Source organism: Arachis ipaensis, chromosome B1 (assembly GCF_059453495.1).
Source record: "Arachis ipaensis isolate K30076 ecotype BB chromosome B1, ASM5945349v1, whole genome shotgun sequence".
In the NCBI taxonomy this organism is placed as follows: Eukaryota; Viridiplantae; Streptophyta; class Magnoliopsida; order Fabales; family Fabaceae; genus Arachis; species Arachis ipaensis.
The window spans coordinates 122,801,238-122,873,326 of NC_142436.1; the positions used below are offsets into that span (position 1 = coordinate 122,801,238).

The 72,089-nt window shown below is 35.5% G+C and overlaps 2 protein-coding genes and 2 pseudogenes across 2 annotated transcripts; all 4 read left to right on the forward strand.

Annotated features, from left to right (window-relative positions):
• The first annotated feature begins 6,440 nt into the window (after nt 1-6,440).
• LOC148578207 (uncharacterized) lies at nt 6,441-42,123 on the forward strand (annotated as a pseudogene).
• A 9,665-nt stretch (nt 42,124-51,788) lies between these two features.
• LOC148578208 (uncharacterized) lies at nt 51,789-53,039 on the forward strand (annotated as a pseudogene).
• A 5,315-nt stretch (nt 53,040-58,354) lies between these two features.
• LOC107627422 (uncharacterized) lies at nt 58,355-58,941 on the forward strand. Its single transcript, XM_088501157.1, has 3 exons — nt 58,355-58,587; nt 58,669-58,789; nt 58,894-58,941. Exons 1-3 carry the CDS (start codon nt 58,355-58,357, stop codon nt 58,939-58,941), a joined length of 402 nt encoding a protein of 133 aa, XP_088357283.1.
• A 6,037-nt stretch (nt 58,942-64,978) lies between these two features.
• Nucleotides 64,979-65,565, forward strand: LOC110271847 (uncharacterized). The gene is made up of 3 exons (XM_088501160.1): nt 64,979-65,211; nt 65,293-65,413; nt 65,518-65,565. Exons 1-3 carry the CDS (start codon nt 64,979-64,981, stop codon nt 65,563-65,565), a joined length of 402 nt encoding a protein of 133 aa, XP_088357286.1.
• The last annotated feature ends 6,524 nt before the right edge of the window (nt 65,566-72,089 follow it).

A 72,089-nucleotide genomic window follows, 5' to 3' on the forward strand; every position in this document is an offset into this window, starting at 1 on the left:
CTGTAAACCCTAGTGACTAGTTTATTATAAATAGAACTTTTTATCATTGTATTCACAGTCTTGGTTACTCCGGTTCCCCTCTGGGGCCGAGACCAATGAACTCCATTATCACTTATGTATTTTCAATGGTAGAGTTTCTGCACTCCATAGATTAAGGTGTGGAGCTCTGCTGTTCCTCAAGGATTAATGCAAAGTACTACTGTTTTCTATTCAATTCAACTTATTCAGTTTCTAAGATATTCATTCGCACTTCAACCTGAATGTGATGAACGTGACAATCATCATCATTCCCTATGAACGCGTGCCTGACAACCACTTCCGTTCTACATTAGATTGAATGAGTATCTCTTAGATCTCTTAATCAGAATCTTCGTGGTATAAGCTAGATTGATGGCGGCATTCATGAGAGTCTGGAAAGTCTAAACCTTGTCCGTGGTATTCCAAGTAGGACTCTGGGATTGAATGACTGTGACGAACTCCAAACTCGCGAGTGCTGGGCGTAGTGACAGATGCAAAAGGATAGTAAATTCTATTCCAGTATGATCGAGAACCTCTAAGATGCTTAGCCATGCAGTGACAGCGCATCGGACCATTTTCACAGAGAGGAATAGGATGCAACCAACGACAAAGGTGATGCCTCCAGACGATTAGCCGTGCTGTGACTGAGCATTTGGACCATTTTTCTGAGAGGATTGAAAGTAGCCGTTGGCACCGGTGACATCCTTACACAAAGCCAGCCATAGAAAGGAGTAAGACTGATTGGATGAAGACAGTAGGAAAGCAGAGGTTCAGAGGAATGAATGCATCTCCATACGCTTATCTGAAATTCTCACCAATGATTTACATAAGTATTTCTATCCTTATTTTAGTATTAATTTCGAAAACTCCATAACTATTTTATATCCGCCTGACTGAGATTTACAAGGTGACCATAGCTTGCTTCATACCAACAATCTCCGTGGGATCGACCCTTACTCACGTAAGGTTTATTACTTGGACGACCCAGTGCACTTGCTGGTTAGTTATGCGAAGTTGTGAAGATATGTTTAGACCATGGTTCTGTGCATCCGTTTTAGGTGCCATCGCCAGGGAATCAATTTCGAACAATAATTCACAACCTGAATAACAATTTCGCATACCAGGCTTCAATCAAAGGCCAGGCATAGACTTCAAGGAGACCTTTAGCCCTTTTGTCAAGCCAGCCACTATTCGGGTCTCACTCTAGCATTACAAAATCACTGGCCCCTAACTCAACTTGATGTGAATAATGCATTCTTGAATGGGAGCCTGCAAGAAGAAGTATATATGAGATAGCCACAAGGCTTTGAAATTGGTGGCTCGGAGGTTGTGTGCAAACTAACTAGGTCACTTTATGGTCTAAAGCAGGCACCCAGATCCTGGTTTAATACTCTAAGGGCAGCACTATACACTCTGGGATTCTCCTCTACCAAATCAGATGTCTCCCTGTTCTTCAAACATACCAGTGAAGCCACAGTGTTCCTCCTTGTGTATGTGGACGATATTATCGTCACTGGAACTTCAAAAGAGGCTATTGCCAAATTAGTGCAACAACTTCACTCCAAGTTCTCACTTCGAGATATGGGAGAATTAAAGTATTTTTTGGGCATTGAAGTCACTCGAACATCTTGTGGGGGCCTACTACTGTCCCAGACGAAGTACATTAATGATTTGCAAAAGAAGGCTAACATGGGAGACTCTAAGGCTGCTGCTACCCCTATGACTTCTAACTTGAAGTTGACATCCACAGATGGTGTGCCATTTGAGCATGTGAGCCTGTACAGATCTGTTGTTGGAAGCCTCTAATACCTCACTGTCACCAGGCTTGAAATTGCGTTCTGCATCAACAAAGTCTGCCAATTTATGCAAGCTCCGCTGGACAAGTATTGGAAAGCGGTAAAGTGTATCCTCAGGTATCTGCAAGGCACGAGGACCATGGGGCTTCATATGCGCAAACCTACTGAGTTGATCCTTACAGAATATACTGACTCTGATTGGGCCTCAGACATTGAGGATCGCAAATCCATTGCTGGCTATTATGTCATGTTTGGGCCGAACCCTGTTTCTTGGTGCTCAAAGAAGCAGGCTGCAGTATCTCGTTCCAGCACAGAGGCTGAGTACCGTGGCATTGCCAATGTGGTAGCCGAGCTGCTCTGGATTCGAAATCTACTTGGTGAAATTCACATTCTTGTACCTACCCCCAAAGTGTATTGTGACAATGCAGGTGCTGTGTTAATGTCCGCAAATCCTGTGCTTCATTCTCGCTCAAAGCATTTTGAGATTGATCTCCATTTGGTGCGAGACCATGTAGCCAAAGGGCGAGTCCAGATTCATCATATCCCTGGAGATGCTCAAATTGCCGATGTCATGACTAAAGCAGTAAGCTCCTCACGGTTTGCAACTTTTCGGTCCAAACTCAAGATTGAGCAACCTCAATCGTTGAGTTTGAAGGGGATGACAGGATAATAGAACAGAATAACAGAAGTTTGTTAGAGTCACTTTAGCAATTAGTTAGCAACTAATTAGTGGTAACAGATGCAGCAAGTCACGTGTCTCAACATATGTATATAAACTCTTATCAACTGTAGCTACTACACAATAATCACATTCTCATTCTCTCATTCATTCATCTAAGCTTCATCTCTCTCTCTCTCACAATACTCTGATTTACCGATACCATTTCAGGTACAAATAATATTCTTGATTCTCTTTTCCATGAATCATTTGATCTTCGTATAAATAAAATAGTCTTATCGTATTGGAATGATAAAAAAGTGTATGTGAGGTGATAATGACAAATCTTCTGTGCATGTTTATGAAACCCGTTTGATTCGAACTTTAAAATACGTAGAACTACATATGGGCAGTTTAATATATTTGCACTTAGAATATTAACATGAAAAATTAAATATATCACTATTGTATATCTTTTTTTAGATATCAAATACGATAGGTATGAGGTTTACCACCAATTAAGAATTTATTAAGCAAAGTAGATATAAAATGAAAATATGCATGTATATAATTATTATTTTAAGAATTTAGCTTAAGATGTGATGTCTGACTTTTTAATATAGAAAAATCATAAAAATTGTACATGTAAAAAAATAAATATGAAAAAGTAAATTATACATGTAAAATATGAAAATATAATAAAATTTAAATCATAAAATCGTTCACTTAATAAAAAATTTGTAAAATTAATTAATTCATTTAAAAATTGTAATATTAAAAAATATTTTAAAAGTTAAATACAAATTTTAACTACTAGGTGACTCATTATTATAACTGCTTACTCTATTAATTACTCTATTAGCTGAAGTCTTCCAATAACAAGTGATAGTAGAGTATAACTCTCTGTCAAAAAAAAAAAGGAGTCGATAACTCCTACTTAATTGATTGAATATTGAAGCAATAATAGTGTGATTGTTGAATCAAGACAAAGAGGTTGCTTTAAAATTTTGAGTGTGGCGTACAATCAAATATTAAAAAACCTTTTAATATTCTTTTAGGTAGGTCGCTCAACCCTATCTAGGGGAGTTTTAGGAAATTACACACAAGAAATACACAATAATTAGCTCATCAATTCAATCAAATATTAAAATACCTTTTAATATTATATGAGAAAATATATTATTTTGAGTATACACACAAATAATAAATATAATATGATTTCTTTCTATATATCCTTATTCCTAGCAGTTTGATATATATTATCGTGCCTAGTGAGAAGGTACAATATATGTGTTTGGGAAGGAAAAAATAAATATTAGAATTTAAAATTAAGTGGACCTAATTTAAATTTAAGGGTTAATAGTCAAATTAGTCTCTAGAAGATAAGATATTTTTCAAATTCATCCTCGAAAGATTTTTTCAATCAAATTGGTCCTTCAAAGATTGCGAATTAATCATATTTGTCCTCCAGTCACTCTATTAACAATTTTCTTCAAAGATTGATGTTGTAAAACGTTAATTGATAACATATATAATACCTGATATGTCTAATTCGATACTGACTAAATATGTTTATGAAAATTTATTAATTTAGTCATTTTTTTCAATTACAAAAATCCTATTCCTAATATGATCTAGTGACTAAATTGATAGATTTTCATAAACATATTTAGTCAACGTCTAATTGAACATGTTATGTGTCATGTATGCTATCAGTTAACATTTCACATCATCAATCATTGACAAAAATTGTGAGTGGAGTAACTGAAGGACAGATATGATTAATTTGTAATCTTTAAAGGACTAATTTGATTAAAAAAATATTTCAGGGATAAATTTAAAAAATGTCTTATCTTTCAGGGATTAATTTGACTATTAACCCTTAAATTTAAAGACTAATTGACAAAATGAGAGATGTCTTATATTTATAAATTTGTTAGGTTCACAAATAGTCATATAAAGTGTTAATATTTGCATGTGATAAGTAATCAATAATATTAAAATAAATTAATTCTAATACCATATCAAAATTTAGAACTAAATGGACCTAACTCAAATATAAAAAATAATTTCTGAAACGAAAAATGTCTCGTATTTATAATTTCTCGAACGACTTTGTCTTTTACATATATGGGACTTGCAATATAAAAGAAATATAAAAGATGAACTAAAACTAGTTAAATAATGAAGAGTATTGATTGAATTAATAATCATTATCTCATTAGTGCATTAATATATAGGAGAGTAAATTGGACTATTTTTATCATTTAATTTTAACTATATCCAACAGTAAAATCTCTTAATTTTGACATCACACTTAACATAAGAGTATAAGATTTAAAATAAGAAAAAAGTTTGAACGAACATACTAAAAATAGATAATTATAAAAATGTATTTGTATTATAATTGATATATATATAGATTACATTGAGAAAGCTATAGGGAAAAAAAGTTTGCTAGAGTCGGTACGGTGGCATACAGCTTTGCGTAAACGATAAACAATGGTCACATGGCTTGGCATTATTATCTTAATTAAATTGGTTTCTTAAACTGGTTCACAACATATATAAAAGCATCTTGATCGTTATTATTTAGGAATATGAATCTCCTGGAGATATGTTCTTCAAGCAGTATATATTATTATATACATTTTATATTCCAAAATGCAAAACAACACAAGTCTAGCTCGTCAACCGTACGGCATTAAGAAAGAAAATTGACAAAATGTGGATATAACAATAAGAAATAGGGAACGACATTTTCAAAGATATTATTGACCTATACCATCTTTGTATCTATTTCTTTCGTTGTTTTTATAAAAGGTAACGTACAAAATTGGAAGTATAGTATGTTTGTGTGTTTATACAAATAATATGATTCAAGTAGATATTTAATCAAGAATTTAATTTTAATACGATATTAAATTATTATTAGTATATATATATATATATATATATCATATTAAAAAAGATAATGTCAATGAGTTATATATAGTTCAAATGACATAATCTTCCCATACTCACTTAAGAGGTCGCGAGTTTAAGTCTCCATATCTTTAGAAAAAAAATATATATATTAAAAAAAAGATAATTAATTTTTATATTAATCGCGTGAATAGTTATCTAACAAATATTTTACATTATCAGTACATCAAAATTAAACTCTTTAATTAATAGGTAGGCACTTTATAGCTACTCTTATATGTTAAATAAGGATAAAGTATTATTTTAGTTATTAATGTTTGAGTCAAATTTTAATTTTATTCATAATATTTCAAATGTCTTATTTCAATCCCAAAAAATTTCAAACAAATTCAATGTTGTCTTATCGCTAAATTTTATTCGAATAATTAACGGAACAACTTTTAGATTGTGATCTTTCGTAGGTCAATTTCATTTAGGTACTGAAATCGAATATTATATTAACTCTTAAATATGATAATTATTCGTGCCAAATTTAATTATAGGACAATATTAAACCCATTTGAAACTTTTGGAATTAAAATAGAACGTTTAAAACGTTAAAAATTAGGATAAAAAACGGTTATAAGCCAAGGGGAGAGTATAATTACCCAAATCAGCCAAATGAGATTCTCGTTCAGGTATCAACCAAAGGGAATTATTATGTAATTCGAATCAATAAAATTCGAACTTCACTTCAACGTAATTTGAATTGACCTATGTCGAATCATGCATGGCACTGCTTGTAAGTAATTCGAATCAAGTTCCATCGAATTACACTATCATAGTTCGAATCATATCAATTCGAATTACATGGAGCACGTGACACATAGGGAGTTCGAATGATATTGATTCGAATTACTCCTTTTTCGTTTCATTAGGTAATTCGAATCGAGTTGATTCGAATTACATATATATAGTGCGAATGATGATGATTCGAATTAGTGTGAACCAGACCTGTATATATATAAGGTGAACGTCAGTTGCTCTCATTAGAGGGATTCCAGATGGCTAGTGAGGACAATTTTGTGTTGTTGGTTCACCACAAAGGATCGATTAAGAGAAAAATTCGGTCCGGTGTGAAGTTCACCGATAAGGATCCTCTTTGTATCATCGTGAGGCCTACGACGAGCTATGATGACATTGTTAGGTCTGTATTGCTGAAACTTGGTCTGGAAGGTATAAAAAGGGTTAAGAAGTTTTTCTATCGTATTCCAACCACGGTGCTCCAAGATTGTTAGGTCTGTACTGCCGCCGCATGCTCGATATGCAACGCCGGGGCTGCGCATTACATGAACCGCATAATTAGAACGAATTAAAATACCACTAACATATGCAATTCACGCCGTAAATCACCAACAAAGTAATCATGCAATAGAAGATATATTAAACCAATAACCAAAATTGCATACGTAAACCGCAAACATACACCGATTCTAAAAACCACATGGAAAAGCAAAACGTAGTAAAACACTAGCAAAATCGCATCATAAAACCGCATCCAAAAAACCACTAACATAACCCACATGCAAATCCACTAGAGAAACGAACGTGCAAAACCACTCAGTTAACCACCTCCAATACCACCAACCTAAACCGCTGACATAAACCGCTAAAATAAACCATTGACAAAACCGCTTTCATAAACCACTAACACTAACATAAACAACTATGATAAACTACTAACAAAAATCACTAACATAAACCACTATCCTAAACCACTAATAAAAACCACTATCATAAACCACTATCATAAACCACTAACAAAAACCACTATCATAAACTGCTATCATCAACCACTATCATAAACTACTATCGTAAAACACTATCAAAAAACAATATCAGAAACCACTAACCTCGTCGTTGATCACCCCGGCGATATGAGTAACTCCATCCAAACGATACAGCCTCCCCAGATCGTCCCCCATTGCCTGAATATGCCGCTCCAGTCTTTGTCGGCCCGATTCTTGGTCGTTTTCTCTGGGATTTGGTGGGGGTATGAGAATGCAAAAGTGATTCGAATGACCTTGGTTCGAACACCTTATATAGGCAAAACCCTTGTAATTCGAATCAACTCGATTCGAATTACCTAATGAAACGAAAAAGGAGTAATTCGAATCAATATGATTCGAACTCCCTATGTGTCACGTGCTCCATGTAATTCGAATTGATATAATTCGAACTATGATAGTGTAATTCGATGGAACTTGATTCGAATTACTTACAAGCAGTGCCATGCATGATTCGACATAGGTCGATTCGAATTACGTTGAAGTGAAGTTCGAATTTTATTGATTCGAATTACATAATAATTCCCTTTGGTTGATACCTGAACGAGAATCTCATTTGGCTGATTTGGATAATTATATTCTCCCCTTGGCTTATAACCATTTTTTACCCTAAAAATTATATTAGAATTTAATCTAAACATTAGAGACTGAAATAATAATTTATCCATTAAATAATATGTAGTAGGTATAGCTACCCTGTAAAAAATAAAAAATAAATTCTAGTAGCTACAAACTTATATATAGTTTGATAAAGTAATTGTATAAATACTAGAAAAACAAATAAGGTGAGTTTTTAATTCGTAACATATACTTAAGAGTAATAATCAATTTAAGATTTATTATAAGTTTCATAAATTTTTAACTCGCAACATCTATTTTTGCTGATTCGGACAGAAATCTGGTGGTTTGACGTTCAGATTCGATTTGAATCCTCATTGCCTTCGACTCCACTCTGCTATGTACGTGATTATTGTTGGTTATTGCATCGAATTGTGCTGTATTGGTCTCAATTTCAGATGCTCCAAAGAGGAGTTTGTGTCTAGTGAATAAGTTGTGTGATGGTTCAACTATATCATCTATTGTGATTGCATTATGATGAGAGAAATTAAAAAAGTGAGTAATGAGGGAGAACTTCAATGAAGACAGGTAGAGAGATAACAAAGATAGAGGTGATTGATAGGTTTAAAAGTATTGAACAAAACAGGTATATTATCTTTGTGGATAATCTAAAGGAAAGAGCAAGCATCCAATGGTTGTGGAAGATTTTTAGCACGTAAGGGTATATATATATATATATATATATATATATATGAAAAGCAAGTAAATACAAAGAACAAGTTTGTTTTTGTGAGATTCACGTATAAAAATTATGCTCTTAAAGCAGTCAAGAATATAAACGGATGGTATGTACATGGCACCTAGATAATGGTATCAAAAGCTAAATATAGAAGGGGAGAAAAATAACTAAAATAATAGTTTGTATGGGGATAAAAATGAAACATAAACGATCCATCTTACCAGAAGAACAAAAAAAAAATAGTGATGAGAAATAATATTTAAGGAGGCTTTAATGACCCAGAAGACCGACAAAGATCCACATAAAGGAGTAAGAAAACAAGATAGAAAAGTAGTAATGTGGAGAGAAGTAAATGGTATGGTCGATCAGACAATAATGAAAAAACTTAGAAGAAGTATCATTGGGGAGTCAGTCATCCCTTTGAAGACGGAAGAAACTATTTTTGTAATACACTAATATTCAAATTTTTATACTCGAGTCATAAATCAATGATAATAAGGTAGTACGACTCTCAAGGTAGATTTTTAATACATAGTTTATAAGTATAATTGAAAGGAGTATTAATCGAAAAGCATGAAAAGGAGTAAAAATAAAATCATGAATTCGTAGCACTCACGTATTGATAACTAAAAGATAAAGCGTGAAGTGAAAAGCATTATAAGGATAAAGTTATAAAGGAGAATAAGAGAAGGACAATATATAGATATATAACATAAGTAAATAGCCACTAGTCGCGACCCGCGAAGTTTAGGCCGGCTAGGATACATTATAAAAGTATATGACAACAGTACCTCCTAATCTCTCCCAAATGAAACATGAAAGCCTCTATAGGCAAGTTCAAAAGAGTTCAATACATAATATAAGCTTTTCAAAATAAAGGTGGAGAGATTCTAAGCAAAATATAAAGTAGAGAATATAAAGATCTTCGCCATCTCTCAGATGAACCACAGCTAACTTCATAGCACCTGGACCTGCATCTGAAAAACAAGAGATATATACGGAATGAGAACCCCCGACCCATGGGTTCCCAGTACGGTAAAAGTGCAAAAAAATACAATGCATTGTAATAAAAACTCACTAAGCATCCTAAACTTCCTTTCACCAAATATTCATCCTTTGTTCTCGCTAATCCATGAATAGGCAACTGTCATAAGGGAATGCTAAATCTGATTTATGTTCTTCATGCTTCCCAACTTTCTAACTCTCTAATGAATCAAAATCAGAATCATAAACAAAACTATCACCAGTTATTCTGTCTTAACAATTCTATATCAATACTTCATATCCTCACATGGAGCAAGTGAAATCACTTCACTGCGTCTATCCAGGGAGCTCAAATTATCTCATTCAATAATCATCATTTTAAATTAATCATATCATCATTCCACAATAAAAATAGCCCTCAGCGTCCATCGACACCAGTATGAGGGACCTCTCAGTTGTACAAATACAAGCAATACAGGCAAGTAATACACAATAAGGTACAAGTAGAACAAGTAGCACATAATCAAGTAACATAGCATATATGATATAGCAATCCAAAACAAATAGGCAAACCCCAAACAATTCAAGCATATGCAAATGATGAATGCCTGCCCTATGGCTGATGATATCATCTGTCGGTTACAAAGCCAACCCGACATGTCCTGGTAGCAAACCATTGGACAGAAACACCCATGCGGAGCAAGTGGGCTTGAGCTACAACCCCTTTGCTACTACCCGCTTAACCCAGAGCCAGTTGAACAACCACTACTGTGGTTACTACCCAGGCGGGTATTTAAAAGCTCAACCTAGAGCGAGTGGAATCACCATTACTGCCGCTACTACCCAGGCGTCACAATCTCTGACCTGGAGCAAGTGGGATGAACCACAACCCTTGCTACTGCCCATGATCTCAAAATATACATTCATTCAGTTTAAAATCAATCATTATTGTTATCAAATCTCAATCATTAACCTGGAGCAAGCGGAAAGAACCACAACGCTTGCTACTACCCAGGTATCACAAATACACATTCATTCATAATCACTCTTCATTATTACAAATTCTCAAACAATGACCCGGATCAAGCGGGATGAACCACGACCCTTGCTACTACCTAGGTATCACAGGCATACATTCATTCAAAACTCTATAATTAAACTCATTTATCATAATTCTCCTTCCCCATCTCATATCCGGAGTAAGTGGACAACGCCAGTGCCTACTACCCGTGGTCACACATCACATTCAACATTTTCCATCATTATTCATTCACCACATTTAATCATTAATCATATACATATACATATACATACTCAGCCATAATTCAATTCTTATCACAGTCATCCGCCTCATACTATACACAACACTTCCACCATCATCCTCAGCAACTCATACAATCATCATTACTCATCATTCATCACTGATTCTCACTTTACTTCCTTCACAAGTTACCACATGTCTTAACTTCTTTTCATTACTAGGCATACTATAAAAACTGAGGACTTAAAGGATGAAAATGGAGGCTTAGAAGTCTGAAATTCGGGTTTAAAAATGCAAAAATCAACTTTTGCTGAAAACGGGGTCACGCGTGCGCGTCACCCATGCGCACACGTGGATAGCGAAAAAAGGAATTGACGCGTGAGCGTCGACCATGCGCACGCATGGGAAGCAGAAAGGCAGCGCGACGCGTGCGCGTCAGTCACGCCTACGTGTGGGTGCATTTTGTGCTCCTCGCACTAAACCAGCACAGTACCAGCGCAACGCTCTGTATTTTCTACGGGGCAGTTGCATCAATACAGCGACGCGTACGCGTCAACTAGGCGGACGCGTGAGAGAGTAAAAATCGTGAGTGACACGTGCGCGTCGGAGTACGTTTTACCAAAAAATTTACTAAGTTTAAAAACCTGCAGAATTTCATTTTCAAACCTCAAACTTCCGCCACACATAACTTCTTCTACAAAATTTATTTTTCAACCATTTATAAACCGTTGGAAATATCGTTGAATGAGCTTTCATAAAAATCCAGTTTTGAAGAATTCCTAACTCCGAGGGCAGAGTTACGGACCGCCGAAGTTGGTCAAAAATCAGTTTTTACCCAAAAACAGAAATCACTAATTATTCCAATGTTCACAAGCCAAATTCATTTTCACTCATTCAAATGACCACAACCCAACCACATTCACATAATTACACTCAACCAAAACTAAACCTACCTCATCTACACAATTCAATTCGATTTCATCACCTTCCATTCCTAAATTCCTAATTTCTTACTATTCCACATTCCTCCCATTTATTCACACACTCAATATTCAATATCCATTCAATCTCATATGACATCACACAATACACACATCACTTACCTTCCTTACCTCTTTCCGGCCTCCGGCCCAAGATTCACGGCCTCCGGCCCAAATTCACAATTTAAATGCATATTCCACAAACCAATATTCATTATCCAATTCAGCAAAGTCTCAACACACCAAACATACAAATTCACACAATTCTCAACCCAATCATTAATTTACCTTATCAACTATACATATTAGTACCAACCATTTACACAATCCAAACTTAATCCTAGGGGCATCTAGCCTCGGAATTCTCATCACACCACACGGTACTTAAATGAAACTTAAACTGTACCTCTTGTAGCCAAAATAATTGAGCTTTTTCTTGGGAGTCTCCACCAACCCTTAGCTCCAAGCCTCACCAAGGCCCCATAAGCAATATCAATCTTCCAATTATGCACCAAAATCACCCAATACTCTAACATAATCAATTTTCACACTTATAATCAACCTAGGATTCATAAAATCGATAAATCACAAGGGTTAGAGGGTTCCTTACCTTAACTCACAAAATTGGTTGATGGAACTCACCAATGGCTCATACTAGAGCACTCCTAGACAACCCAAATCACAAGATTTCTTCAAAACCCAAACTAAATTCGAATTTAAAGAGAAAAACGAAAAATAGGCAGAAGACAGTGGAATACTCACCACAAAACATAGATATAATTGTAGAGGATGAGAAGAGCGATGCGTGACCGCAAACGGCTCGTCAATCGGAGTTCCGGAGAGAAAGTTATGGTGATTTGAAGTTTGGAAAGCTAGGTTTCCTTTCTCTCTTCTCTCTATCCGCCCCTCCCTCTCATTTTTAGGGTAAATGAGCTGAAATACTCATAACTAATATTTATATATATTGGGTCTTGGGCCCACTTGGGCCTGGTTCACTTGGTTTGGTCCGTTGGCCCAATTTTGGGCCAAAACCTCTAAGATTAGAGTTTTAAATCGTATTTTAAATATTTCTATCTTCCCAAATTATAAATTCTTATTTCTTAAAATTATTCACTTCTAATTAATTTTCTTAGCCATAATACTAGACAGATCGCAGCCGGTACTGTCGGTCAAATTTCCGGTGCGTATTTTTATTCAGAAAACCATGTTTTCCGAGTCAGAAAAATTCACTGAGTCCAAATATCATATTTAAATTATCAAATTCCGATTGCTAAATTTTCTAACCATATTCGCTCCTATTTAATTTATTATTTAATGAATTACGGTTTGACTAAGTTTTACATTCTACCCCTCTAACAGAAATTTTCACCCTCAAAAATTCCATCCGCCACCACAAGTACGTGAGCGTAGTCTGCCTTTATATCCAACGCATAGTAGTCCTAAGGTCTTTTTACCATGCGTGCTTCCGTTGCCGTGCTCTGATTCCTTTATCTCCGAGGATCTCGATCATTCGTCCAATGCCGACCAACAGCCTCATTCATTACTTTCATCATCTTATCAACTCACATCTTATTAAACCTCAAATCATGTCATCAATAATATCAACATTATCATTAATCATAGTCATCATCCCACATTACTATAATCAACCAAAAATCATCACCATACCTTAATCATACTCCATCACTATCCTTTCTCTCTGTTAAGTCAATTACCACTAATCACAGCTCAACTCCGAGCATAACCTCCAGGCTTACTTTCTTATATATATTGCTGTTTTAAAGTCTTTGACTAGTTAATCAAAACTCTCTTCATTTTTAGAAATCAAATGAGTTTGAAATAACAAGTTAACAAAATCATAAGAATCCGATTCTCTTTAATAATCTATAAAAGCATTTGAAATACATCTCTTTTGTTAAAGTTACTCAAATAAAAAAAATCATTTTCAAAACCACAACCAACACTCTTTCGAATTCTTGGGAAAATTTTGACATCACCTCCTTTAAAAACTGGAGTTTGCCACCCGTCACGGGTCCCTTCCTTTCAACCTCAACTCAATTAAAACCAACATTTCAAATCAACGTTCCCAAATCCATCATTTAGGACCATTCCTTATCTATTTAAATCAAAGAAAACTAAAAGTCACAGATTCAATCCGTTTCACCAAAAATCCAGAAATCAACCAATTAAATAACAAACACAACATATCAATCTCAACAGAAAATCGTTTACATCACAGGCGTTTATCCATTTGTATTAATCTGCTAAACTTATTAGGTATTCAAAGCCCAAAGCATTTTTGTTTAAAGCAAACCCCTACTCGGACCATCTGGTTTGGTTCTAAATCTAATACTAAGCTCGACATTCCCAGTTTTATTGTAAAGTTGGTATTATAAAATCATGCATTGTCCTTTAAGCCTGATTATTGCAATTACCTCAATCTTACTGTTGCAATCGGCCCACATCCTGACTCCCTCCTTGTTGGCAATTTCTTTATACATGCCCTGGTGACCCGCACTTGTAACATATACCTAACCCCAATCGGCACGGCCTATTTGGGTGATGACTTCCACATCTCTGACAGCTCGAAACATCTGAAGCAACCGCTGTCTGTTTTCCCTTACCCTTCCCTTGGGACTCTTCATTCGTTGCAAAGCTATTCCGTCCTTGGGAAAAAAGTTGTGTGTATCCTCTCTCCTTAAACTCTCGGCCCCTTGGTGCGAAACCTTGGTTGTGCTCCCTATGACTTCCTTTCTCTGTAGCCACCTTTTTCACACACTTTTCAGCAACTCTGCTCTTATTCACCAACTCTGAGAAAGTTCGGATCTCCATTGGTCCCACTGAACTTAAGATATTGCTCCGGAGCCCTCCTTCATACTTAATACACTTCCATTCCTCGAAGTCTCATGGAGCACCTTGACAAATACGGGAAAACCAGCACAGTTCCTCAAACTTTTTTGCATATTCTGACACGGACATAGCACCCTGCTTCAGCTGCAGTAACTCAAGTTCCTTTGCCGTCCTTACAGAATTTGGAAAGTACTTCTTATAAAATTCCACTTGGAAGGCATTCCAGGAAATAGGATCGTCATCATACTACAGGAGGCGTCGTGTTCCTTGCCACCAATGCAATGCTTTTCCATTGAGCAGATAGGTAGCAAATTCAACACTGCTCTTCAGGTACCAACTGCACTTGTAGTGCTCGCTCCATAGCCTGAAACCAGATATCGGCTTCAGTCGGATTGGTGGTTCCCATGAACTTAGGTGGATTAACCTTTAAGAAGATTGCCAGTGTTATCAGGCCTTCAGCTTCGCTTCCGTCATTGCCATTATTATTTATTTGTTGCCCAAGAGCCTCCGCAATGGCCTGCATAGCAGCAGCCATGTTCTCCAACGTCGCAATGAAGTTTACTGGCCAATTCAGGTTGGTTTCCGGTCCCTGAGTATTAGTAGGACCTCTCTCAAGGCCTCGACCGCATCCACGAGGCACCATCTGGTTCCTATACACACCAAACAATCGATATCAAGGTGATTAGACTCAATATCTCAAGTTAATTGCTTCAAATTACCAAAGGTGCACTCATGAACTTCATGCTAGATGTATCGGTTCGATACCCTAACTAGCACAGGCACAGACTCAGAGTATGCATTGAAGCATAAGCAGTTCCATCTCTCAGGCTCACGAGGACGAACTGCTCTGAAACCATAATGTAACACCCTAATATTCAAATCCTTATGCTCGAGTCATAAGTCAATGATAATAAGGTGGTACGACTCTCAAGGTGGATTTTTAATACATAGTTTATAAGTATAATTGAAAGGAGTATTAATCGAGAAGCCTTAAAAGGAGTAAAAATAAAATCGCAAATTTGTAGCACTCACGTATTGACAACTAAAAGATAAACCGTGAAGTGAAAAGCATTATAAGGATAAAGTTATAAAGGAGAATAAGAGAAGGACAGTATATAGATATATAACATAAGTAAATAGCCACTAGTCACGACCCGCGAAGTTTAGGCCGGCTAGGATACATTATAAAAGTATATGACAACAGTACCTCCTAATCTCTCCCAAATGAAACATGAAAGCCTCTATAGGCAAGTTCAAAAGAGTTCAATACATAATATAAGCTTTTCAAAATAAAGGTGGAGAGATTCTAAGCAAAATATAAAGTAGAGAATATAAAGATCTTCGCCATCTCTCAGATGAACCACAGCTAACTTCAAAGCACCTGGACCTGCATCTGAAAAACAAGAGATATATACGGAATGAGAACCCCCGACCCATGGGTTCCCAGTACGGTAAAAGTGCAAAAAAAATACAATGCATTGTAATAAAAACTCACTAAGCATCCTAAACTTCCTTTCACCAAATATTCATCCTATGTTCTCGCTAATCCATGAATAGGCAACTGTCATAAGGGAATGCTAAATCTGATTTATGTTCTTCATGCTTCCCAACTTTCTAACTCTCTAATGAATCAAAATCAGAATCATAAACAAAACTATCACCAGTTATTCTGTCTTAACAATTCTATATCAATACTTCATATCCTCACATGGAGCAAGTGAAATCCCTTCACTGCGTCTATCTAGAGAGCTCAAATTATCTTATTCAATAATCATCATTTTAAATTAATCATATCATCATTTTATTTCAACAAGAACAGCCCTCAGCATCCACCGATACCAGCATGAGGGACCTCTCAGTTGTACAAATACAAGCAATACAGGCAAGTAATACACAATAAGGTACAAGCAGAACAAGTAGCACATAATGAAGTAACATAGCATATATGATATAGCAATCCAAAACAAATATACAAACCCCAAATAATTCAAGCATATGCAAATGATGAATGCCTGCACTATGGATGATGATATCATCTGTCGATTACAAAGCCAACCCGATATGTCCTGGTAGCTAACCATTGGACAGAAACACCCATGCGGAGCAAGTGGGCTTAAGCTACAACCTTTTTGCTACTACCCGCTTAAGCCAAAGCCAGTGGAACAACCACTACTGCGGCTACTACCCAGGCGGGTGTTTAAAAGCTCAACCTGGAGTGAGTGGAATCACCACTACTGCCGCTACTACCCAGGCGTTACAATCTCTGACCTGGAGCAAGTGGGACGAACCACAACTCTTGCTACTACGCAGGTATCACAATCTCTGACCTGGAGTAAGTGGGACGAACCACAACCCTTGCTACTGCCCAAGATCTCAAAATATACATTCATTCTGTTTAAAATCAATAATCATTGTTATCAAATCTCAATCATTAACCTGGAGCAAGCGGAACGAACCACAACCCTTGCTACTACCTAGGTAACACAAATACACATTCATTCATAATCACTTTTCATTATTACCAATTCTCAAACAATGACCCGGAGCAAGCGGGACGAACCATGACCCTTGCTACTACCCAGGTATCAAATGCATACATTCATTCAAAACTCCATAATTAAACTCATTTATCATAATTCTCCTTTCCCATCTCATACCCGGAGCAAGTGGACAACGCCACTGCCTACTACCCGGGGTCACACATCACATTCAACATTTTCCATCATTATTCATTCACCACATTTAATCATTAATCATATACATATACATACTCAGCCATAATTCAATTCTTATCACAGCCATTCGGCTCATACTATACACAGCACTTCCACCATCATCCTCAGCAACTCATACAATCATCATTACTCATCATTTATCATTGATTCTCACTTTACTTCCTCCACAAGTTATCATATGTCCTAGTTTCTTTTCATTACTAGGCATACTATAAAAATTTAGGACTTAAAGGATGAAAATGGAGGCTTAGAAGTATGAAATTCAGGTTTAAAAACTCAAAAATCAACTTTTGCTGAAAACGGGGTCACGCGTGCGCATTGCCCACGCGCACGCATGGAAAGCGGAAAAAGGAAGTGACGCGTGAGCGTCATTCATGCACACACATGGGAAGCAGAAAGGTAGCGCGACGCGTGCGCGTCTGTCACGCGTATGCGTGGGTGCGTTTTGTGCTCCTCGCACTAAACCAGCACAGTACCAGCGCAACTCTCTGGATTTTCTACGGAGCAGTTGCATCAATACAGCGACGCGGACGCTTCAACCAGGCGCACGTGTGAGAGAGTTAAAATCGTGAGTGATGCATGCGCGTCGGCCATGCGTGCGCGTCGGAGTACATTTTACCAAAAATTTTACTAAGTTTAAAAAGTTGCAGAATTTCATTTTCAAACCTCAAAATTCCGTCACACATAAATTCTTCTACAAAATTCCTTTTTCAACCATTTCTGAACCGTTGGAAAGATCGTTGAATGAACTTTTATAAAAATCCAGTTTTGAATAATTCCTAAATCTGAGGGCCGAGTTACGGACCGCCGAAGTTGGTCAAAAATCAGTTTTTACCCAAAAACAGAAATCACCAATTATTCCAATGTTCACAAGCCAAATTTATTTCCACCCATCCAAATGATCACAACCCAACCACATTCACATAATTACACTCAACCAAAACCAAACCTACCGCATCTACACAATTCAATTTGATTTCATCACCTTCCAGTCCTAAATTCCTAATTTCTTATTATTCCACATTCCTCCCATTTATTCACACACTCAATATTCAATATCTATTTAATCTCATATGACATCACACAATACACACATCACTTACCTTTCTTACCTCTTTCCGGCCTCCGGCCCAAATTCACAATTTAAATGCATATTCCACAAACCAATATTCATTATCCAATTCATCAAATTCTCAACACACCAAACATACAAATTCACACAATTCTCAACCCAATAATTAATTTACCTTACTTATCAATTATACATATTAGTACCAACTATTTACATAATCCAAACTTAATCCTAGGAACATATAGCCTAGGAATTCTCATCACACCACACGGTACTTAAATGAAACTTAAACTGTACCTCTTGTAGCCAAAATAATTGAGCTTCTTCTTGGGAGTCTCCACCAACCCTTAGCTTCAAGCCTCACCAAGGCCCCACAAGCAATATCAATCTTCCAATTGTGTACCAAAATCACCCGATACTCTAACATAATCAATTTTCACACTTATAATTAACCTAGTGTTCATGAAATTGATAAATCATAGGGGTTAGAGGGTTCCTTACTTTAACCCATGAAATTGGTTGATGGAACTCATGAATGGCTCATACTAGAGCACTCCTAAACAACCAAAATCACAAGATTTTCTCAAAACCCAAACCAAATTTGAATTTAAAGAGAAAAATGAAAACTGGGTAGAAGACAGTGGAATACTCATCACAAAACTTAGATAGAATTGTAGAGGATTAGAAGAGCGACGCGTGGCCGTAAACAGCTCGTCAATCGAAGTTCTGGAGAGAAAGTTATGGTGATTTGAAGTTTGGGAAGCTAGGTTTCCTTTCTCTCTTCTCTCTATCCTCCCCTCCCTCTCATTTTTAGGGTAAATGAGCTTAAATACTCATAAATAATGTTTATATATGTTGGGTCTTGGGCCCACTTGGACCCGGTTCACTTGGTTTGGTCCGTTGGCCCAATTTTGGGCCAAAACCTCTAAGATTAGAGTTTTAAATCGTATTTTAAATATTTCTATCTTCCCAAATTATAAATTCTTATTTCTTAAAATTATTTACTTCTAATTAATTTTCTCAGCCATAGTACTAGACAGATCGGAGCCGGTACTGCCGGTCAAATTTCCAGTGCGCATTTTTATTCAGAAAACTATGTTTTCTGACTTAGAAAAATTCACTGAGTCTAAATATCATATTTAAATTATCAAATTCCGATTGCTAAATTTTCTAACCATATTCGCTCCTATTTAATTTATTTTTTAATTCATTACGGTTTCACCAGATTTTACAATTTTCGACTTGTTCAAAGACTGGACCAATTTTCACCAGATTTTTTAATTCAAAATGGTTTTCACATTTGACTCAATTTAAAACATTTATGAAGTTCTGAATTCATCATTTTTTGTAAACCACTTTGGAGAGATAAGAAGATAGCATCAAGAAAAAACAAATAGGATGATAAGAGCATGGATCGAGATCTTTAAAGTTCTTTTGCATGTGTGTGAATAAAATTTCAGTGAGATTGCTAAAATGTTAGGGACAACTATAAAAATAGAGAAATTTTGAAGAACAAAAATTTTGATGATAATGCTAGAGAGAGATATTTCGATTATGAAGGCCATGGAAATGGAAGATATGAGAGTTTGAAAGGTCAATTTTAGAATCTAAAAGAAGACTTTGATGTAACAACACCGGTGAAAAGTATAAAGAATAACAAGAACAAAAAAATAAGCGGCATACATGAAGATCTGTTATGGGTACATAGAGAAGTGAAAATGTAAATGGAAAAATAAAACCTTCTCGACTTACAAATGGAGAGATTAGCTTCCAATGAAGATTCATTCTCAACAACCAAATGCATCCATGATGATAGAAATTCTAAAAAAGTAATACAAACACAGTTGGACTTACAAGAAGGTAAAAATAAACCTGAATTTCTGGAACTAAATGATAACAAAGAAACTGGATCTTTTTCTAGGACCACTGTATTCATCTGACTTCAAAAATATGATTGAGGAAAGTTTGGCACAAAATGGGTTGGGATAATCAAAGATAAGTAAAAGATCCAGTAATAAAAAGGAGAAAAAAAGTGAGGAAAACATGCTCAAAAAAGGAAGAAAATAAAAAAAATTAAGATTGAATTAAAACATAGGTAAGAAAAATAGGAGGTCACACAAAAAAGGGTAGCGAGCTAACATTCAATAAGAAGAAAAAATATAACCAAGAAACAAGGGAAATCACCAAACAAGGAGGAATGAAACCGTGCAAGAATCCGAGAGAGAGGAAAAATGATGACTCAGGAGCAAAATGATGAAAGTGATATAGATTACTTAGAGAAGGAAGCAAGAAGAACCTGAAAACTTGGGTCTCAACTCGGTTTACAATGTATAGATGAAGAAGCTGTGGTTGAATATTTACATAAGGAGGGACTAAAAGAAAATATCAGAACAGATGATAGGACAATACAAAAAAGAACAAAAAAAAAAGTAGAGAGCAGCACAGAATCATGAATTAGGACCTTTATAAGGTAGAGTGTGTGAAAGTTAATCTTTGGGGAGTCTGGTATTTTGTTTTATGGGTTTTTTGATACGATATTTTTATTTTATATTTTATGCTTATGTTGTGCATTTTTAGATTTGTCTTGTAAAAGTGTTGTTTGTTTGAGTGTTTGTGTGTTTTGAGTTGTGAGTTTAGAATACCTCTTGTGAGGCTAGATGGTATTGTTTTATTACCTCATCTAATTTATTTTGTTGAATTCATGAACTTTATTCTCCTTTTATAGTCAAGTACCTCAACTAAAGATCAAGAGTACACAAATTCTGTTGAGTTTATATTTTTTTTTAGAATAATATCTTATTAATTTTATTATTTGAGTGCTTTATGCCTCGCTGTTAATTATCAAATCAACTATTTAAAAAAAAATGCCTAATTCTCCATAGATAGACTATGGTTGCTAATGTATCAATACAAATTAAAGAGTAAAAGAAAAATAAGTATCTAATAATTATTCTTTATAAAGAGATGTTTAATTAAAATTACTTATTTATAAATTTTTTATACTAAAAGTTTTAAGATACGTGAGTCTTTTTTTTTAACAAATATATTTATGTATTTGAAAAAAATGATATATAAATATTTAGTTTTAGTTAAAAAATTTATGTCATTGTGTGTTTATAAAAAAATTATCTTTAACCTATTTATCATGCATATACTCTAAGTTAAAGAGTAATTTTTCAATCCAATATATGTATATTTGTTAGAGATATAACTATTTATGTACCTCTTCTTATTAGCTTAAACTTTTGAGAGAAGTAATTTCATGATATGGTATCAAAATTTCTATGATTGAAAGGTTTAGAGTTCAATCATTGTTGAACCCCAAAAGAAAGAATTTAAGCATAAGACAAATAAAAAGAGAAAGAAAGCTTAAGCTAATTTTTTTTTTATATTGGATTGTTATTGGTGATTTTCATTAATATTATGATGTTTTGGTATAATATAGTGATATGGGATGTTGTAGGATAAAAAGAAATTGTGAGTAATGATTTCAAATAAGATAAAAACACTAAAAATTTTTATAATAAAAAAATCAATTAGGATGAGACATGGAAAGAGATATTAAATTTTTGAGAGAAATGAAAAAAAATACACATCCAATGTTAGGGTGGGTAAAAAATATAAGAACATAGTCTTATAAAAGGGGATATAAAAACGAATTCGGTGGTTTTGCTCAGAATCTATTTCCAAAAAAATATTTTATGATACGAAAATATATTCTTAATGAACATAATGTGGTGAAGTTTATTGTTTGTGAGCTGATTTCTGCAGGAAACAAATTAATGGTAGTAGTGAAAGATATTGAATTGGTGGCCTAATTCATCATGGAAGAGACACTAGAAATCCTTAAGAAATGAGTGATTATAATGGATGATCAACAATTATTAAAGTGGCAACAAGAGAAGAACAAAGACAATTGAAAAAGTATCTTTAAAAGGAATAAATGGAGGATTTTGATATGAAACGTAAACAATTTAAAATTTATAATGATAAAGTCAAAAGATTAATTTTTCATTGATAGATGGAGAAAAATAATACAAGATATAAAATGGTGAGAGAGTAACTTGGTTTAATTAGGAGTGTGATTAAAAATTGTGATTGTTATGATAATAGTTGGTCTGAGATGTTACTATAGTATATATCTACAAATTGATTATTACCTTAATGACAATGCCGATGGATAATGATTATATTTGTTGGGAAACCAGAATAGCACTAAAAAAAAACGCTGAGAACCGTCGGAGTTATCGCCGAATTTAGCATTGGGTTTTGCATCTGATACAAGGCAGCTTGGATTTTCCGAAATATTTACCGTCAGATTTTATATTTAGATGCTAAATCTGACGATGGTTGGCACTAAATATTGATTTGGGAGCGCCAACCTTATTGTCAATTTTATTGTTGGATTTTGCCGACGGTAAATCGCTTTAGCGAAATAGTAAGATTGGTTTAAAATTCAAACGCGAATCCTTCCTCTCCCTCACTTGTTCGAGTTCACCTTATCTCTTCTCTCTCTCTCTCCTCTCTCATCTCGTGTTCTCTCATTGGTAGAGGTACTGCCGGCATCGCCGCTCACATGCCAGATCCTCTAGTGCCGCCGCCGCTGGACATTCTCGTCGCTGGAGCTGTCAGTCACCGCTGGAAAGGTTGGGAACAGCAACACTATTCTTGGTAGCCACTGCCGTTGGTGTCGCCATCATTACTAGTACCACCACGCCTCCAGCATCCTGCAGCCACCATCAAAGGTAATTTTGGTATAGTTTTTTAATTTTATTAAGGTTTTTATGTGAGTTTAGGATTTTTTGTTAAATAGTTTATGAAATTATTAATTAAACTAGTGTAATGAAGTTTGTGATTAGGATTTGATATAGTTTTTTTACTATTTTTCAGATTTTTTTGTGACTTTAGGATTTTGTTAGGTATTTTACTAAATTATTGATAAAATTATGGTAATAGAGTTTGTGGTTAGGGTTTGGTTTGTGGTTTTTAGTTTTTTCAGATTTTTTTGTGAGTCTAGGGTTTTGTTTAGGAATTTTATTATCAAATAATTGATTAGAATAGGGTAATGAAGTTAGTGATTGGGATTTTTTATGTTAATTTAACATAAATAGAAATTATAATTAAGTTAATGTAGGTTAAGTAGGGTGAGATTAAGAATGTTCGACATTGTTGGTGGATGACTTTGTGTAGTTCATTGAATGTTTAATTACTCTGTTGGTCCCTATAGTTTTATAAAATTTTTAGTTAGGTCCCTATACTTTTTTTTCTTTTAATTAGGTCCCTGCACCAATTTTTTTCAATTGAGTCCCTATACTTTTTTTTTCCTTTTATTTAAGTCCCTGTACCAATTTTTTTAGTTGGATCCCTATACAATTAAGCCAATTATTACCAAGAGGGACCTAATTGAAAAAAAAAATTGGTGCAGAGACCCAATTAAAAGAAAAAAGTATAAGGACCTAATTAAAAATTTCGTAAAACTATAGGGACCAATAGAGTAATTAAACCTTCATTGAATTAATTATTTCACCTTGTGAGTTTAATAAGTTTTCTTTTTATTAAGACGATGGTATTTCTATGAGATTAATTGAATTTCGCTTCTTTCGTATTCTGTACATCCGTGCAAGTAGGTTTTCTATCTCTAACTATAATCAATTGTTTAAGTTTGATGTTCGACTTACTTTTCCTAGGATAACATTTTAGGACGAAAGTGGGAGAAGGTCGCATAGAAGCGCCTTCTTGAAACCCTTGTTTGCTGGAAAATTGTGAAGTTATAAGGGGTTGCGCACTGGAACGGTTAGGATTTGATATGTTATTGAGTTTGTGTTTGTTCTAATATATGCTTGCAGCTGTTTCCACTATGAAATGTTTTATATTTTTTTTTATGGATGTCTCTGAATTAAGGAAAAGTTCAGCCAAAATTTTGTGTGTTTTGTTTTAAAATTTATTTGGTTTGCAGAAGATTCTAATTATAGGGTATGCTAAGTTTAATAAGTTTGTCTTGTTTGTCGAATTCTAGGGTGTGTGATTCAATATGTTCCAATTTATCGTGTATGGATGTATGATAGGGACAATGGTAGACGGAGGGATTAAAACTTGAATTCTTTGAAGGGGTTGACGTGTTTGACGAGCATGTGTTCAACATGGAACTATGTAGGTCTGAAGGGGTATCTAGGTGTCAGTGTGAAAAGTGTTGGCTAACTAAGTGGCAAGGACTTGCGGATATAACGCTTCACCTTTACCGTAACGGGTTCAAGAATGGGTATTAGATGTGGATGGAGTACGAAGAAGTGGACGAACAAGAAATTAACAGGTCTATGTTGAATTCGAATAGGTCTGGCTGTCATTCAATGAGGGTTCGGGAGAAAAGAGAATTGAACATGGAAGACATGACTTGGGAGGGTAACCAAGAGAGATAGAACGAGATAGTGTTTGATGCAACAAGAGTTACAGAATCCGAAGAGACTGAACAAGAGCCTAATCCAGAGGCAACGATATTTTATCATCTATTAGAATCTGCTGAGATCATTGTATGAGAATTGTATTCATTTGGAGTTGTCTACATATATTAGAATGATGACTATTAAGTCGGAGTCAAATTATACGTAAGAGTCTTTTGTTATGTGGGCCACCCTTTGCAACCAGGCACAGACCTATGCTTATGAATGGGGGACACTTGTCCCCAGTCTCATTTCATATTTTTAAACCAAATATATATATATATATATATATATATATATATATATATATATATATATATATATATATATATATATATATATATATATATATATATATAATATGCCCCCATTTTAAATTTTATGATTTTGACTATTTGTTAACCTAATTTAATTTAGTCTTCTTCTGTTTTCAAATTCCAACCGTCACTCATTTATCCTTTTAAACCCTTTTCTGAATTTCATATTTTCAACCTTCTTTTTCTATACTTTTTCAACCTTCTCTATTTTGTTTTATATAGCTCTCTATGAATATATGTATCTTTCAATTTCATTGTTTCTCTTTTTGATATTTTCAATTGCAAATTTTAATTCAAATAATTATAGTTTAGGTATTAATCTTTTTTTATTCTCTTCATGAATTTATATATTTTATTTTATTCTCAATTTAGTATCCTTATTATTTATTTGTTTATCTTTCACTCTATTCTATTATATGTAATTATATTGCATATAAATTTTTAAAGTGAATTGATCAATTTACTAATTTAGAATATATATATATATATATATATATATATATATAATTTTTAGAAATAGTAATGAAAAAATATTTCAAAAGAAAGCTACCACTAGAATCCGAAGTCACTCCATTAGTCTTCTAATAAAAAAAAGTTCTTAGAATTCAGTGTGGAAAGTCTGGTAGCTGATCTTGGACAGCGACCCAAAATTTCAAATTATGATCCAAATGATAGAGATGAAGTTAGATGAGTTTATTTGCAAAAAGGTCCTTGTCAACCAAGAGAACATGATTTTCCACAAACATATTTTGAAACTTCTCTCCGTAGATTTAATGCTGATTGGTTTGATGAATTTGACAATTGGTCGGAATATAGTATTTCAAAAGATGCTATCTTTTGTCTCTATTGCTATCTTATGAAACCTGATGGTGCGAGTGGTGATGCTTTTGTAAAAGAGGACTTTTCAAATTAGAAAAAGAAAGAGCGATTACAAACACATGTTGGAAATCATGATAGTACTCATAATCAAGCTCGAAGAAAATGCAAATCACTCATGAAGCAAAAGCAACATATTGAAGTTGTTTTTCAAAAGCATTCAGACCAAGCTAAAAGAGATTACCGAACTCACTTAACAGCAACAATTGAGTATTTGAGTGCATTAGGTTCTTATTGCGACAAGGATTAGCCTTTCGTGGTGATGATGAATCGCACAATTCAAATAATCAAGGTAATTTTTTGGAGCTTCTTGACTTTCTTGCTCAACATAATACAGAGATTGATCGTGTTTTCAAAAATGCTCGTGGAAACCTTAAGCTAGTAGCACCTAAAATTCAAAAAGATATTGTTAGAGCTGCTGCAAGTGAAACTACTAAAGTTATTATTGATGATCTTGGAGATGATTTATTTGCTGTTTTAGTTGATGAAGCTTGAGACGTTTCTATTAAAGAGCAAATGGCTGTTTGTTTGCGGTATGTGAACAAAGAAGGGATTGTAATGGAGCAATTTCTTGGACTTGTCCATGTTTCTAGCACAAATACGTTGTCGTTAAAAGTAGCTTTGGAATCTTTATTAGCAAAACATAATTTAAGTTTAGCAAGAATACATGGACAAGGTTACGATGGAGCTACTAATATGCAGGGAGAATTTAATGGCTTAAAAAGTTTGATCTTAAAAAAAAATACTTGTGCTTTTTATGTTCATTGTTTTGCTCACCAACTTCAATTAGCACTTGTGGTTGTTGCAAAGAAACAGGTCAAAATTGCACTACTTTCTAATTTGTTTGCTAGTTTGTGTAATATTGTTGGAGCTTTTTGTAAACGTAAAGATATGCTTCGTGAAAGCCAAATGCAAAAGACAATTGTTGCATTACAAAATGGAGATGTTTCTAGTGGTCGTGGCTTAAATCAAGAAACAACATTGAAAAGGGCAGGTGATACTCGATGGGGCTCACATTATGGTACAATACTTAGCTTGATTTCTATTTTTTCTTCTGTGGTAGAAGTTCTTGAAGTCATTGAGGAAGATAGAAATAATCCTGAACAAAGAGCTGAAGCATGTCAATTATTGAATCATATTCAATCTTTTGAATTTGTATTCAATTTATTAGATGAAAAGTATATTAGGAGTTACTAATGAGTTGTCTCAAGCTCTAAAAGGAAGTGATCAAGACATTATAAATTCTATGACATTGGTTAAAGTGTCCAAGCAACGATTGCAAAGTATAAGAGACGATGGTTGGTCCTCTTTGCTCAATGAAGTTTCACTATTTTGTGATAGTCACAATATTCTTGTTCCAAATATGAATGACATATTTGTAACACAAGGAAGATCAATGCGCAAAATCCAAAAGGTCTCTGATAAACCACTATTTTATGGTTTATATTGTGTTTAATTGTGTGGTTTTATCAAATCTTTACTCACTTATTCATTAAATAAGCATGCATTTATCATTCCTTCCTAAAAATACTTTATGGTTGAAAACTTGCTTCCTAGAGACTTTTAATTTTGTATTTTAATTCTCCTTTGTTCCATTCGATGGCGTGATCTGTGTGTTAAGTGTTTCAGGCTTTATAGGGCATGAATGACTTGGAGATTAGAAAAGAAGCTTGCAAAAATGGAAGGAACACAAGAAATTAAGGAGATGACCAGCAAGAAGTGACGCGGGCGCATGGCTCACGCGACCGCGCGACATAGAGGAAATCGCAGTGACGCGGACGCATGGCTCACGCGACCGCGCGGATTGGAAACTGCACCAGTGACGCGAAGGCGTGGACGACGCGCACACGTGGCAAGGCAAAGCACTGGATGACGCGATCGCGTGATATGCGCGATCTGCAGAATCTGCAGAATTTGCTGGGGGTGATTTTTGGGCCCTGTTTTGACCCATTTTTCGACCCAGAAAAGCATATTAGAGCCAGGGAACATGCAGATACCAGAGACAACATTCATTCCATCAAGTTTTAGTTTTAAATCTAATTTTACCTCTCCTCTAGGTTTTCTCTCTACACATTCATAGTTCTTAGGATTTGATTTTATTGCTTTTTGGATTGGAACATTGAGAAGAGTTATTACCTCCGTCAAGACTTCGTCATTCTAGTTTGTTTCCTTACTTGTCACTTAATCTTTCATGTTCCTTATTTACTCAGAGTTACTCTTGGATTATTTCTAGAATTTATTTATACAAGAATTATTTTTATTTTAATTGATCCTTTTGATTATTATTTATTATGTCTTTCAGTATTTCTCTTCCGTATTTTGTGAAATTTACATTCATAATGAGCGAGTAGTTCCATAAATTGATTGGGAGATGATTGAAAGGAACCCTTGAGTTGGGTTACTCAAGAGAAAAATTATAATTGGGTTTATTGTTGGATCGCCCTCTAGTTATTGACACTAGTCCTTCCCAAGGGAGAGGATTAGGACTTGTGACTAGAAATAACTTTCCAACTTGCTTGACTTTCCTCTACCTAGTAAAGGGTAACTAAGCAGAACAACCTTCAATTATCAATTGATCTTGAGAGTACTCCAACAAGAATAGGGCTTCCAACTAATCTACTCCCAGTCAAGGTTTTTATTAAAATTACATAATTTCTCTAATTTAATTTCTTGTTTATCAACTCAAACCATTTTTAGAAAACATCTGATTAATAAAATAGCACACCTTTCTGCAACTCGTTGGGAGACGACCTGGGATTCATACTCCCAGTATTTTAATTTTAATTTTGTGACAACCCTTTTTAAATTGATAAACGGATTTTCGGTTGGTTAAGAACTGTACTTGCAACGTATCTCTTATAACAATTTCTTAACTCGCCAATTTCTGCCAGGTCAATTTTTGGCGCCGTTGCCGGGAAGTTGCAATAGAGTGCTAAGTTATTGATTGGAATTTATTTATTTGCATTTCATTTTATTTTTGCTACTATGAGCTACATGTTTCTTTCGTTAAATGACGCGTTCACTTCCTGATCCAAGTTTGCCAATATTTGATCCTGAGATTGAAAGAACTATCTCACGAATAAGGCAAGCTCGGCGTCGGTTAGTCCTCTCTGAGGGCGAATCTGAAACATCACTTGAGGAAGAAACAAGCTCCCTTTCTGCTGATTCGGTTGATTTACGTGTAGGTGACATGGCAGCACCTAGGAGAATTACTATCCAGGAGGCTGGAGCCCCTGATTTTACTATGCAACCGTTTCAAATGCATCACCCAGCAATGGCTACAGACTTTGAAATAAAGACTGCACTGCTCAACTTGATGCCTAAGTTTCATGGCTTACCTGCTCAAGAGCCTATCAAGCACCTAAGGGATTTCCAAGCAACATGTTCTACTGTCAGGCGCGATGGTGCAGATGAAACTTCTATTCTATTGAAAGCTTTCCCGTTCTCTCTTGAGGGAAAAGCAAGAGAGTGGTACTACACTCAACCTGCAGCAAGCGTTTCTGACTGGGATATGCTTAGAAGAGAATTTTTGGAAAAATTCTTCCAAGCTAAAGTTACTGATAAACTGAGGAAAGACATTTTCATGATTGTTCAGGACGAATCCGAGACTCTCTATGAATACTGGGAGCACTTCAACAACCTTCTGGAAGCATGCCCCCACCATATGATTGACAAGATAGTGTTGCTCGGCTACGTCACACAGGGCATGAGGCCCCAAGATAAGACCTCATTAGAAAGTGCTAGCAATGGGTCTATGAAAAAGTACAAGACCACTGATGAGGCATGACAATTGATCAGCGACTTGGCTGAGTCTACAAGAAATCACAGGCAGAAACAAAGCCGCTCAAAGGCTGTTACAGAGGTATCTTCTAGCAAAGAAACTACTGCTCTGGCTCAGAGTATATGTGAAATGACCAACTTACTGAAGCAGATGCAGTTGAGTCAACAACAAGTACAGTAAAGCCAACAGTTAGTCCCACAGAGAGTGTGTGGGATCTGTACCGATTACATCCATTATACTGATGAATGTCCGCAGCTCCAGCAGGAAGACAACACTGTGGCAGCCACTCATAACTTCTATGACCGCCCCAACAAAGGGTACAATCAAGGTGGCAGTTACAGCCATGGATGGCAGGACAACTCTAACCAGAATTGGAAGGACAATTCTAACCAGAATTGAAGGGACAATAATAACAGAGGAGGCAGAGACAATCAAGGATATCAGAGGTGGAATAATAACAACAACAGGCAGTAGAACCAGAACTAGCCTTACAGAGCACCTCACCTGAGGCAGTCCCAAGGACCACAATACAACCAACAACAAGTTTTACAGATCACTCAATCTAATTCCTCTCCGAGTGACGATACTCTTCAATCCATTGCACAAGGACAAAGGAACATGGGAAGTTCACTTAATGGCCTAGCGTCCACTATACAAGCTCTCATCTCTCAGCTGGCACCACCCAATACTTCAAACACTCAACAGGCAAGCTCCAGTGGAATTCTTTCTCAACCCTTACCCAATCCAAAGGGTGGCATCAATGCCATTACCCTAAGGTCTGGAACCACATTGCAAGAGAGGAATCAGGAGGAGCCAAGCCCACCAGAACACGCCTCAGCTGAAGAGGTAGTGAAAATAGAAGATATTGAGGAGGAAGAGGACATACAGGACATGGCTAAAGAAGAAGAAGCTCAATCACAGGAAGAAGCATCAAAGGGCGCAGACACTGTAGAAAATGCCATTCCTATTCCATTTCCACAACTTGCAAGGAAGCCCAGGAAGCAGTTGGAACCTGATCCCAAAATGGTAGAAATATTCAAAAAGGTTGAGGTAACTGTTCCCCTTTTTGATGTTATTTAACAGGTACCTAAATACGCAAAGTTTCTAAAAGATTTATGCATACATAAAGACAAAATTAATGAATTAGAAACTATTCCTTTAGGTAGTTCTATATCTGCTTTAATGGAAGGTATATCTGAAAAGTGTAGTGATCCAGGTCCATGTATGGTTAATTGTACTATTGGTGGTGTAGTATTTTCTGACTGCATGTGTGATTTAGGAGCATGTGTGAGTATAATGCCTTTGTCTATATATGATATTTTGAGGCTCCCTCCCTTAAAAAGGTCGGCAGCTCGTTTTGTGTTAGCAGATAAAAGCATTATTACAGTGGCTGGAGTTGCTGAAGATGTATTAGTGGGCATTAAGGGGCTCACATTCCCCCATTGATTTTTATATCCTGGAGATGCCCCAAAATGACTCAGAGAAGCCATCATCAATCCTACTCGGAAGACCATTCCTGAAGACCTTGAAGTTCAAATTGGATGCTTTTTCAGGAACATACTCTTTTGAAATTGACGGCCGAGTGGTAAGCTTCAATCTGAATGGAGTTATGAAGCACCCTCCAGAAGATCATTCTATCCTCCAGTGTGACATCATAGATGAAACCGTAGCTGAAATTCACCAGGAGGAGTTAGAAGAGAAGTACATAGGACAAGGTCCAAGTGTGGGGACACTTTCTGAGGACAACGAAAGTACTTTACCATTGTCACCAACTCCAAACAATCCAGAGCCTAGCCATGAGCCGAAGTTAGAATTAAAATCCGTCCCTCCACACCTCAAATATGCTTACCTTGAGGACAAGCAGAAGTTTCCAGTTATCATTGCACGGGAACTCACTTCTCAACAAGAAGAGCAGTTACTTCGTGTGCTAAGGAGGCACAAGAAGGCAATTGGGTGGAGTTTGGCAGACATAGTAGGCATCAACCCTCAAGTTTGTGAGCACAGAATATTTTTAGAAGAGGGAGCTAGGCCTGTTCGTCAACCCAAGAGAAGACTGAATCCCACTATCTTAGAGATTGTCAAAAAGGAAGTGACCAGACTACTAGAGGCAGATATCATCTATCCCATCTCAGACAGTGAATGGGTAAGCCCAGTACAAGTGGTGCCCAAGAAGTCTGGAGTCACTACAGTGAAGAATGAGCATGGAGAGCTCATAGCAACCAGAGTACAGAGCGCCTGGAGGATCTGCATTGATTACAGGCGCCTAAACCAGACCACTCGTAAGGATCACTATCCTCTTCCATTCATTGATCAAATGCTGGATCGCCTGTCAGGTAAATCGCATTATTGCTTTTTAGATGGTTACACGGGTTATTTCCAAATTCATATAGCTCCTGAAGATCAGGAAAAGACTACTTTTACATGTCCTTTTGGGACTTATGCTTACAAGAGAATGCCCTTTGGCTTGTGCAATGCACCAGCTACTTTCCAAAGGTGCATGATGAGTCTTTTCTTTGATCTTATTGAGGACTGTATGGAGGTTTTTATGGATGATTTTAGCGTTTATGGTGATTCTTTTAGTCTTTGCTTAGATAGCTTATCTATAATATTAGATAGATGTGTCAGTACAAACCTTGTATTAAATTTTGAAAAATGTCACTTTATGGTTAAACAAGGGATTATACTAGGACATGTTGTATCTAATGCTGGCATTTCTGTATATCCAGCAAAGGTGGATGTTATTTCTAGTTTGTCTTACCCCTCCTCTATGAGGGAAGTCCGTTCGTTCCTTGGCCATGCAGTTTTTTACCGGAGGTTCATTAAGGACTTTAGTAAGGTAGCACTTCCCTTAACCAGATTACTACAGAAAGATATTGAGTTCGAGTTCAGTGAGGATTGAAAACAAGCGTTTGATAAACTGAAAACTGCCCTGACTCAAGCTCCAATTGTGAGAGGACTTGATTGGAGCCAGCCATTCGAAATTATGTGCGACGCCTCCAACTATGCAGTAGGAGCAGCGCTGGCTCAGCGTGCAGGTAAGGACCCCTTTGTAATTGCTTATGCGTCTAAAACTTTAGACACTGCTCAGTCTAATTACACTACTACTGAGAAAGAGCTTCTTGCTATTGTTTTTGCTCTGAATAAATTCCGAGCCTATTTACTTGGTGCTAAAGTAGTAGTGTATTCAGACCACGCAGCTCTAAAGTATTTATTAGCTAAAAAGGAATCCAAACCAAGGCTTATATGTTGGATACTGCTACTACAAGAATTTGATTTAGAAATAAAGGATAGGAGTGGAAACCAGAATTTAGTGGCAGACCACTTGAGTCGCCTTGAGCACATTAAGGATGACTCCACTCCTATAGCTGATAATTTCCCTTTTGATAAACTGTAAGAAGTATCTGAGGTAGTCCCTTGGTATGCACCTGTAGCTAATTATCTAGTTAGCCGCACTTTTCCTCCAAACTTTACTAAGCATCAAAGAGACAAGCTGAAAAGCGAGTCTAAATATTATATATGGGATGACCCATATTTATGGAGATGTGGCGCTGACCAGGTAATTAGAAGGTGTGTACCTCAATCAGAAATTCAGTCCATCTTAGAGGCGTGTCACTCATCTGAGAGTGGAGGACATTTTGGCCCTCAAAGAACAGCTAGAAAAATCTTAGACTGTGGATTCTGGTGGCCTACTCTTTTTAGAGACGCTGCTGAATTTTGTAAATCCTCTTTCCCATGCCAAAAATTTGGTAATATATCCAGGAAGGATGAGATGCCTCAACAAATTATGCTTTTTTGTGAAACTTTTTATGTTTGGGGCATTGACTTCATGGGTCCATTTCTAAATTCTAATGGTTATTTTTATATATTGTTAGCTGTAGATTATGTTTCCAAATGGGTGGAAGCAATTCCTACCCACACTGATGATGCTAACACTGTTGTTTCCTTTGTGAGAAACCACATCATTTGTCGCTTTGGATCGCCACGAGCAATCGTGAGCGATCAAGGCACCCATTTTTGTAACAGGAGACTAACAGGATTACTGAAGAAGCATGGGATAATTCATAAAGTAGCAACAGCCTACCATCCTCAGACTAATGGGCAAGCCGAGGTGTCTAACAGAGAGATAAAGTGTATTTTGTAGAAGATAGTCAAACCTCATAGAAGAGACTGGAGCACCAGACTGCAAGATGCACTTTGGGCATACAGAACAGCATACAAGACACCCATTGGGATGAGTCCCTTCCGCTTAGTTTATGGAAAAGCCTGTCATCTCCTAGTTGAAGTAGAGCACAAAGCCTTTTGGGCAGTAAAGGAGTGCAACATAGGATTTGAGAAAGCCGGAGCTGAAAGGAAGTTGCAACTGCAAGAATTGGAAAGCCTTCGCCTGGAAGCTTATGAGAACTTAAGGCTGTACAAGGAAAAGATGAAGGATGTACATGATTAGCACATCAAGAGGAAAGAGTACCAACCTGGGGACTTAGTCCTCCTTTACAAATCTAGACTGAGGCTCATGCCAGGTAAGTTGAGATCAAGATGGGAAGGTCCATATAGAGTAGAGAAGGCTGAGCCGTACGGAGTTTTTCACCTAAGTCATCCTTCAAGCTCTGAACTCATCAAAGTTAATGGCCATCATTTGAAGCTATATCATGGTGAGAAGGTGAAAAAAAACAAGGAGTTAGATATCTTCCCCTTGGAGGATCCACTCACAGCAGAAGACTGAGCTAGTGGAGCATCCAACTTACGGACGTTAAAGCAAAGTATTAGGTGGGAGACAACCCACCATGGTATGATCATTCCTTTCTTTATTCTTAGTTTTCTTTTTCCAATAACTCTTCTCTTTATTAGAACATTTAGTTTGCATCTGCATTTGTATATTTTTACTTTTATTTTAAAAAAAAAGAGGGAGAGCCACGACGCGACAGCGTCGCCGACGCGTCCGCGTCGCATGTGGCTCAGAGAGAATAATTAATCGAACAGAGAGTTATGCGGGAGCGTGGCTAGAGGCGTGCCTTTGGCACAAATCATCCCACCGACCGCGTCGCTGACGCGTTTGCGTCACATGGGAAACATGCCTCCCATGCGTCTGCGTCACTCACGCAGCCGCGTGACCTGGAAATCGACGTAAGAAAGGGTGCACGACCGAAAGTTGTGCTAGAGTGGTGCTGGACTGGTGCTGAACACACAAACCTTACCACACGGATGCATGGCTCACGCGTCCGCGTTATATCCCTATAGTGGCCACTCACGCAATTGCGTCGATCACGCGACCGCGTCACCTTGGATTTTGGCAAAAATAAATTTTGAACAGAGAGTTATGCGAGCGCGAGGCTGCCCTCACGCCAGTAGCACAAAACGAGTCACGCGTCTGCGTGACCAACGCGACCGCGTCAATTCATTTAAGCGCAAGTCGCGCGAACGCGTCCTCCACGCGTCCGCGTCGCCTGCGCCGCACAGCTTATCCTAATTTGCCAAATATCTTATCTTTCCCTTCCCCAAATCCTACTTTTTCTTTTCCCCGTCATTATTTTCTTTCCCTCTCTTCCTTCTTCCTTCTTTCTCACTTTCTATTCTCTCTCTCATCACCATTAACAAGGTTTTTCTTTTCTTCTTCCCTCTTTACTTTTCTATTCTTCTTCTTAATTTATGTCCTCTTCTTCTTTCCTTTTTCTTTTTACTTGTATTATCTATATTTTTCTTTTTCTTTCTTTTTCTTTTAATTGGTGTTAGATATTTATTAGGGTCATTATTATTCCCTATGGTTTGCTTGTGGATTATTAAGAACTTGTTTGGCAATTTTATGTTAATATTTAAAGGGGTTGCTTGCATGTTCCACTTATTATTTTCAATAGCTTACCTACCATGCATGCTATGTGTTTGTGAAAACGCCCGTATGGCATTGTGCACTATTTTTGGATTTCTTTTTACTCTAAATGCCTGCTTTTCACAAAATCCTTTTTTATATTTTATTAATTTAATGTAATTGCTATTCCAAACAGGTTGTTAGTTTGAATTCTGTGGTAATTTAACATGGACATTGAATGCTTGATCTATGCTACTCATGCCTTTGCCTGCATGCCAATAAACACCTTGCATTTAATTGTCACCCTATGCACTTACTATATTCCTCATGATAATTTTTCACATGCAGTCATGACCATGTGTTAACTTCATTCATCTTTAAAGTGCATTGCTTACCACCCATACCATCCACTTCCTTGCTCTACCCCTTGACATTTTGACATACTTTCTCTTTTCTCCCTTTCAGGATGGCCACCAAGAAAGACAAGGAGAAAGCTGCTCCCAAATCAACAGCAAGGAGTGGAACAAAACGAGCATTAGTGGCAGAGCCTTCTTCAACTGCAGTTAAACCCTCAACAAAAAGGATTAAGAGGATTATAAAAGGTTGATGATAATGAAAAAGCCTTTCCAGCAAAGGACACTGCGTGATTTACCAATCGCTACTGTGAGCAGATGTTCTCCATCCTGGCATAAAGGAGTTACAACAATGAACACCTTCTTCTCCTCCCAAACCATATTGCTGAATTTGTTGAGCCACAAATTACACGAAGACAATGGAGTTTCCTCCAGAGACAGCCACAGCAGGTTAATCTTTCTTGGGTAGTAGAGTTCTACTCCAATTTTCACCTGCCAACCCTGCAGTCTGTCTTTGTCCAACAGAAGCAAGTCCCCATTACAGAAGAGGCCATTCAACGAGCTCTAGATCTTCCCCCTATTCCAGAAGGACCGGACGCATTTCAAGAAGCTGCACTCAAGCGCCAGATGTACCAATTTGACTGGGACACTGTTCTCAAAGTTATCGCACTACCTGGCAGCAGATGGATTTACGGATACCATCGTTCCCGTCCTAAGGGAATATCGGCTTCTGCACTTACCTTGGAGGCTCGAGTATGGGCACAGATTATGTCCCATTACACCTTTCCAAGCACTCACGAGTCTTCCTTCACAGCAGACATGACCGTTCTACTATGGTGCATCCTTACAGACCAGCCTCTGAACCTACCAAGACACATCCATAATGCTCTGGGACACGTACAAATTGCGGGCAACTTACCTTTTCCTGCCTTGGTTTCAGATCTCGTCTCAGCCGTCGGAGTCTCCTACAGAGCTGGGGACACCAAAGCCATGCTTCCACGGGTTGATCAGTATGTCCCTAACGGGAAATACATCAGACCTCCAGCAGCCACTACCGGCCAGCCTACTGAACCGGCTGAAGAGATTCCTCCTTCAACATCACAAGCACCTACAACCACTCAACTGCTCCATCAGATACTTGAAAGGTTGGATCGGCAGGAACACAAAACAAAGCTAAGAGTGCGCCATAACAAGCGCCGATTCACACACCTCAATGAGCTACTTAAGGGAAAATACAGAGACTCAGATACCCCGGACTCCACTTCCTTTACTAGCACAGGGAGCCATGACGGTCCCGACTGTGGAGATACTACTACCAGCCCACCCTTGTTCCTGACAGATGGCACCGAGGACGGTGCAAAGCCTTAAGTGTGGGGAGGTCGGTCAGTACCTGACTTCCGGAGGTAATTTCTCTTCCCTAACACTAATAAAATAGGATATTTAGTTAATTTTTCTTTTGTAGAATAGGATAAATTGTATAGTAATAGATTAGTTGCATGCATGTTCTACTTGATTGAAAAGACAATAAGTTTCTTCTAAGACCCTATTTTTTAGAACAAAATTCACTAATTTTAATTTAAACTTTTGTGTTAAATTTGCTTGAAGTTATATTTGGAACATGGTTTTTGAGCTAAGGAACACACAACCTGTGAGACTTTGAGCCTTTATACATGGTTACATTATTTAACCATAATTATTCTGTTCTTGTGTGTTTACTTCTCTATGATTGTAATTTATATTTTGTTTCATCCTATATGTCCAATGTTCAATATATTTATATGCTTGCATATGATTGAGGCCATTATTTGTTTATCTCACTTATCCAAATTAAGCCTACCCTTGCAATTACCTTTGTTAGCCACTTTGAGCTTTTAAATCCCAATTGTTCTTTATTTTATCACATTACTAGTCTTAAGCGAAAAAATAATTTTATATCCCAATTGAATCTTTAGTTAGCTTAAGGTAGAATTGTGTGTTAATTAAGTATGGAAAATTGTGGGAACAAAAGATAACAAGGGAATGTGTCATGATGATATAATGGGAATTTGGGTACCTGCTCATGTGAAACTATAAGAATTAAGCATCTTTGTGCATTGATAAGCTATGTTTATTTTTATTTTCTTTTAAAAAAAATCCAAAAATATTCAATAATTAAATAAGGGGACAAAATTACCCCAATGTTAAGTTAAGAATTCCAAGATCAATGCATGTATGATAAAATTAAAATGAAAGTTGATACATGAGTAAGGAATGTGAAAGAGAAATTTTGGGTAGCTAGGTATGAAATTTAAGTTATATAGAATGTACATATGTGTGGGTTAAAGCTTAGGTTAATTAAAGATTCAATTTATAAAGCTTACTTAACCATATGTGTATCCTTACCCTTACCTTGGCCCCATTACAACCTTGAAAAGACCTCATGATGTTTGCATTGGTATATTAAATGTTGTTGATTGGTTAGGTGAAGAACAAAAATTAGAAAGCATGATTAGAGAAGGATAGAGTGATCACCCTACACACTAGAGAGATTAAAGCATACATACATCATCAGTGAGGGTTCAATGCTTAAATTCTATATTTCCTGCTTTCATGAGCTACCTTCTTGCATCTTTATCTGTTCTTACTGTATAAGAATTGAATTAGTGGAATTTGATTTGTGATTGTCTTGAAGAAGCTTATTCACTTTTAACCAAGTGGACAAAAATCATATAGTTGCATTCACATATATAGGTTGCATTGCATTGCATGAGTTTTACATGTTCCTACTCATCTATTTTATCTCCTTCAACTAAGCATGAGGACATGCTAATATATAAGAGTGGGGAGGTTGATAAACCACTATTTTATGGTTTATATTGTGTTTAATTGTGTGGTTTTTATCAAATCTTTACCCACTTATTCATTAAATAAGCATGCATTTATCATTCCTTCCTAAAAATACTTTATGGTTGAAAACTTGCTTCCTAGAGACTTTTAATTTTGTATTTTAATTCTCCTTTGTTCCATTCAATGTCGTGATCTGTGTGTTAAGTGTTTCAGGCTTTATAGGGCATGAATGACTTGGAGATTAGAAAAGAAGCTTGCAAAAATGGAAGGAACACAAGAAATTAAAGAGATGACCAGCGAGAAGTGACGCGGGCGCATGGCTCACGCGACCGCGCGACATAGAGGAAATTGCAGTGACGCGGACGCATGGCTCACGCGACCGCGCGGATTGGAAACTGCACCAGTGACGCAAAGGCGTGGACGACGCGCACACGTGGCAAGGCAAAACGCTGGATGACGCGAACGCCTGGATGACGCGATCGCGTGACATGCGCGATCCGCAGAATTTGCTGGGGGCGATTTTTGGGCCCTGTTTTGACCCAGTTTTCGGCCCAGAAAAGCATATTAGAGCCAGGGAACATGCAGATACCAGAGACAACATTCATTCCATCAAGTTTTAGTTTTAGATCTGATTTTACCTCTCCTCTAGGTTTTCTCTCTACACATTCATAGTTCTTAGGATTTGATTTTATTGCTTTTTGGATTGGAACATTGAGAAGAGTTATTACCTCCGTCAAGACTTCGTTATTCTAGTTTGTTTCCTTACTTGTCACTTACTCTTTCATGTTCTTTATTTACTCAGAGTTACTCTTGGATTATTTCTAGAATTTATTTATACAAGAATTATTTTTATTTTAATTGATCCTTTTGATTATTATTTATTATGTCTTTCAGTATTTCTCTTCCGTATTTTGTGAAATTTACATTCATAATGAGCGAGTAGTTCCATAAATTGATTGGGAGATGATTGAAAGGAACCCTTGAGTTGGGTTACTCAAGAGAAAAATTATAATTGGGTTTATTGTTGGATCACCCTCTAGTTATTGACACTAGTCCTTCCCAAGGGAGAGGATTAGGACTTGTGACTAGAAATAACTTTCCAACTTGCTTGACTTTCCTCTACCTAGTAAAGGGTAACTAAGCAGAACAACCTTCAATTATCAATTGATCTTGAGAGTACTCCAACAAGAATAGGGCTTCCAACTAATCTACTCCCAGTCAAGGTTTTTATTAAAATTACATAATTTCTCTAATTTAATTTCCTGTTTATCAACTCAAACCATTTTTAGAAAACATCTGATTAATAAAATAGCACACCTTTCTGCAACTCGTTGGGAGACGACCTGGGATTCATACTCCCAGTATTTTAATTTTAATTTTGTGACAACCCTTTTTAAATTGATAAACGGATTTTTGGTTGGTTAAGAACTGTACTTGCAACGTATCTCTTATAACAATTTCTTAACTCGCCAATTTCCGCCACGTCAGTCCCAAACTTGCATCATTTTCAAGTTGAATTATTTTATCAAGTAATTGATAGACAACTTCAAGAGCTTAACAATTATTTTACAAAGGTAAATACCGAGCTACTTCTTTGTATATCTTGTTTGAATCCAAGTGACTCGTTTTTTGCATTTGATAAGGAGAAGTTGCTTCGTTTAGCTGAATTTTATCCACATGAATTCTCTTCTACTCAAATTTTGGCACTTGATAGTCAACTTGAGAATTTTATATTGGATATGCGTCTTGATGATCAATTCTCAAATATAAATGGAATCAGTGAACTATCTCAAAAGTTAGTTGAGACAAAAAAGCATATTGTTTATCCATTGGTATTTCTTCTGTTGAAATTAGCTTTGATTCTACCTGTGGCAACAGCATCAGTTGAGAGAACATTTTCTGCTATGAATATTATAAAGAGTTAACTTCGTAATCGAATGGGAGATGAGTGGTTGAATGATTGTTTGGTTACATATATATATAAAGAGAGACTTCAATCAAGTTGATAATGAAATAATTATTCAACATTTTCAAAATATGAAAACATGAAGAGAAGTACCTTTAAGATTTGAAGCGAAGAAAGTTAGCGGCTAATGTATTTTTTGGTTTTTTTTGTATTCGAATAATTAATGTGCACTTTATATTTTTAAATTTAAATTAATATATATTTTGATAGTAATGTGTATTATTTTTGCCCCTCCTCCCAACATAAATTTTCTGGGTCCGTCACTATTTGCAATGACCTAGTACCTATCGGGACCTCTGGCATTCCTCAAAAGAAGCTAGTTTCGATATTGGGTCTAAATTCGTTTAAAATTGATTGTTGTTTGAATGGGTGTATGCTATATTACAAGAGGGATGTAGACCTAACTGAATACAAATTCTATAAATCACCGAGGTTTCAAGTCAAGAGAGAACAGATTGGTAAACGCCGGTTAAAGAAAGTTCTGATGAAATGGGTGCACTACTTGCCCTTGATCCCTAGGCTGAAACAATTATATGCATCGATGAGTTCAGCCCCTCACATGACCTGGCATAGTAACAAAAAGAGGGATGATGGAATCATGATGCACCAATCACACAGAGAAGCCTAGAAGCATTTTGATCGGGTGCATCCTACAGTTGCGAGCGATCTGAGAAAGGTTAGACTAGATTTGTGCTCCGACGGGTTCGCACCAAATTTCAATTTCGATAATGCGTACTTTTGTTGGCCTGTAGTCGTGACACCATATAACATAAGTCCCGAAATGTGTAAGAAGGACCCATACACGTTCCTAACTTGCATCATACCTGGTCCCAGCAATCCAAAAGCCAAAATATATGTCTTCTTGTAGCCCTTGTGGATGAGTTAAAGGAGTTACGGATTGATGGTGTAGAAACGTATGATATTTTAATAAAGACAAACTTTCAACTGCGGGCTGCGTTGATGTGGACCATTAACGACTTTTCTGCATACGGCATATTGTTAGGTTGGTCCACTCAGGGCAGAATGGCATGCCCCATTTGTATAGAGGTTAAGAAGCCATTTTGGTTGCTGAATGGCTGTAAGAATTCATGGTTTGATTGCCATCGAAGATTCTTTGACTTTGATCATCCTTTTAGGCACAACAAGGACTCATTTAAAAAGAATACAACTGAACATGAAGAGGCACTCGTAAAGTTGAATGGTAGGCAAGTTTGGAATCGCGTCAACAGAATCCCAATGATCATTGAAAACAGGGTAGGTTTGAGACCTCCGGATATGGCAGGGAGCATAATTGGACTAAACAGAGTATATTTTAAGAGTTGCTTTATTGGAGAGACAACTTGGTTCGACACTGTCTTGATGTGATGCACATTGAGAAAAATGTGTTCGATCATATCATGCACATAGTAAAGTATGATGAGCGAACAAAGGATAACATTAAGGCACGGTTAGACTTGACGGACATTTGCAGGCGGCCAGATATGGACTTAAGGAAACTTGATAACAGGTGGTGGGCTAAACCAAAGGCGGTGTTTGCTCCAACAAAGGAGCAGAGGCAAAATGTTTGTAGGTGGATTATAGGATTGAGGTTTCCTGATGGTTATACTTCTAACTTGAGTACAAACATATCACAGGATAGGCTTGCTGGGTTGAAGAGCCATGATTGTCATGTTTTCATGGAGTTTTTGCTTCCGGTCGCGTTCAGAGAACTTCCAACTAACATGAAACCCCTAACAGAAATAAGTGAGTTCTTTAGCGAGTTATATGCTACCAAACTTAGCACTAATGATCTGATAGTCATGGACAAGAACATTCCTATCATACTTTGTAAGTTAGAGAGGATATTCCCTCCATCTTTTTTTAACGTTATGGAACACTTAGCAGTCCACCTACTGTTCAAAGCACTACTATGTGGGTCGGTCCAGTTTCGGTGGATGCACCCATGTGAGAGGATGATTGGTTCATTCAAGTGCACTGTGAAGAACAGGGCTCGGATTGAGGGCAGCATCTGCGAAGCATTCCTAGCTAAAGAAACATCCGCATTTCGCTCATTCTATTTTCAGCCTCATATTGAGTCACGTAGAACAAGGGTTACAAGGAACAATAAGAAAGGAAAATCATGTCGGGTGGAACATACCCAATCTTTTCTTCAAGCAGTGACTACTGGTTAGAGCAGAAAAAAATTGATGCCACACATTTGCATATGTTGCTTAACTGTAACCATATTTTACTATACCTCATGTGAGTTTATTAAGTCCTCGTAAATATTGCAATCAATAACATTATAACTTCTTAATCTAATCAAAACTTCTTTATCCTATTCTATCATATAGGTTATTTCAAGAGGCAAATCATGATACCTCATCAAACAACTTTCTATGTTGGTTCAGAGAATACGTAAGTGTGCATCTATCTGACACAACAGATTCGAAACTAGTTGCACTTAGTTGGGATCCAATGAATGAGGACACTAGCTATCTAATGTACAATATTAATGGATATCAGTTCCATACCTTACAATGGTCGATAGGAAAGAAAATAGATAACATCAGAGTTTGGGTTCGTGGGGATTCAAGCTGTGGTCATTTTTATTGGTTTGGTGTGTTGTACAACATAATTGATTTAGAATATTTCTGTCGCACTACGTACAAGGTGTGCGTGTTTAAATGTGAATGGTATGATCCTAGTTCACGACAAGGAACAAGAAAGCACAAAGACTACGATATCACTACGATATTTTTATTCTACCTCAAAATGCACGACAGGTGTACTTTTTGCCTTATCTAGGTTCATGCAAGTCTAGTTGGGTGGATGTGGTTAAGATTAATCCAAGAGGCCGAATTGAGTCTGATGATAGGATAGAGGGTCAGGAATCTTACCAGATTGATGACCCAACTCCTTCGAAAATGGTGGTTGATACTGGTGAGCCGATTACCCTTAGCTCGGCTGTTACGGATGATGATATCATTGACCTTGGATTACATGATGACACACTACCACAACATGATGACGATCTTCAAGAAGAAGACGAGGTCGACATGGAAGAAGAAGAAGAAGACGAGTTCGATGATCAGAAAAATACCTCAGAAGACGAGAATGGTGAACTAGAGGAAGATGATAAATCTGAATAGGGTTAATGTAAATATAGTTCTATAATATGCATAATTCTTTACCAAACTTTGAGAAAAATGTAATGTATATCAATGACCATCATTCCGAATTTTTTATGTTGTACACTTAATATTTCACTTCAGGTTTAAAGCGATGTTTCAATTATGCTTGTTATCAGGTTACACTATAAATGGATGAAAAAAACTATTTAAAAAAACAAAAAAAATACTTCCGTCGGTATTACCGTTGGAATTTACCAACGGTAACAGCCCATTCCTTTTTTTTAAGAAAATCTCAAAAAAACTTTTCATCGGATTAATCCAACAGTAAAGTGGCGCGGATACTTATAACATGGGGCCGACATTACCATCGGATTAATCCGACGGTAACTTTCAACGAATTGTGTTATATATTCTATTGCTAAATCCAACAAAAATTAGTGTCAGACTCTAAAAATCCACTGGTAAGTATTTTCCGGCGAGGTTTATACAGGCACATTTAGTCCGCTGCTAAATCTGACAGTAAAATGATTACTGTTGGATTTATCTAGAAAATCCACTAGTCAACCTGACGGTATTCAGTAACTTTCTTGTAGTGTAGAATAGTGAATGACTTTATGTTAGTGATGTATATCTATTTAGAAAAAAAAGTGTTATGATTCGGAGTTGATGTATTTTGATGACTTTGTTATTTTTCTATTTGAATCGAGAATTTTGTACTCAATATTAAAAAATAAAAATTAAACGACTGCTAACTCTAGTTATCCACTACACCAATTAGATGAATAACTATACTTGTTTTATGAGCCTTATTTAAATAGTCATTGTTAAATAGAATGGTGACTATACTTATTTATATATTTTTTTGACTATCACTAAGAATTAAATTTCTAAGTAACAACATACCCTGCAATCTATCCCTTTCACTCTTTTTCTTATTTTCTATTTCTCAGAACCCTAATGCCGTTAAGATGAGAAGAGAAGAGATGAGAAGGTAACAAAGGTTTTTGCATTTTTTGTCGTTTGCTTTCCTTCGCCGTTCGCCTTCCTTCACCGTTCTTTGCCGTTCACCTCCCTTCATTGTTTGCGTTCCTGTAGAAGCGACTTTGCTCTGCTTCAAACTCTGCGATGGAACTACTCTCCTTTGTCGTTGCCGTGAGTTTCTCATAACCACCACCACACAATGTTCTGCTTCAAACTCTACAACTTCTTGTTCTTTATTATGAATAAGTAGCTATTTGATTTGGTAGTGGTTTGGATTTTTTTGAGAGATCGAATTAAAATTTAAGGTTGTTATATTCTCTTCTCAAACTAAGTTTTGAATTCTCTTATTTCTTTTTAATTTCACAAACGTCCAACATGTTCGATGAAATACTTCAACCAAATACTTCACTGATTTTTATCATTAATAATTTATCATTAAGCTTTTTTTATAGAGCTATGAGATTCTGTTATCATTTATGAGTCAATTAATTACCTGAATCATTAACTATTTCACTTTTACTAATTTAGGTACATGCTTTATCTCTCTCGAACCTTTTACTAATTATTGAGTGCCCCACTAATAAACCACTATTTCATGGTTTATCTTGTGCTCAATTGAGTGGTTTTTATCAACTCTTTACCCACTTATTCATACTATTTGCATGGTTTTACTTTTTCCTTCCGGATTTTGTGCTATAATTGAAAACATGCTTCTTTGGGCTTTAAATTTGCTATGTTCTCTCTTATTACCATTCGATACCTTGATATGTGTCTTAAGTGATTTCAGGATTTATAGGGTAGGAATGGCTTAGAGGATGGAAAGGAAGCATGTAAAAGTGGAAGGAATACAATAAGTTGAAGAAATTGCTAAGTTGTCCAGCCTGACCCTCTCGCACTAAAACGGTCATAACTTGAGCTACATTGGTCCAAATGAGGCGGTTTTCATTGTGTTGAAAAGATAACGTCTGGGGCTTCGAAATGATATATAATTTTCTATAGTGGCCATACAGATAAGCGACACGAACACGTGCTCCACGCGGATGCATCGCAGTGACGAAAAACCAGCGTGGCAGATTTCGCCATTTCGCCCCTAGAAAACACAGATTAGAGGCTATATGTAACACCCTACCATACAGAGTCTCATGCTTAAGTCATAATTCAGAGATGACAAGGTATTACGACCTCTAAAATAAAAATTTAGTACGTATAGTAGTATGAATAATTGATTATAACTAGGAGCCTTTGTAGAAAAGGGGGTAAACAAAAACCGTAACTCGAACGCGCAACACTCCGATTGATAACGTAACGAGCAAAGGATAAGCTAGCGCAAGATCATAAATATATAAAGAGTATCAAAAATGGGAATATCAAGACTCAAAATTCGGCTGCGAAGATAACCGGTCCGAGCATAGCAATATATACATATAATAAAATAAGGAAAACCCCAAAGGAAACCCAAAGGGACACAAATACAGAAATCTAATCTCCAAAATTCCCTCTAGAAGGAGTCATCACAGTTTGTATTATTTAATGGAGATAAAAGTATCTATGCAAAATATATAAACCAAAACAGAGTTCCGAGAACAAAGGATCTTCGCTAATCCAGAAGTCTCCAGCATGCCTTAACGAGAAGCCTCGTGTCCTGCATCTGAAAACCACAAAATCCGCATGGGTGAGAACCAGAGGTCCCTAGCACGGTAACAGCTTCCACATATATAATACATAATAATAGAGGAAAGCCGAAGGCAATCCTAGAACTTCCTCCAGATAATATCAAAGCTTATAAACAAACTAAACCGTAAGTGGCAACTGACTAAAGATCCTTCAGTCTAACTAATACTTCCCTTTCCAATTCCTTCAGACCTCCCAACCACCAGCAGGAGTATAATATAGCAAACACAGTTATATCAGACAAAAGATTTACAAATAGGAACAGATAAGGCATTTAGACAATTAGCAAGTAATATGCAGTCAAATAGGCAATCTCAAACAATTCATGTAGTATGCTTATGATGCATGCCTGTCTCTAGTGGCTGATGATATCATCTGTCAGTTATAGAGCCAACCCGACAAGTCCTGGTAGCTAACCATTGGACTGTCCCTCTATCGCGCATCCCCAACTCGAGTTATACTCATCATAAACTTGATCATAATCATGATCCATATCCATCACCCTCACTGGTGAATATTTACGGGGGCGAGCTCATCCGGGCCTTTCACAGTGCCCGACCACACTTACGACATAGGGTCAAAAGAGCTTCGAGTCTCAACCTGGAGCACGAGGTGGCTAGCCACTGCTTCCTCCCAGGGAAACCCTCATCTCCGATGGTGGAAGTGCAAACATTCACAATTCATTCAACAACATATATGCATTTATACTTAGCCATAATCATGGCTCCGCCCGTAACACGGCAATAATCTAGCCATCCGGCTCATGGTTAAATCCATAACCAGCTAATTCATTAACAATTACGGCCCTTCGGCCCATGGCACAACAAGCACTTCCACCGCCATCCTCCGCATCTCACATAATCATCTTTGATTCTTAATGATCATTCATTTTTCCCCTTGCTTCTCTCGCAAGTTACCATATTCACTAGCCCTTTTTCTCATGCTAGGCATATCATAATGATTCAAGACATAAGTGGTGAGATCGAAGGCTTAGAAGTATGAAATTTGGCTTTTAAAACTCAAAAATCAACTTTGGGATGAAAACAGGGCCACGCGTACGTGCACTCCACGCGCACGCATGGATGGCCTTAAAACTCATGGACGCGCAAGCGTCATACGCGCGAACGCGCGGATTTAAAATTAGCCAAACGACGCGCAAGCGTCAGCCACGCGTACGCATGGGTACTCTTGCGCCCCAGGCACAAAACTGGCACAACTCTGGCACAACTCTCGGGAAAATGGCTGGACATTTGGTGCAGCGCATCGACGCGCCCGCGCACACCACACGCACGCGTGGATGGTGCTTTCTTGAAGAACGGCGCGTACGCGCCAAGTGCGCCTACACGCGGGGGGGGGGGGTCATTCTGCTAAAGATTTTTTAAGTTAAAAGCTGCAGAATTTACAAATTCAACCCCCAATCTTCTGACGGACATAACTTTCTCATTTTAAATCGTTTTTCACCCGTTCTTTGAACGGCATGGACATCCCGAATCCAATTTCATTTCTAAATAGATTTGGTACAAATCAGAGATCCGTAGTCCAAGTTATGTCCCGTCAAAGTATGTCCAAAAAATTATGTTTTCATACAAAACCATAAAGTGCCATTTTCAAAACAAGCCACTTTCAACTCTTTTCGAAATCAATCAAAACATGCCAATTTCATCCCTTTTCTTTGAAATCAATCAAAATGTACCAAAATCAACATCAAGCTATCCTCAACTCACACATTGACATTTTACCAAATTCCCAAAACCACATCCAACCATTTTAACACTTCTCAATCAAATGGCTAAAGGACAAACACAATATCATATCATACATCCTTCCTCATCCCAATTTCCAATAATACCATTTCCAATCAACCATCATTATACATAATCAACATCATACTCACCATCAACATGGTACCACCCACCAATTCAACCTTAATCATTCATCAAGCATATATCACAACATGTATTTTCTCATATATCACAAAATCAAGGCATCAATATTCATAATCACATATATGATCACATCATATATCTCAACCATTTAACAATATCAACCATTCAATGCCTATCTTAGGGCCTCTAGCCTAAGTATTTCCTACCACATTACATATTAGATACGGGAAACCGAAACCATACCTTAGCCGATTTCCCACGCTCAACCGGAGCACTTCCAAACCACTTGTCCACAAGCTCTCAAGGTATCAACACCTCCAAGAATAGATTTTATCACACAAAACTCTTTTCTAAGCTTTCCAAAATCACCAATCAAGCTCCAATATTCACATATACACAACCTAAGCCACAATTATCATATCCATACACAACATCTCAATACCCAAACATCATAGAACAACAAATTATACTAGGATTGAGAATCTTACCACACCCAAGGTTCAAGGAGACAAGATTAACCTTCTCCTTCAAGAGAGTTGGGTCCTATAACATCAAAGAACCCAAAATCTCAACATTTCACCCATGAAACTCGAAAACAAGGGCTGGAATTTTGAAGAGTAAAACGTGGCTTACCTCAAGATTGATTGTATGGGTTTTGTAGAGCTCTCCACGGTGAACGCGTGGCTGCAAACGGTGCGGTAATCGGAGCTCTAGATCAAAAGTTATGGTGGTTTGAAGATCAAGTGAGAGATAGAAGTTTGAGAGAGTGTTCTTCCCCTCCCTTACTCCATTTCAGCATGTTTGAGTGATAAGTGAGGAGAGAGAGTGCTGAAAACTAGGGTTTTGGTTTAGTTTAGTTGGGCCAAAGGCCCATTTTGGGTTCGGTTGGACCGGTTTGGCCCGTTCGGTCCAATCTTGGTCCGATTTCTATAAAATTGGTACCGAAATTCTCGTCCCAATCTCCTCTATCATATTAAGCCATAAAAATAACATTTTTGGCTTTCTAGAATAAATTCTCATTTATGGATTAATTAGCCGTTAATTAACCGGGTCTTACACTATAAAGTGGGAAAATCCATTCATTCACAAAAAACACAACATATACAACTTCATAATTCACAATTGTAGGTTTTAGATGTAGTTTTAGAGAGAGAGAGGGGCTCTTTCCTCTCTCTTAGGTTTTAGAATTAGGATTTCTCTTATTTTATGGTTATTTTCTTCATACCAGGTTCAATGTTCCTTTAATTTATTTTCTACTTTTATTTATTCTATTACTTTAATTGTTATTTATCTTTTCAATTTGACTTATGAACTTCATGTTAGAGTTGATTTCTTTATTTAATATAATTTGAGGTATTTCAGATTTAAGATTTTTTTTTCTTTTATTTATGTTACTGCTACTTCCAATCTGAAGGCACTTTTATTCGAGTAGATTTTCTCCCTTTTTGCTTTGGTTAAGTAATTGGTAACACTTGAGTTATCAAACTCAGCAGTTGATTGAAAATTGGAGATTGCTGATTGATTTGGATCCCTCTAAAGCTAGTCTTTCCACAGGAGTTGACTAGAACTTGAGGATCAAATTGATTGGTCCACTTGACTTTCCTTTATTTAGTAAGGGTTAACTAAGTGGGAGCAAAATTCAATTCTCATCACACCTGATAAGGATAACTAGGATAGAATTTCTAGTTCTTATACCTTGCCAAGAGTTTTCTTTATAATTATTAATTTATTTTTCTTGCCATTTAAATTACTTGTTCCTTATTTCAAAAATCCAAAAATATACAATTTCCATAACCAATAATAAATCATACCTCCTTGCAATTCCTTGAGAGACGACCCGAGGTTTCAATACTTCGGTTATAAATTTTATTGGGTTTTGTTACTTGTGACAACCAAACTTTTTGTACGAAAGGATTCTCTGTTGGTTTAGAAACTATACTTACAACGCGATTATATTTTTATAAAAATTCTTTACTAGCAAGAATCCGATCGTCACCCACACTTGAATCATTGTTTGTTTGAGTTTACTTTTTTATTTTTTTGTTAAGCAAAATGATCCTATTTTTATTTTGAAACAAAGTGTGATTCTGGTGTCTTGTTATTATGACTACTACTCCAATTAGTAGTAGTATTTCTACTTCCGACCTATTTTGTTAGTCTTTCAATTATAGAAGTAGTAGTGAAGTAGTAGTAGTTTCCATCATGGAAATCTTAGAGTTCATCAAGTTTGTGCATCATCTATCCTAATGCTCAATTTAATCTTAATAAAATGCAAAGAATTCTAAATAGAAATGCAACTGTGATGTTAGAATAAACGGAAATATGGTAAAAATGTTAACAGGATTTTTTTTTCAGTATATGATATATGTTGTTACTTAGGGGATACTTGAAAAGATGTAAAAGTTGCTTTGAGTGTACTGCATGCTTGCTTCTCTTTCCTATAATATATATAAGTAGAAGTGTATGACTAGTCTAAGTTGAATCATATGAGAAGTAATTTGAGTTTCTTGTAATGCCTTTTGTGAAAGCAAGGAGAATATTCAGACAAATATTGTTGGAAGTGAGAGGGTTAAAGGGTGGAGCTTCCTTGCGACATCGCCACATTCAATAAGTTGTTCCTTTCATATTTATTTTTACTACTGCATATAACTATTTAATTTATTGAAATATATATATATGTATGTAGTTTTTCTATATTTTTATGGCATTGTACTTTCCATAGTATAGTATTTATTGCATTGTAGATAGAATTAAGGATATACTCTTGTTTGAAATTTGAAGGAATATTCTTATATTGGTTGAATGGATAAGTCATGGATCACAAAGACATGAAACTCAATAGAATATGAGCGAGGGGTTAGGAGGTTTATTAATTATGCCTTTGAAAATTAGTTTAGCTGAAACAACTGTATGTCCTTGTTTGAAGTGCAATTAGAGAAAATTGAAAAAGGTGACAAAGGGTGAGATGTACAATACTTGTATATAGCCAATTTCCATAAGAATATACACTTTGGTTTTATCACAGAGAGGCTGAGGTAGGGGAGCGCAGTAGTAATGTCTCAAATAGCGATGCTTCAAATACTTTTGATGATTTGCTTAACCATGATTCTATTCATGATATGCTCGGATAAGCTCTTGGGACTGATATGCACTGGGAAAATGAAGTATCTTTAGAGTCAAATGAAGAGATTGATAGAGTTGAAAAGAGTGACGCCAGATGTAGCTCAAGAACAACATGATGCAACAGAGTTTAAAGAATTGGCAACACACACAGAACTACCTTTGTATGAAGGGTGTACTAGATATTTAAGATTGTCCTTTTTGGTGAAGATGTGTGGGATGACTGATAAGGCAATGTCAATGATATTTGAACTCTTACATGATGAATTTGAATATACAGAGATTCTAAGTTCATTTTATGAAGCAAAGAAAACTATCTTGAAGCTTGATATGAATTACAAGAAGATATATGCATGCCTGAACAATTGCATGCTGTATGGAGCGAAGACAAAGAGAGAGAAATACGTAAAATTTGCAACAAGTCTAGATGGAAACTAGATACAAAGGGTGGTGAGATTCAAGAATCAAATTATGAGAATATTAGGAAGAATATGCCTGCTAAAGTTCTTCATTACTTTCTACTAAAACCTCGTTTGCAAAGGTTATTTTGTCTTCAAAGACAGTCGAGGCTATGAGATGGCATGATGTGGCTCCTAAGGAAGATGTTGTAATGACGCATCCTAGAGATTCATAAGCTTGAAAGATGTTTAATTTAAAAAATATTTCATTTATAGAGGATCCACAAAATGTACGTTTGGCATTAGCTACTGATGGTATTAATCTCCATCATAGTATGAATGCAAATTCTATGAAGCGGGCATCTTTTATTCTTTCAATGATAATTCCTTTGAAAGAAAGATGCCAGGAAATAATATAGATGTCTACTTATAACCATTGATCAAAGAGTTAAAAGAGCTATGGAATGAGGATGTGGATGCATATGATTCTTTTGAGAAAAATTCGTTCAAATTGCATACGGCTTTGATGTGGACTATAAGTGACTTTTCTGGGCTAGAAATTTTCTCCGGGTGGAACACGTACACTGGACTTGCTTATCTATCTCGTAACTTTGACTCTGTTTCTTTTCAACTTTCTCATAGTTGGAAATCATGTTTCACAGGACATCGTCATTTTCTTAATCAAAGGCATCAATTTAGATTGAATAGGGTTCAATTCAATAGAGAGCAAGAATTTCGCAATCCACCGAAGATGTTATCTGGTCTTGATATACTTGAGCAAGTCAGGGACATCAATGTTACATTTGGTAAAAAAGAAGAGGCAAAAGTTAAGGAAAAAAAAGACATGGTGAGCGTGCTACAGCCGGTGCTAAGCAATGGAGAAAGAAAAGCATCTTTTTAACTTTCTTATTGGAAGTATAACCTATTACGTCACAATCTTGATGTGATGCATATAAAAAAATGTATGTGATAATGTGATATACACATTGCTAAATGACAACACCAAGTCAAAAGACTACCTCAATGCTCGAAAATATCTTAAAGCTTTAGGCTGTAAACAAGATCTTTGGCCAGATGAGAATGGAAAGTACGTTCTAGCTATCTTTAGATGAGGTTGCTATTTCTAGAAAGAAGTGGAACACCACATGGTCTATTAGTGTTGTAGGTATGTTATTTTTTCTTAATTTGTACATACTTGAGTATATTACAATGCCAATTAAGGTGACTCACTTCTCTTTTATTTTCTCTTTAGATGAGCAAGGGATTAAAAAGAATATGCATCTTAATTTTTCCTTTATCATAGTAGGAAACGAGTTCTTACGGAATAAAATGGAAGCAGTCAGCCAATTGAAGAATCTAGTGGACTTTTAGGAGGTGTTTTGGGGATCATTGCAAGTAATTTCAATAATAATTTTTTTCATAATGTACAAAACTTGACATAAAGTTCCAATGTAATATAAAGATACTATTTTTAAGAATACTATTAAGGTATGCTATTTTTTATTATATTTTTGTTTTGAAAAATATTATTTGTGTGTTTACCTTAAGTTTTGTATACTAATTATATATTTATATTTTTTTTGAAAAAAATATTTGTTGTTAATGATGATGAATACAAAAGGTATATCTTGTCAAATTTTAGAAATAAGTGAAAGAATAATTGATGCAAGCTATTCAATGAGCATTATAAATCAGAACTTAGTTGGGATGCAAATGTTAATTTGAACCCAATTGGAATTCCCAAAGATCATTAGGTTGCATTTTTGGGATATAGATCGAGTCCAAAAATTAAGGTAAACACATTTGTTATTTGTTAATTCTTATTTGTGTTTAATAGCCATTAACTTTTATGTTCGCTAATGTGCAGAAATTGTGTGAAAAGAATGCTATAAATCAACAACTAAAAATTTCTCACACTCTTGGCTCAAAAACACTTGTTAGAAAATGCCATGAAATTGTACATTTGTTTACTTTCTTAGTATTTTTATTTTATTACTTTTATGTATTGATTATATTTTAATTTGGCCAATCTTATTAGAATAATGTTAGGAAGTTGAAACTTAGCGAAAGTTTAGTAGAGAAAAAATATTTTCTATCACTCACAAGAAAAAAGATGAAATATTTGTCAATAAAAAAGCACAACCAAAAAATGTAAGATAAGATTTTAGTCTATATTTGTCAATCTAGTAATGCTTGGTCTTGGTCTTGGTCTTATGTAAATTGATTTGTGTGCATTATATTTGTCAATTATTCTTTTATTTTATTGTTTGTATTATATTGATTGTTTTCTACATAAGAACTATTATACTTATTTTTTAAAAAGAGAAAAATTTTGAAAGTAAGGTCATCATAATCATAGTTGTAAGAACCGGACCGGTAATCGAACCGGTCAGGTTACTAGTTCACTGGTTTATTGGTTCAACCGATAAATCGCTAGTTGAACCGGTAAAACCGGTTTCACATAAATAAAAAATATAAAATACTAAAAATAGTCATAAAATTAATAAATTCAAAATACATATCGTTAGTTCTTCACCAACATTTTAAAAACAACCAAGTTTCAAAGTCTAAATATAACTAATTCAAAGATAAACATGAAAGTAGTTAGTACTAGTACATTAGTATCTTAATTAAACACAATATGGATAACAATTCATAAACTAAATCCAAGGAGTGATTTCGAAGTCGGCAAGTTGCTCTTCATCTTACAAATGTGGAGCTACATCCTGATTGGTTTCATTTTGATTTGCATTTTCTCACTGCAGCTGGCACCTTTCGACAAGACTCAACATCTCCTCCTTTTCCAGCCAAATGAAGCTTAAATCGATGAATTCCTCCACCCCTAATAAGCTTTTCACAATATATGCATAGCAGAATTGTTTTTCCAGACTCCACAACTTGTTTACAATGACCCCATGCATGATCGGTTTTTGCTCTATTATTGTTTTTTTGGGTTCCGATTGATGCATCAGGAGTTGATCCTTGTTCTTGCGAAGATGGTGTTTCTGATGGTGTATTCGCAGAAGCCATTCTAAAAGAATATGGAGTAGCAAAACCGCAAAATTATAAAACAATAGCAATCCTAAATTTCCTAGTTCCTATTCCGGTATTCCCTATTCAGCAAGACAGCAACCTTAAAGGCTTAAATAGTTAAATTCACAGCACAAGCATATTCATCCTAGAGACCTAGACAAGCATTAGTCAACAAGCAATCTTAAATAGTTAAATTTCCTATTCAGCAAGACAAGCATATTCATATTTCATACTTTCATAGATTCAAGCATATAATTCATATTTCATATTTCCAGAACAAATCAACAAAACAACAAATTTTCAAGTTTTTAACAAGCATGTAAAACACAGAACAAATCAATAAAACAACATAATTCATATTTCATAGATTCAAGCTTTCAAGTTTCAACAAGCATATTTATCCCATAAATTTCAACAAGCATATTCATAACACTGTAACAGCAAGACTACAGAACAGCAAAGGAACAGTTAAAACAGAAAAGCAACAAATCGTATATAATTTTTAATTTTTTATATTATTTTTGACATTGCCATTAACAACTAATCATCCACCAGTTTTCTCCTATATAAGAGCGAGTGCAATAATATATATAGTTTTTAATTTCTAGAGATTAATCAAACAACGACATTATGATGAGAACCTGATTGACAGAGCAGAAGAGCGAAGCAAGGGCGAGTTCAACGGCGCAGCAAGGGCGAGTTCGACGACGCAGCAAGGGCGACGGCGACGGTGGGGCAACGACGATAGCGATGATGGACACCCGCGGCTCTGTTCTGTTCGGCTGTTCCTGCTTCCTTAGTTCCTTCAGAGATCAGGCCGGCAGTGAGACGAAGAGGATGACGGCGGGCGGTGGGCGGCTGGCGGCTGGCGGCTGGCGGCTGGGTGACACCGTAAAAGAGTGAGGTGAGGCGGAGAGGGTTAGGCGCCGTTAGGGTTGGGGGGAAATCAAAAATGTGGAAAGTGGAAACTGGGGGTGGGGTTTGGGGCTGGGGTACCCGTAGGGCTTTTCTTTTTTTAAAAAAAAAAAAAAAAAAACCAAAACGACGTCGTTTTGGAAAAGAAATTAAAAAAAAAATTTTCTGAACCGGTCGGTTAACCAGAAACCGCCGGTTTTCCAGTTTTTATTAAAACCGGCCGGTTCAACCCGGCCCAAAACGGTTCTCTTCTTTATCCGGTTACATCACTCAACCGGACCGGTTATAGGTCCGGTTCACCGGTTTTTCAGTCGAACCGACCAGTCCGGTCCGGTTCTTACAACTATGATCATAATACAAGCATGGACTATTAGTATATTAGACAGAAATAATGGAAGAAAAAAGCTGCAACCAAATAAAGAACCCAAGAGTTGCTTTGAGAGTATATCCGTGAGCTTTGTATTAGGGATAGCCATGCTAAATACATTTTTAGTTTGTGTTTGTAATTCAAAGCGATTTGATACTTCTTATAAATTAGTTGAGTAAGTAACTATATTTGTTTGATTAACAATTACTTGGAGTATAATATTTAATCATACCTCTATGATTTTACATTTTTACCCTATGTGGGGGGATAGTTGTTGACTCGAGTGTGTACTTTCATGCTTTTGAGCACCTTTAACAATTTAATCTAGTAGAAGATTCATAACAATTTTGTTTTACATTTAACTATATAAAATAAGTTGTTCATAACTATTATCCAAAGTCATTTTCAGCCTATTGAAGTCACATGACAATCTAGTGAAAAAAATGTAAAGCAAGTCAAATTAGTATATTAGACATTAGTCAAGTTAAGAATGATATTTTGTTGATTTCTCTCTTATTTCCCTAACTCAAATTAATTTACACTTTTAATGTGATATTTTGCTTATAAAATATCATCCAAAAAGACTTATAAAAGGAAATTAGTGAGGGTGTTTCTGAAAATGAAGCATATGTTAAAGTATTTAGTAAAAAAAATTCAAGCTATGTTAGAGGTATGGGAGTCGGTATTCATCCATCTCAGGTGATTAGATCCTCATTCCGCTTAAGAAAATTTATACAATCTGCTACAACTAGTAGGTCATCAAGAACTGAATATCAAAACTTGAAGTTACAAGTACCATTGCTACAGGAGCAAGTAAATTTTTTTTGTGAATCATCAAGGGGTCAGGTCAACTATACCCGGTTTTCCTCTGAAGTAAGATAAAGGATATACGTTATACTTAATTTTATGGACATGGATACTTAATTTTCATCATCAATAACTTCTTCTAAAATGATTGTAGTTTGTAATCATAGCCTTTTAATATTTGTTGATTTATTAAGTATCGTTCTAAAATATTCTCTAAAATATTTTCTTTATTTTCAATTGTAGGTTGCAGATTTTGAATCACCGGCACATATAAGACTATCTTCTTCTGCCAGTCATAAACCTCAATAACATAGAGCATCAAACATTTATAGGAGTTTTATGATTGAATTGTTAGCTTTATACGTTTTGATTAAGTTTGGATTATTTGAATTCACATTGTAAGACTCAGAATTCTCGGAAAATCTTATTGTGAACTAATTTCAATTTATTTATTTATTAAAGATTTAAATTTCAAAAATTATTTTATTAAAGCTAATTAAATCAATTTTTGATAATTAAATTAAAAATTTTATCTAATTTTACAATTATTGGGTAATTTGCATATTTAAATTATAAAGTTTAGGAATCGTAAAATAATAAGAATTTATATGATTTGATTTAAATAATTGTGATTCTAGAAATTAATACTTTAATTTTTATGAATAAAGAAAATTAATTATATTATCTATAGTCATCGAATTAGAATTATTTATTTGAGAATAATTTGTAAATTGATAATTAAATAGTATTTTTAATAAATATTAGTGTTGGATTAAAACAGGTTTTTAATTATCCTATTACTCTTAATTTTATAAAATTGTTATATTACTCATATGAATTTTACTCTAATTCTAAATTCCCAAATGAAACCTTAGTTGAGGCAATAATCCCTAATTCCTTCTAACCTACCCTAGCCGCCCTTGTTTCCCCTTTCTAACCACACATACGGCAGCAGCACTAGGAAGCAAGAAAAGAAAAAAAAAAGAAAGAAATGAAAGAAAGAAAGAAGGAAACAGGGAAGGGAGATCCGAGGGAGAGGGGAGCGCCGGTGGAGGTGTCGCGCCATCATCGCGGACCGCTGCTGCCGCTGCGTCCTGCTGCTTGCGCCGCCGCCGCCGTCCAGGAAGCTGCCGCTTCTGCTCGCTGTCGCTGTTGAGATCGCAAGAAAAGATGGCTCGCGAGTGAAGGGAAGTCGCAGGCTTGGAACCGCCGCGCCTTCATCGCCGCTGCTCGCCTTTCCTGTCACAGCCACCGTCCCCACCGCGAAGTCCGTCGCCGTTGCTACAGCTGTCAACGCCGTCGTCCATGGGTGAGGCAGAGGAGAGAGATCCGGGAGGAAGGGAGGATCGAGACCTGTCCAGCCACCACGCACAGTTGCCGCTCCTATCACCGGCCATCCTCATCAAATCCGCCGCCTCTGAAGCTTCTGGCCGCGACTTCTGGCCGCACCTCTGCCGCCGGAGAGCGCTGCTGCCACCGAAAACCGCCTTTGAAGCCTGTGTATGTTGGAAACTGCCGCCGGAACCCCTGTCTTCTTGGTAAGCACTTTGTTTCTAAAACTTATTGAAATCAATGTTCTGTTGCAATCTGTTGGAGATTCTGAGATGCTGGTACCGTAGGTTTGGGTTCCGGTATTTGCGCGTCGAAATTAAGGTTGTTATTGAACCACCGGAGCTTCGGGGAGTGCCGGAGCTGCCGCCTGATCGGTATTTGCCGCCTGCCGGAGCTTTGTTTCTCGTGGTGAGGTTATTTGATTCTGTTTCAATTTACCGTAAATGTTCCATTACTAATTTTGTTCTATTCCTCTCGATATCAACTTCGCTTTAAATTCCAATTTATGTCAGAAAAGTGTTGTTGCCGCGATTCTTGATGCTGCTGTTGATATTGTCTGAAAATAAACAAGGTTGCGGCCGCTGCTGTAAAATTGAAAATAAACAAAAGAGGAATTGATGAGTCTAATTACTGAGCTTTGACTAAATCGAGGTAGGGGTTTTTCTTAAAATCTAATTTATATTACAGAGTTGTGATAACTAGATATTAATGTGAGAGAACATATGTTTGTGATTATAATTGTCTTTTAAATGTGGTTGTTTGCTGGATTGAATGACTGATTGCTTGATTGCCTGAGTAGTTTGTGATTGCTGAAAAGAAATTAGTTTGAAAGGTTATTTAGTTGATTATTATGAAAAATGGCTTTTCTTGGTTTTGAAGCTATTTTCGATAATGTAAAGGAATTGGTTTTGGAAACGATTTAGAATATGAAACTGGATTAACTTTGGAAATGGTTTAATTTTGAGTAGTGACTTTATAAATGATTTAGTATTTGAGCTGGTTTGATTTTAAAAAGAGATTTATTATGGACACTGATTCGCTTTGAAAATAATTTGATATTGGAACTAGCTGAATCTTGGAAAATGATTGAGGTTTGGAAAAAGGTTTGAGAAATGTTTGGATGGGACCCGAACAGGGTGGCAAAGTTTGAGTTTTAGAGGAGATGCTGCCGAAATTTTATAAAATTGGAAGTTTTATTTGAAGTAATTAACTAAAAAGATTTATTTTCAAACATTATATGTTTTAAGAATAATCTATTTATCAAAGAAAGAATTATACTTTGGAATTGAGATTGTTAATGAACGGAATGGAAAGAGGATTGACGAGAATTTTCTTTGAAATATGGCTTTTGAATGAATTTGGAAATGAGGTTTGGATTGATGAATGATTATGATGTTGAGATATGTGGCTTATGAATTTGAAATATCTGAGATACGAGGTTCCCTGGATTAAGTGCCGTGCCTTGCCACCACGTGTACCAGGTTGAAAACTCGATACTCTGTTGACCCTACGATGTAAGTGTGTGACCGGGCACTATATAAATTCCCGGGAATGTTACCCCCATTGAGCAATATTGATTATTTGAGAAAAAGCTATGCATAGACTCTTGGGGATGCACGTCGGGGGACAGTCTAAGTACAATTCAGACTTGTCGGGTTGGCTGGATAACCGACAGATGAGCCTCATCAGCCATAGGACAGGCATGCATCATATGCATTTGTATGCTTTGCTTGGGTTTAAACTTGTTTTGGTTTGCCTAATTGCTAAACTGTTCCTAACTGCTACTTGAACTATTTGCTGTAACTGCTTCCTACTTGTGCTTTCCTTGTCTGTCTTGCCTGTGTTTGCCCTGGCGTGTTACATTTGAGAATGAACTTTTGGTGCTGAATTAATGATTGTGTGGTTTGATTGCGTGGTTGGTTTCTGATTGAGATTTGCTTATGAGAAAAGAAAGACTTTGGATTTCTGAAAATATTGAACATTGTTTCTTTGAAAAGGTTTTAAACGATTAGCTATTGGATTTTAAAAGGATTCACAAGGCAATGATAATCACTGAATTTGAAAGCAGTTTTCTTATTGAAATATCTTCTTATGACAACTTTGAAACCCCGTGGTGAGACCGTGTGGTTAGGTTCTCACCCCCTACAGCTTTACCTTTTCAGGAACCGGATGAAGAAGCATTAAGAAGAGTTAAACTCCGTTTAGTTATATATGTTGTATTAATTAGATTATTTTCTTCCCTCGTCTTTGTTATTACAATTTTTGCAAGAGAGATAGGAGTTGTATGATTTATATATATTATATTAAAAGATATTATGAAAGAAGTCTTGTATATGAATTTATGCCTGCTTGTTTTTTTTTTTTTTAGATAAAGTATTTGTTTCCGGTTTTCAAAGAAATCAGCGATACGGTGTTGAGTCACAGGCTCCTATTTTAATATTTAGTATGTAAAGTAGTCGTAATACTTCTTTCTATCAGAGTGGCGCAGCCGGAAGCGTGACATTCTGGTAGTGAGGGTGTTACATTATGGTATCAGAGCGGTTCTTCCTGTAGAGCCTGAGGAATGGACTGATTATGCTTCAATTGCATACTCTGAGCGTCTGTCATGTAATAGGTCTCGTTCAGATAATGAGAATTAGAATTTTATACATATGACGGTCTATTGATTAATGCCATTAGTCTTGCATTGCATAATTCCTGGTATTAAGTTTGGCCAGCTTAACACTAGTAAATTATGTATATGGAAGTACCAATGGGTTATGATAGACAATATGCGAGTCATAGATAACGCGAGTTGCGGGTTTTGGGAGCGTTAGAAATTAATTCTTGAAGTTAGTTGACATGTGATCCTTATCTGTGATATGTATTAGTTTTACCTTTATCTGTTGCATTGGAAATCCTTGATTCAATGCCTTTCTTGAGATACGGTTTGATTCTCTGTCAAATTATATTTCTGACTATCCCTTGTATTCTTGATGTTATGGTCCTCAATTTTACGTTCTTTTATAAGAACTTTGTACTCTAGTTTAATTGGAATTCGCTTCAATTAATATATTATCTTTCTCCTTGTTCCTAGCAAAATTTTCTGATTTAGATTCTCCCCTTAGGTTATGATTTGATATCTTGCCTCTATGCTTTGCACCATATGCGTATTCTTCTCTTAACATGCGCCTACTTATTCCATAGATTCTTGACATCACAGCTTTAGGTTCTGCATTCTTCTACTTAAACGATGTAATTTATCGATGAAATCTGAACCTGTTTTGCCGCAATACATCCTATCTTATAAAGCCCTCTTGTAATTTTTGTTTTGGGTCTTCAAAGTAATTCTGGTTTGATTCTCCTCTTACTTGAATATTTTTCAAGATTCCTGAAAGAATATTTTTGCTCATAGCTTAATTAAGTTTATTTTATAAATTTTACATATTTTATTTTAATTTGAGTTGTTTTAATGCAAAATCTTATTTAAACATTTCATGTTTCTTTTGAGAAAGTGAATTCGTTTCCTTTTGAGATTATCCATTCTTTGTTAATGCTACCAATGACTTTTAGTATTATTTTCGACTTAGCTCAAATCCAGTTTAAATAAATGCACCGTTCTTCCTCTTGATCGTTCCTACCGAAGTTCTTAAATTCAAGTTTCTTCTTAGGACTACAATTTGATTTTCTACCAAGATTTTTAGTAAAATATTTTATCCTTAGCCTAACTAATTTTTATTTCATAAATCTTGCATAATCTAGCTCGACTTGAATTTGTTTTAAACAAGATGCAATATTTACGTTTTTAATTGACTTTCTTGAATTTTGTAAACAATTACCCTATTCTACTCTATGGTTTCTATTGAAGTTCTTTGAAATCAAAACTCTTTTCTATTTGTATTTCAATATACTTCACAACTTTTAACCATTCTAGTTTGTTGGTGACTAGAACAATTCCTTCATTTTTTTGTAAACGTTGCGCTTCTCTAATTTGGTTTCAGTTTGTTTTGATCCAATTTATCATTATCCTTTTCTTGTTTTCTTTGGAGTTCCTAGATTCAATATTTCCTGTTAAGATGCGAAATGGCTCTTTCTGAGATGTTTTTCATGTCTATACCTTGTTGCTTAGTTGTAATCCTACACCTCCTTCCGAATTCATATGAATCTTATCCCTGTCACTTATTCTTCTCTTCCTGCGATTTGTATCTCTTTGAACGTACTTAATGCATTTTAATATTATTGAATATCCTTATAAAGTGTGATTTCTAGTATATTCTTGGATTGTTTTAGCCTTTTTAAATGAGGTTTGATTTATTTTTATGTAAGGTTGTTTTTGACTCTACATTCCTTTATTTGGGCAGTGCCTCTTTTTGCTGTAACTTGAATTTGTTTTGGAGTGACACAACCATCTCTTGAAGTTTTAATAAAATCGCTTTTAACTTAGCTTACACTCCCTTACTTTGAAAATTTTTGTATGTGATTTAAATCTGTTTCATTGTAATGCATTTTCTTTTCCTTTTATAAGCAAAACTTTATTTCAAGTTTCCTTCCAACAAGATCGTAATTTTCATGCATGCCTAACATAAGAACGAGAAAAATAGAATTTTTCTTTTAGCCAAATTAATCTTTCTATTTCCAAATTTTATGTAGTCGGTTTCGACTTGAATTTATATTGAAATCATGTTACATTCATGCTTTTATTATTCTGTTGAAAGATGTTTGTTACTTATCTTTTTTTTTGTAAAATGTGAAATGATCTTCCCTTAAGATTTCCATTCTTTAAGAACAATATATTCGAGAATATTTTTAAATCAAATTCGAGTTATGAGAGCTTTGCCTTTGGTTTTGGATATTCTTCTTTTGTAAACCTCATATTTACTTGACTCAGCTTGAACTCGTTTCAACATACTGTATTGTTTTTCATCTTATTGGTCTTATCAAATTCCTTCAATTCAAGAGATATCCTCAAAGTTATCAGTTGATTCTCTTTCCAGCACTCTTTATTGCTTGTTCATCCTTGTCTACTTGTGATTTTCACAATTCTTTCAAATTTTCACGAACACGGTCCTTGTCTCTGTTCTTTTTTTTTTATGATCTACCATCCTTATGAGTATATTCGAGATTAGTTTTGATATCTTGTGCGACCGTTAGGCTTGGTAAACGACACATTAGTCCTTTAGAACACGTTTGATGAACACAAAAGGTAAAATTTGTAAACATACGACGTAGCAAAGAGTTGTGGAATCTTGTTTCATGAGGAAGAGTTTTATTGATGTTAAGTTTGTGACTACTAAGATTTGCAAAGTATTTGATGAGGTTGAGAACCCTCAGGTGAATTGATCGATGAAGTACGATTGGGAATGGTGGAGATAAGTTATGTTGAAATTTGAATAGTTGAATATCTGAGATCAGTGTGCGAATGTTAAGCATGTTGTTTTGACCCCAGCATATTTTATGACCTATCACCGCCTTGCCTTACCACTACATGTTTGAACCATGTCGTCATTTGCATCAAGCTTTCCTTGTAATTTCTGTCTTGCAATTGCACTCCTACCCTTATATCTTTATGCTATGTGGTAATCAAAGTATTTGAAACTAAATAAATATGAATGCTAAAGTTCTTTGCTTTTTACACAAAGTGTTAAACCATGTAACGTTTTCTGTGATACGCCAATTTTCGAGGACGAAAATTTTTATAAGTTGGGTAGGGTGTAAGACTCAGAAGTCTCGGAAAATCTTATTGTGAACTAATTTCAATTTATTTATTTATTAAAGATTTAAATTTCAAAAATTATTTTATTAAAGCTAATTAAATCAATTTTTGATAATTAAATTAAAAATTTTATCTAATTTTACAATTATTGGGTAATTTGCATATTTAAATTATAAAGTTTAGGAATCGTAAAATAATAAGAATTTATATGATTTGATTTAAATAATTGTGATTCTAGAAATTAATACTTTAATTTTTATGAATAAAGAAAATTAATTATATTATCTATAGTCATCGAATTAGAATTATTTATTTGAGAATAATTTGTAAATTGATAATTAAATAGTATTTTTAATAAATATTAGTGTTGGATTAAAACAGGTTTTTAATTATCCTATTACTCTTAATTTTATAAAATTGTTATATTACTCATATGAATTTTACTCTAATTCTAAATTCCCAAATGAAACCTTAGTTGAGGCAATAATCCCTAATTCCTTCTAACCTACCCTAGCCGCCCTTGTTTCCCCTTTCTAACCACACATACGGCAGCAGCACTAGGAAGCAAGAAAAGAAAAAAAAAAGAAAGAAATGAAAGAAAGAAAGAAGGAAACAGGGAAGGGAGATCCGAGGGAGAGGGGAGCGCCGGTGGAGGTGTCGCGCCATCATCGCGGACCGCTGCTGCCGCTGCGTCCTGCTGCTTGCGCCGCCGCCGCCGTCCAGGAAGCTGCCGCTTCTGCTCGCTGTCGCTGTTGAGATCGCGAGAAGAGATGGCTCGCGAGTGAAGGGAAGTCACAGGCTTGGAACCGCCGCGCCTTCATCGCCGCTGCTCGCCTTTCCTGTCACAGCCACCGTCCCCACCGCGAAGTCCGTCGCCGTTGCTGCAGCTGTCAACGCCGTCGTCCATGGGTGAGGCAGAGGAGAGAGATCCGGGAGGAAGGGAGGATCGAGACCTGTCCAGCAACCGCGCGCAGTTGCCGCTCCTATCACCGGCCATCCTCATCAAATCCGCCGCCTCCGAAGCTTCTGGCCGCGACTTCTGGCCGCACCTCTACCGCCGGAGAGCGCTGCTGCCACCGAAAACCGCCTTTGAAGCCTGTGTATGTTGGAAACTGCCGCCGGAACCCCTGTCTTCTTGGTAAGCACTTTGTTTCTGAAACTTATTGAAATCAATGTTCTGTTGCAATCTGTTGGAGATTCTGAGATGCTGGTACCGTAGGTTTGGGTTCCGGTATTTGCGCGTCGAAATTAAGGTTGTTATTGAACCACCGGAGCTTCGGGGAGTGTCAGAGCTGCCGCCTGATCGGTATTTGCCGCCTGCCGGAGCTTTGTTTCTCGTGGTGAGGTTATTTGATTCTGTTTCAATTTATCGTAAATGTTCCATTACTAATTTCGTTCTATTCCTCTCGATATCAACTTCGCTTTAAATTCCAATTTATGTCAGAAAAGTGTTGTTGCTGCGATTCTTGATGCTGCTGTTGATATTGTCTGAAAATAAACAAGGTTGTGGCAGCTGCTGTAAAATTGAAAATAAACAAAAGAGGAATTGATGAGTCTAGTTACTGAGCTTTGACTAAATCGAGGTAGGGATTTTTCTTAAAATCTAATTTATATTACAGAGTTGTGATAACTAGATATTAATGTGAGAGAACATATGTTTGTGATTATAATTGTCTTTTAAATGTGGTTGTTTGCTGGATTGAATGACTGATTGCTTGATTGCCTGAGCAGTTTGTGATTGCTGAAAAGAAATTAGTTTGAAAGGTTATTTAGTTGATTATTATGAAAAATGGCTTTTCTTGGTTTTGAAGCTATTTTCGATAATGTAAAGGAATTGGTTTTGGAAACGATTTGGAATATGAAACTGGATTAACTTTGGAAATGGTTTAATTTTGAGTAGTGACTTTATAATTGATTTAGTATTTGAGCTGGTTTGATTTTAAAAAGAGATTTATTATGGACACTGATTCGCTTTGAAAATAATTTGATATTGGAACTAGCTGAATCTTGGAAAATGATTGAGGTTTGGAAAAAGGTTTGAGAAATGTTTGGATGGGACCCGAACAGGGTGGCAAAGTTCGAGTTTTAGAGGAGATGCTGCCGAAATTTTATAAAATTGGAAGTTTTATTTGAAGTAATTAACTAAAAAGATTTATTTTCAAACATTATATGTTTTAAGAATAATCTATTTATCAAAGAAAGAATTATACTTTGGAATTGAGATTGTTAATGAACGGAATGGAAAGAGGATTGACGAGAATTTTCTTTGAAATATGGCTTTTGAATGAATTTGGAAATGAGGTTTGGATTGATGAATGATTATGATGTTGAGATATGTGGCTTATGAATTTGAAAAATCTGAGATACGAGGTTCCCTGGATTAAGTGCCGTGGCTTGCCACCACGTGTACCAGGTTGAAAACTCGATACTCTGTTGACCCTACGATGTAAGTGTGTGACCGGGCACTATATAAATTCCCGAGAATGTTACCCTCATTGAGCAATATTGATTATTTGAGAAAAAGCTATGCATAGACTCTTGGGGATGCACGTCGGGGGACAGTCTAAGTACAATTCAGACTTGTCGGGTTGGCTGGATAACAGACAGATGAGCCTCATCAGCCATAGGACAGGCATGCATCATATGCATTTGTATGCTTTGCTTGGGTTTGAACTTGTTTTGGTTTGCCTAATTGCTAAACTGTTCCTAACTGCTACTTGAACTATTTGCTGTAACTGCTTCCTACTTGTGCTTTCCTTGTCTGTCTTGCCTGTGTTTGCCCTGGCGTGTTACATTTGAGAATGAACTTTTGGTGCTGAATTAATGATTGTGTGGTTTGATTGCGTGGTTGGTTTCTGATTGAGATTTGCTTATGAGAAAAGAAAGACTTTGGATTTCTGAAAATATTGAACATTGTTTCTTTGAAAAGGTTTTAAACGATTAGCTATTGGATTTTTAAAGGATTCACAAGGCAATGATAATCACTGAATTTGAAAGCAGTTTTCTTATTGAAATATCTTCTTATGACAACTTTGAAACCCCGTGGTGAGACCGTGTGGTTAGGTTCTCACCCCCCTACAGCTTTACCTTTTCAGGAACCGGATGAAGAAGCATTAAGAAGAGTTAAACTCCGTTTAGTTATATATGTTGTATTAATTAGATTATTTTCTTCCCTCGTCTTTGTTATTACAATTTTTGCAAGAGGGATAGGAGTTGTATGATTTATATATATTATATTAAAAGATATTATGAAAGAAGTCTTGTATATGAATTTATGCCTGCTTGTTTTTTTTTTTTTAGATAAAGTATTTGTTTCCGGTTTTCAAAGAAATCAGCGATACGGTGTTGAGTCACAGGCTCCTATTTTAATATTTAGTATGTAAAGTAGTCGTAATACTTCTTTCTATCAGAGTGGCGCAGCCCGAAGCGTGACATTCTGGTAGTGAGGGTGTTACACACATCTTATGGATTATGACTATATAAAACTTGTAGAATTCAACTTTTGAAATATATTATTGCTATTTTTATAAAACTTGTGGGATTGAATTTGGATTTGTTAAAATACAATGTAATTTATGAAATAAATTATTTTATTGGTAGACACGTATAAATTATTATTTATAATAGGAATATTTTTGTGATAATTAATAAAAAAGTTTTAATGTTGGAAAAATTATGACAATTTAAAATACTCACTAAATACAGGAAAAAAACTGTCACAAGATTAAACAGTCATTAAATATACTTAAAAACGATCTCACATGTTTTAGTAATTTAACGACATTTTCTAAATGTCGCAAAATACAGCATAAAAATACCTTGACAAGTGTTATAAATTAGTAACGGTTTTATACTTCAAAAACTGTCACAAACAGTTTAACAACATTTCTTATCAACGGTGGTCTAAAACTGTCACTATGTAAACTAGCGACGCTCAAATTCATGACACTTTTTTAACCATTGTAAAAATATATAGTGACGATTAAAACTGTCGTCAAACATTAAAAAAATGTTGTTTTGTTGTAGTGATATTGTAAAACAAGTTTTGTCTTTTTTATCAAATTGGATATTTATAATAAAGCAAACAACCCTAGTTGAAAAAGGAGTACAAAATTATTTTTTGTTTCTCATGCAAATAAATTTTATTTTATTGTTATATATATTAAAAAATACATATACAACTCCCGAAAAACAATTAATCACTAAAAATTATTATCTAATTGGAGGCATATTATTCTAAAGCTCGGGTTTATTAGCTAAAAAGTGAAAGGGATGGGATATATAATTAGGACCATGTGCGCAAAGATAGACATAAAACATTTAAATATAATTATTACTTTGAAACTGCAAAAAAGAGAGATAGAGTTACACAGATGAAAACCGGAAGAAATATGGTTGGGATATCGAAAGGGAGAGAGTCACCATCACTGATTCTCATAACTATTTATTTTAGGAAAAAAAAAGGCAAAAAGCTGTTATGAGAACACTTATTAAAGCTATTTTATTAAAAATTTTTAAATTTTTTATTAAATATAGGGTAACGTATATTGTTTATTTCTAAAGTTTGACAAAAATTTTAAAAATATTTTTAAGTTTTATTTTGTTTTAATTTTGTCTCAAAAGTTTTCGATTTGCATCAAATATATCCCTGACAACTAATTTTTCAAAAAATTTAAAACTAATTCAACATTAAACAACAATTTCATAAGAACAACCCTCAACATAAGCAAATCAAACATAATTTTTATACATTATTGTTATATTTGTCTTAAATTTTTTAAAAATTTAGCAGTTGAGAGTATATTTAATGCAAATCGAAAACTTTTGGGATAGAATTAAAACAAAATAAAACTTAAAGGTATTTTTGAAACTTTTGCCAAATTTTATAGACAAAAAATATACTTTACCCTTAAATATATTATAAACATATTAAAAACCTAAAAAATTTAGAATTTTTTGGTTTGGATTTTTTTTTAGAATTTCATAAAGAAAAAAAGTTAGTAGGTAAAATAAGAAAACGAAACTTATTATTTTCAACTTAACTTTTAATAAAATTTTAAAAGTAAAAATATTAAAAATAAAAAAATACAAATACAACTTCACCCTGATTTTTCAATACAAATTTATTGACAAGTGTTTTAAAATGCATGTTTTCTAATTTAAAAAAATATTATCTACACATTATTATTTTTTTAAAAATTCTCTAAAAATATAATATTTTCGTGCTATATGTTATAGTAGTAAGTATATTAAAACTAAAGGGGAAATAAGCGTGCGATAATGTTTTCCAAAAAAAAGTTGAACAAAATATAATTTCTCGTTTGTTTTTGGTGCTGTAAGTTTGCAACTTGAATCAGTGTCGCAAAAAAGTGACTTTTCCTTGCTGCAAAGGAATCAATCTTGCACTCGAAAAAGAACAAAGCTTCCAAACCAAAAGATAATTTAACTTTTTCTCCCACTACACCACAATTCTTTAGCACATCAATGTTGGCTACTTGTCTTACTAACATGGCTTTTTTTATTAAAAAAGAAAATATTTTGCATTTGATACAAAAATTTGTACTTATAATTTTGGTTTTTAGAAAATAAGTGTTTTTTTTAAAGTATTTATAGAAATGTTTTTCAAAATTATCTTGTATTTTTTAAATTAAAAATTAAATATAAAATTATATATTAATGAATATTCACATTTATTTTTATTCTTTATTATATTTATATATTATATTATTTTAAATTTTAAGAATAATTTTACTAATAAACTGAGAAATATCTAATACTTGTAAATTTTTTTAAAAATTTTATTTTTAAAAAATGTAGAACTTGTATAATAAAAACCAAGATATTGATAATAGAGTTTTGCTATAAATTTAGACTTTTTGGCAATCAAGTCTAATCAAGTTGGTTCAAACTCAACAAAAATCAACTTCATTAGTAAAAGCGTGAATACATGTTCTAATTTTCCCAACGTTCATATCCCGTGTTCCTTCTCCTCTTCTTTTTTTCTTTCTTCGTGTTCCTCCTCTTTTTTCTTGGCGTTTCTCCTCCTTCTTCGCATGTTTTATCCACATCGTCATTCTTTTATTATTGCTGCTGTTGTATAATATTATTTTTATTTGTATTTAATATTACTATGTTATTTAATTGAGTTTATAAATATTAAATTTAATAAATAATATAAGCTTTAGTATACTATTATTTTATTGTATATTTGTTAATTAGTAAACAGAGGCCAATGAGTTATAGCTCAAATGGCATAGTCTCCCCATATTCAATTAAGAGATTGCGGGTTCGAGTCTCCTATCTTTGGTAAAAAAAAAAAAAAATAGTAAACAGAGAAATAATATAAATGTAGATTCCATTAATTTTTGGAGTTCTTTGTTATAATGTGAATATATATTATGAATTTAAAAAAAATTGTTCGAGTATTTGTTATGATATTATGAAGGATAATAATAATATTGTATGTTATTTTATTTTTTATTTATGTAAAGTAGTACAAGTAAATTATTATTATATTTTATTTTTTATTAAATAATTATTTGTTATAATGAATAAATGTATTTAATAGATATTTAATGAATAAATATGTTTATTTAATGAATGAATATATTTATTTAATGTAAAGTAGTATAATTAAATAATTTATTTTTTAAAATTCATAGATATAATTAATGAATAAATATATTTTTATTGTACCAGCCTAACAGGAATCTTATGATTCGTAAATTGGATTCGTTGGAGACGTGGAACCCGATGGTAGAAGACGCTTTACGAGCAATAGGATTCTATCATGTTTCTAAAATTGGGGTGATCAGAGGATTTTACCCTTTACTATCTACTTTGGCGGAAAGGTGGAGGCCAAAGACACACACCTTTGTATTCCTGGTGGGTGAGGTTACCGTGACACTAGAAGATTTCGCTAATATATTTGGCCTACCCATTGATGGACAGGTTGTGAGCGGTTAGACAGATAGTAGTGGCGATTTTCTGTAGAGCTAGAGCATCAAGATTTTCGGCCACGAACCCGTTTTGAGTAGTTCCTCCAAATCTTATATAAAGCTGGCATGAGTTCGTCATATCAGAGGCAGAGCCATTTGACATTTTAGAGTCTATTCAGAGATACGTGAGATGCCAAGTTTTCTTTTTGCTGGGTTCGACCCTATTTGCGGATAAGTCGATGACATATGCCCACGCGAAGTATCTACCGTAGCTCTACGATTTTGACCAGATCCACACTTACAGTTAGGGATCAGCATGTCTTGTTCATCTTTACAGGGCACTGTGTCATGCATCACGTTATGATACTAAGAAGATGGATGACCCTCTTAATCTTTTGTTTGTTTGAGCATGAGAGCGAATGTCGTGTATTGCACCCGTACTGAGATAGTACCTTCCAGCAGTTGACGTAGCGGTTGCTCGGAGGTAACAATTCCTATTTTAGTTGTGTATTCTATTGACGATGCATATTTGTTTGATGGCACAGTTTTTAATTTTTTTAATGTTACGTATTTTAGGTGGAGTCATTCCAAACGAACTGCCGCGTGGTTATCGAAGACCACGACGACATTTAGGCAGGAAATAGACTACATGAAAGAGGTAAATGGTTTTGCTTTGTGTGTTTTAATATCCAACATTAATATCAGAGTTCTAATTTTCTAATAACATGTTGTAGTTTGTGTGGCAGCCGTACGAAGGAGTGATCATACTTGACGAGCTACATGGACACTGGTGCGGAATTTATAACCCACAAACTAACCGGCAAGTGCTCCGGGTCGTACCAAGTAATACCTCAGGTGAGTGAGGGTCGATCCCACGAGGATTGATGGACTAAGCAACAATGGTTAAGTGATTTACTTAGTTAGACAAATATAAAAGAGTGTTTGAGAGTTCAAAAGTATTAAACAGTAAATTCAGAATATTAGAAGATATGTAGTAAATAAGTTGTAAATAATATATGGAGAAACAATTAAGGCTTCATAGTTATCTATTTTTCGGGTTGACTTTTCTTACTAACTA

What these genes read in the sequence shown, in the direction of transcription:
- LOC107627422 (XM_088501157.1), top strand. Translation starts at nt 58,355, where the DNA reads ATGGGTGAGGCAGAGGAGAGAGATCCGGGAGGAAGGGAGGATCGAGAC. An exon ending in CCGGAACCCCTGTCTTCTTG is followed by an intron (nt 58,588 to 58,668) that starts GTAAGCACTTTG and finishes CTGGTACCGTAG; the next exon opens with GTTTGGGTTCCGGTATTTGC. An exon ending in CCGGAGCTTTGTTTCTCGTG is followed by an intron (nt 58,790 to 58,893) that starts GTGAGGTTATTT and finishes AATTTATGTCAG; the next exon opens with AAAAGTGTTGTTGCCGCGAT.
- LOC110271847 (XM_088501160.1), top strand. Translation starts at nt 64,979, where the DNA reads ATGGGTGAGGCAGAGGAGAGAGATCCGGGAGGAAGGGAGGATCGAGAC. An exon ending in CCGGAACCCCTGTCTTCTTG is followed by an intron (nt 65,212 to 65,292) that starts GTAAGCACTTTG and finishes CTGGTACCGTAG; the next exon opens with GTTTGGGTTCCGGTATTTGC. An exon ending in CCGGAGCTTTGTTTCTCGTG is followed by an intron (nt 65,414 to 65,517) that starts GTGAGGTTATTT and finishes AATTTATGTCAG; the next exon opens with AAAAGTGTTGTTGCTGCGAT.